We start from the raw sequence: 72089 nt of genomic DNA, 5'->3' as shown, positions 1-72089 counted from the left end.
GGGTAAGCTGCTTTTCTCCTAACGTCACAGACTTTAGATTGACTTCTTCCTTTGAAAAGCCCACATCTGGCTGCACCAAACATCTGGGCATTCAGATTTACAGTTTGATTCATTCATCCCAGGGTCAGGCAGATAGATGTATGGACCCTGTTATAAAGTGAAGTCTGTCAAATGTTCAATCTTGAAATGTTTACACCTCTCGTGATTAACACCTCACAGTTGTCAGTATAGAGAGAGAAAAAACCCTGGTTATTCGAGTTACATTTTCTGCAAGGTTTTCTACAGATGCTTTGGCCATTTACATTTATAATCTGCGCAATAAGTTATTTTTGGAAAAAGGAACAAAGGTTTAATTTATTTTTCCCCTGTGCCCTCAATGGGACCAGCAATGATTGTCATCCCTTGCATGTATATAAAACAAATGCCTTCTCTCCTTCCACCACCTGCCCTGTAGACATAATCACTGGTTAATCTATTTTGCCTAGGATTCCAGCTGTAATGGGTCACCACCAGCTGTAAATCCTGAATAATATAAATAAATGGTAAAGTAATCCTTGGTGTGCTTTGTACGACTGTTGGGTAATTGCTACAATTAAATATTCACATTAAAATATTCAAATAACCACCCAGAAGTACTTTGCCATTACTTATGATCAAACCCTGTCAAAATATAGAACGGGGTCAGGAAATCCACCTGAATGTATAAGAGGCAGCTGGATAATGATCAGGGAAATGTGTTTGCTACATCCTCCCACCTGACTAAATGCCATTTGAAAACATGGTAAGAGTCATGTCCCATTAGGATGGCAGGCCAACCATACCCAAGAGTGATACACACCACTAAAGAGGAAAATCTCACCAGTACAGAGGAAATCAACTAATACTGGAATTGGGAAATTTAAAGTAATATCTGTAATTCCATCAACTTGTATTTCCCTCCTCCCCCATTTATCCTTCTCTATGGAAAGTTTATTATCAGTGTTCAAATTAACCATTGGTATGGGGAAAGTGTTGTGTTCAATGGTTTGATTGATCAGTATTTGATTATGTTGGACTGTTCACTGATTATGTTTATCATGCTTGATTGCTTAAGCCTGAAGGTGGAGATAGAAAGTTTAAATAACTGATGACATAGAGAAGATTAAAGAAAGAGATCTGGATTCTGGCTAAGACATAACTGGAATTTAGCATTTTCAAATCAGGGCTGCTGCCAGCCGGAACAGGTGTAAAATCTGGTCCAATTACATTGCATTATGAACCCAACATTAGCTTGCTGGTTTTCTGTAATGCGGTAGGTGGGCAGGAGCCAAAATCAACAGCCTACTTGCCATTTTAGAAAACATTATTAATGGGTAATTGATCTTGTTAACAAGCCAATTGACCTGAACAAAACACTGCCTAAGCCATAATGCGGTTGATGGGGAATCTGTTTTTTCATCACCTGAGGTAAAAAGGCACGAAGGAAATGGTACAATATTTGGTGGAGGACCCTGAACAAATTTGGGGTACACCCCCAAGATGATACCCCTGTTTTTGACTCTCTGACCTTAAAAAGCCACCCCACACCCTTCTTATCCCACCTCCCTTACTTGAGTCCAGAAAGCATTGCTGTCTTCAACATAGAACATACAGTGCAGAAGGAGGCCATTCGGCCCATCGAGTCTGCACCGACCCACGTACGCCCTCACATCCACCCTATCCCCGTAACCCAATAATCCCTCCTAACCTTTTTGGTCACTAAGGGCAATTTATCATGGCCAATTCACCTAACCTGCACGTCTTTGGACAGTGGGAGGAAACCGGAGCTCCCGGGGGAAACCCACGCAGGTATGGGAAGAACGTGCTGACATCCCCACAGACAGTGACCCAGCGGGGAATTGAACCTGGGACCCTGGTGCTGTGAAGCCACAGTGCTATCCACTTGTGCTACCGTTCTGCCCCAGTGTGGGACTGAGTTCAGATTGGCTAGTGGGAAGGCACTCCTCCCACTAAAGGGTGAACTCACAGCTTCTCTAGGCCATCCGCAGCATGATATCATTGCGGGGTGGCCTTTTAAAAAATTGGCCAGTTTATGAGCTATTTTACTAATGGTGAATACGAGTAATATGACCCCCAGTAAAATCTATACGTAGAAATCCTGTAGTTGTTCAGCTATTTTAAGGTAATGTAAATAGATCTGTTGTAGGGTCAATAACTAATTTCATCTCGGCTTTGCTCCAAAGCGAAATCATATATATAAGGTACGCAGTTATATATAAGGTAATTGGTAAGTGCGCAACAAAGGTGGTAAACAAGGATGATTGAGAAAGGTTTAACTTTACCAGATCCAGAACCATTTCAAACTTCACTGGTGGGTCTTCCCGTATCACAGGAGTGATGGATTGGCAAGTAGGCAATCCATGTGCATTGTCATGGATAAGAAGGCCAGCGAATATTTGAAATGTTCACAGAATAATGGGCAACATTCTCCTTTGGGAAACTATGTATTGCTGCCAGGACTGAATTGTGTGTGGTTTGTGTTCCCTTTGGGGGCACTATTTCTGGAGCAATTCAGGGCGTGCTAGTGGGCCAGCACTCTGCCCTCGTGAGTCTAGAGCAATTCTCATTCCTGCAGGTGTCCGATTCACGGGGCACAGAATAGGCACTGGAGGGTTTGACAAACTGGAGCTGCTCATAGGCACTCCACTCCCCACATACTCTCATTCCAGCCAAGAACATGGCTCTACAAAGAGCAACACTGCACTTCACTGACCCTGGGTGGAATTCTCTGATAATGGGGCTATGTTCCCATACCCGCGAGAAAACGGGCGTGAATCACTCAGGACTCTCTTGGAGAAAGTCCAAAGTGATTCTCCATCCTGAAGGGGGCTTGCAGGGCCCCGGGGTACTCCACGCAGCTCCGGCTGCCGACACGGGGCCTTGCACTTCCGGCCACGGGTCCGTGCAGGTGCGTGGCAGCTGCCCCGTGCAACATGGCGGACCTGTAAATAAAGGGCCCCCCCCCCCCACAGATCGCACACGCCCGCCGATCGGTGACTCCCGATCATGAGCCTGGCCATCCTGTAGGCTCCCCCCCCCCCCCCGGTGATGGATCCCCCCGCCCCCCCACCAGGGCGGCCCCAGACTGGGTCCGCAGCCGCCACTCCAAGCTCCCGCTGGGTGGAACCATGAGTTGTCGACGGAGAATCGGCGTTGGGGCCTCTTACAATGGAACCCAACCGGCGCCGCATCGACCATGCGCACGCACGCGTTTGGCGGCGATTCTCCGGTCTGCAGAGAATCGCAGGGAGGTGTCAGTCTCAATCACGGACCTGAAGCCCCATTCTCCACCCCCGCACCGAGCGCAATTTTGGCTCGGAGGCTCGGAGAATCCCCCCCCCCCCACTCTTCTCCAGGATGGGGAGGAGGCTACCTCCCACGGTCATCAACCGCGCCTGGGCGAAGGTGGCCAAGGCGCTCAGCACGCTGAACTTCACCAGGCGGGATGTCTTGCAGTGCCATGGGGCAGCTCTGGCGAGCCACCGCCTCAGTTTCCCTGGCATCACTCCTTTCCCTTACATCCCACCCCTGCACCAAACCCCTACACTTCCTACACATCCTCTTTGGCCGGGTCCCTGGGGAACACATGCCACGAGCTATAGACCCCCCACCCTATTCAACTCGCCTCCATGCATTTCACCATGTCCTTTATGTTTCCCCCAGAAAAAGACGGCCTATAACAGCCGGGTGAGGGAAAAGACCGGAGCAGATTTCCCAGGCCTCAGGACTCTCACCCCCACTGAGCAGAGGGTCGAGGATTTATCCGGGGAGGTGCAGGAGAAAGCTATCTCCAAATTGGAAGTCAGCATGCAGCAACCAACTTAACCCCTAATGCAAAATGATGTCCCCATAGCAAGTGAGTCACCCCTCTCCCCCAGATCACTCCTTCCCAAGACCTCACGATGTGTCACCAGGTGTCACAGGTGACAAGATGACACCCTGTGCACCAACAGGGTTACAAACTGACCAAGCCGGCCCGTCTTGAGTAACCCCCCCCCCCCCCCCCCACCCCAGCCTCTACCCCAGCACACACCGGAGAACCGGTCCGGGGATGACATTGACATCACGGCACTGCATTTACCTGCACCCTCCACCGTCGTAGAGCCTATCACCTCAGTGGGGCATTTTAGTGAGGAGGGGGTGTCAGCAACTTTCCAGCACCTGCAAGTGCTGTTGGAGGAGTCGAACCACCTTCAGGTGCAGGAGATTGTGCCAAAAATGCATGGCACCTTGGCTGAATGGGTGGCCTCTGAGGTGGAAGCCTTGGATCAAAATGTTACAGCTATGGTCAAGATGTCCAAGGCTTGGGCACACTGTGCATTCAATGGCTGGGGCACAGGACAGGGGAGCCCAGTCACAGACAGCCATATACCGGGCCCACATAGACATTGTTGCAATGCTCCAGAACTTGGCCCAGTGTTATGGGCCAGGGTTTAGAGAACCCCAAAGTGTATCATGGAGTTCACCTGACCCACAACTTTTAATAGATTGTGGTATGGGGAGCGCACGGCTTACTCTACAGGTGTGGTACAGCAGAAAATGGACTAGTGGTTTTTAAAACAAAACAATGTTTATTCTATGAACTCAAGTTAATCTTTTTAAAACAAACAGTGAATAACTTAGCAACCAGTAAATCAAATACACCCCCCAAAGAATACAACACTAAATAACCTGTATGCTGTCCTTTTAACATCCAAAAAGACTTAACAAACCTCTAAACAGGAGCACATTAGGGTTATCATTCAAATGATCCTTAGATAGTCTTTTGATGGCAGAGATCAACAGCAGTGCAGCTCACAGACACACCCAAACTGTTCTCAAACTGAAACTAAAAAAAAGCAGAAGTAGAGCTCAGCTCCACCCACACTCTGACATCACTCCAGTAACATGAGCAGCTCCATAAACACCCATTTCTTAAAGGGTACTCTCACGTGACACCAGTCACAAAAGGGTCATGGCTGAGGGTGTCGAGAGCATTGGCCGGATGCTAGGTGATCTGAGCCAGTCACAGAGGGAAATGATTCACCCACTAAGGGATGTGGCCCAGTTTCTGTGCTCCATGGTTGAGAGCGGGCCTCCAGGGCTAGCAGCACCAAGTGATGCTGGAGCCTCTGGAGCTCACTGCAGCCTCACCTCAGTCTGAAGGAGTAGACCGAGGGGCCATCAAACACCCCGAGGGAGGAGGACGTGATGGGGCCCGTGTTGGTGCTTCCTGCAGGGGAGGTGCTGGAATACGGAAACGCTTCTGAACACCCCCCTCCCCCCCCAACCACCACCTGTCACTGATGCATCTGATGGGCAGTGGCAGGAACAGGGTGTCACCTGTGACACACAAAAGTCGGCTGGGCCCTCCAGAGGATGACCGCCAAAGCCATAATAAGCCAGAGGGTGAGATGAATGACCATCACACTTGAAGGGATCACCCAGGTGGGCAGTGGAAGGTGACCCTGAAGGCAGGAGCCAAGCTTTGTCAAACGATGAGGAGCAACATAGCTCATCTCACAGCGAGTAATCATCATCCTCCGTCCTGTAGACAAGATCGACTGATACTGCCTTCCCACGGCCAACACCCTGCAATGATGCTGGTAGCACCTTCGGAGGGGAGTGGGGTGATGGGATGGAATGAAGGGAGGAGGGACAGGGGAGGATGTGTGTGGATATGGGGAAGGAGGCACAACTTGGAAGGAGATGGGGATAGCCTGGGGATATTATGGAAAGGTGGGACAGGGTGACAGAGCTGCCAGTGGCCAGGCCTCTTAGTTGGCAAATCTGATAAGGTTGCCCCATGTGTGGTAGTCCTGAGCACACATTGGGCGGCCTGCCATGCCAGCCGGGCTCCATGCCTGGTTCTTCCTGACCGTCCTCCTCATCAGGATGGTAGCACTGTGGGCACAGTTGCTTCACAGCTCCAGGGTCCCAGGTCTGATTCCCGGCTTGGGTCACTGTCTGTGCGGAGTCTGCACGTTCTCCCCGTATCTGCGTGGGTTTCCTCCGGGTGCTCCGGTTTCCTCCCACGGTCCAAAGATGTGCAGGTTAGGTGGATTGGCCATAATAAATTTCCCTTAGTGTCCAGAAAGGTTAGGTGGGGTTACTGGGTTACGGGGGATCGGGTGGAGGCGTGGGCTTGAGTGGGGTGCTCTTTCCAAGGGCCAGTGCAGACTCAATGGGTTGGATGGCCTCCTTCTGCACTGTAGATTCTATGATTCTATGATTCTCTGATCAGATGAGGCCTCGCGTTCTTCCTCCTTCTCCAGCATGTCCCCCCTCTGCTGCACCATGTTGTGCAGGACGCAGCCGGCCAGCATGATATTAGAAAACCTCCTGGAGCTTTATTGAAGCATCCCAGTGGAGGGTCCAGGCATCGGGAGCACATCTTGAGGACGCTGTGAATCGCTCAAAGACGCTCAATGATTCCTGCTGCATGGGCATTGTTGTAGCAGTTCCACGTGTCAGTCTGATGCCTCTGCGCAGGTGTCATTAGCCAAGATCTCAGCGGGTAAATCTTGTCACGCAATCGAATTGCCGGGAAGCAGCGAGTGCACAGGATATACTCGTCATGCCTTTATATCAGCGCAGATGTGCCTGATGTGCAGCTGGTGGTCACACACCAACTGCACATTCAGGGAGTGGAAGTCCTTCTGATTGATGAAGGGCACCCAATGATCAGCCAGTGCTCATAGTGGGGGCATTGTGCCATCAATCACCCCCTGGATCTGGGGTATGCCAGCAAAGGAGAAAGATCCTGTTGCCGGGAAGTCTGGTGTGCCTGGTCCAGTCTGAAGTTTATATAGTCTGCTGCCCAGCTGCATTAGGCATCTAAAACTGAGTGGATGTACCTCTGTACGGATATCTGAGAGATCCCAGACAGGCCCCCGCTTGGCCTCTGGAAGCCCCAGAAACATAAAAGGTCAGGGCGACCTGATGCATCCGGGAGCAGGTATCCTGCAGCAACCCCCATGGTGCCAAATGCGCCATCACCTGCACAGGTGTTGTACGGTCTCCTTGGTTCGCCAAAGTCTTTGACGGCACAGGCATTCCGGCATCTCCTCTGAGGACAGGCGCTGAAGGTCTACACGTACACTGATGCAACGCCTCCTTCGCACCTCCTCGGCCTGTTGAAAGACCAGCACTCGATCCTCAGTGTCTGTCCTCTGCTCTTCTGGGGCAGGCTCCTCTTATGCAGGACCCTCTCTGAGCAGGCCCTGTGCCTCCAGCCTCCGTTTATCCACATCTTCAGCTGCAGCCACATAAATAGCGAGCATTCCTGGCTGTACTCTGAAATTCATTCTCTGCACGGGGCGAAGAGAAGACATGTTAGCAAGATGAGTATTCCCTTGCCCATCCAAAACCAACAGGTTACATGGTGACCCTGAAGTTGCATTCCAGTTCCACCCTCCACATGTCCTGCCCAAACTTACCCCCACCTCTCAGCTGTACCCCTGATATGTTGCCTTCCACACTGCACCCCTATCCCCAGCAGTGAGTGGCACCGGGAGCCTCTATCCTTACTACCCATCCCTGTCAACAGGGGTACCGATAGCTGACATATCCCATGTCAGTGATAGGCTCTGCAGCCCCTGTCCTGTTTCCTCCAGTGGGGTCTACTTTGAGGTTCCTCCCTGGGCGGGCCATGTGTTATCGTGCCAGCAGGGTGGCACCTGGTTCTGCGGTGGAGAGGGTCACTGTGCGCCACCAATTGCCTCCATACTTCGAGGCTTGTGTGTGAGAAATTCCTCCAGATTGGGGTGAGGCCGGGAAGTGTGCGTCTGCTGGGAGCGTAGCTGCAGTGTGATGTGGGTCCTGGGTGTGACACACAGGTTGTGACAACCTGTCCAGAGGCCGGATGGATGGGAGCAGAGAGGCAGTGGTACAGATAGCGCTTGGAGACATCTTGTGGTCCTGCGGTGTGAGCTAGCTGATAGTGCCACTAGTGAGGCCTCTGCCCTCAGCTCTGTTATTCCCCTGCTTCCCCTGCAGTGGGGCTGTGTTTCTGATGAGTGAACTGAGGAGTGGCAGCACCTGGTGTGTCACTGATTGAGCTTGGCCACGCCCATCCCGGTGATGGGTCAGCTGGGGTCTGAGAGTTTCCAGAGGGTTGGCCTGGGTGGGCTCCCAATTGACCAGCGGCTCTGTGAACATTTCCAGGACACAGTGAGCAGTCAGCAGAGTGAGCATCCTGGGGCCTGGAACATGTACCAAATAGGTGCGTTCAAAATAAATACTGCAGCACTGGCAGTCTGAGCCAGGCACCCCGATCCTGAGGGGGACACCCCGAATCCACGGAGCATGGTGCCCAGTCCCTATTTGTAAATACCTGTAGTGAACTGTGCCTGGGTGACTTCTGCCTGAGAGGGGCAGTACATTGCCTAGGCCTGGAGTATAATGGGTCAAATGTGCTAATTAAATGTATGCAAATACCGGTTTTCCATACCCCGCTGGCGCAGGGCTTAGACCTCGTTATCGCTGTCAGTGAAAGATCGGAGCATGGCACCCGAATTGGCGCGGGCACAGACCTCGATTTTAGCCGGGCGCTGATCCTCCACCTGAGTGCAGTTTGCGCTCGATGTGTTGCGATGCGGAGAATTTTGCCCACTGTCTATTTTGATACAGCAATAAACGCTCTTAAAAATTATTTTGACCGTATAATATATATTCCATCAGGAGATACCAGGGAAACGGTGATCCTATTAACATGACACTGTTGTGGCAGGGGAGGCAGTGGTATTTTCACTGGATTAATGATTCAGAGGCCCAGAGTAATGCTCTGGGGACCTGGGTTCAAATCCCACTAGGGCAGTTGGTGGAATTTGAATTCAATAAAAATCTGTCTAATGATGAGGATGAAACCATTGTCCTGAAAACCCACCTGGTTCACTAATGTCGGTTAGGAAAGGAAATATGTCATACTTACCTGGTCTGGCCTACATGTGACTCCAGACCCACAACAATGTGGTTGACTCTTAAATGCCCTCAGGGATGGCCCGACCAGCGATGCCCGCATCCCATGAACAAATTTTTTTAAATGGCCTTTAAAATGGAAATTTGGTACACTAACCAATGAACTAATTCATGGCCAATTAATGAAAAGGAATTCAATTCCATCAATTCGGGGACCTTGACTTTGGCAGTGCAAATCAAATCTGTCTTGATGCATTCAAAGAGTTTGCACAGAGATTCATCCTCAAGCACAACTTGCCAAGCCAGCTCAAGTGCACGGGTCCCAGACAAAGAGATCTCAACAAACTCATCAAGATGCGTCCATCCTGGTCAGACACCTTTAAAACTGTGGCAAAATTGTGCAAATTTTCATGAAATCATATCAACAAAGGAAAAAGTGTAACTTGTGCTTTAAGTGGAACTAGTTGGCAAAAATGTGCAGATTATCGAAGAAGAAAACTTTACCAGTTCAACATGTGGAAGAGTCCGTTCGTGAGAGTGAAGTATCTATATACCATCACAAAAAAGAACCAGTTCATTTTAAGGAGCGCTCAGTTGAAATTATAAGCACTTCAGTGTCATTTCTTATCAATGTTGGTGCAATAGTATCCATTTTGGTGACAAACTAAACCATCAGTATTTTTCACAATTCTCTCTCACTCTTGGGAAAACCTACGATTACTCTATCCTTCTGGTTTTGGGAATGGTCACAGTTCCAGTCTGCTACAAAGATGTCACCCTAGATAGGTTCACTTTCTATGTAGCTAAAGGCAGAACCTTCAAGAATCTTGGCTGTAAGTAGAAATCCTGTAATTGCTGTGATATTTTAAAGTACTGTTGTAGATTTTGAACCAGTGCCATCTCTGCATTGCTCTGAGATAAATCAGGTATCTCCGGTACACAGCAAACCGGTGAACACATAACTGAGAAGGTGAGAGAGTTGTCTGCATGATGCTGCCCAAATATAATTCATATTATGCAGAATGCCCAGTGTGTAATGCATTGCCTGCACAGAGCAGAGAATAGAGAATCTGGTGGGGATGATTAAGATCTATAATCCCACGAGATTCTACTTGCCATGCTCTGTCTCAGTGATGTTTAGTGACCAGGCAGTAAAAACCAGAATCAGCCCATAGGAGTTTGAAATTATGTTTGAAAATTGCAAACAAACAACTGTCACACTTCAAGGAATGGAATGTGTCATCCCTACCTGGTCTGGCCTGTACATTACGTCAGCATCAGGTTACATGGTTGAGTCTTGATACCTCCCAGGGCTGGCCGAATTAGCTATTTAGTTGCAAAATCATGTTATTTTGGGGAAGTTACGGGCACCCTGATCTTAAGACAATCCTACAGAAGCTCCACCTATCGCCAGCCAAGATCACTGCCCGCCCCCATCGACATCATCAGGCAGCTCCCGAGTGAGTGACACCCCTCTATGGGGCCACCAAAGGCCCCCCACTTCAGGTCCCCCTCAGGCCACCACCTCACGCTCCCCCACTTCAGGCCCCCTCCCAGTCCCCCCTTTAGCTCCTGTTTCTTGGAAGTGCCAGACTGGCAGTGTCCCCGGCACCCTGGCAGTGCTAACTGCCAGGGTGTCAGGGCCAGTGCCAGGGCACTTTACAACCATGTCCCTGACCACCTGGGGGCTTCAATGGCACTGGCCTTATGCCTGATGTCCATTTTTGGAGACCGGTCATGATTCCCGCTGGCTTTATGTTGCGCTAGCGGGTTGGAGAATTGAAGGGGCCCGGTGAATTTGATTTAAAGTCAAATATGAATATGTTAATGATGATCTAAATGTGCTATTCTGGTCCAAGCCCTCACTGGGCATGAACCCAATGACATCGCCGCAGGGGGCAGGGAGAATCTCAAAATGGGTCCTCCCCAGCACAAATCGCATTATGGCCCTCTCACGAGAGCCTCCGGTCTTAACGTGATTTATGCCTTTGCGAACGGGGCCAGAGAATCGCCCCCAATGGCAGAGAAAGTATAAACTTGTTGAAATTCATCACATTGAAAGACGTTTGAAAAGAAGTTCAGCACCTCAAATACGCAGTGGAATTCTTAATCCACAGTGCTTTCCTATAGATTCCCCTCAAAATTAGTGTCATCTTCATTTCTTCATTCAGTCAAAAATGCTTTGGAGGAATGTTCTGGAACTGATGTTAAAACTGATGTAAACAGTGTGATTTGAGAAATTACCATTCTATTTAAGCATTTGTATGGTGTCAGTTCTTAAATACAATGTTTGAAATGCATTTTATAAGCTGTAATATTGATATTCAACTACTTGCGTGTTTAATACCTCATCTTCATGTAGTGAGTAATTTTCCCTTAGTTTAAGATTTTTTTCGCTCATCATCATCGAGCCAATTACTCAACCTCAAAACTGCCACAAAATTATATACTAGGTCCGTATTAGCACACAAGAAACTTCTTTACAAAAACTCTTTGTTTGGGAAAATAATAATTTTACAGCAGGTCTATTGACTCCATGAAATGATATAGAAACAGAAATGAGTATTTCTTAGCTGTAATGTATTTTCTGGAAATGTTAGTACAAATGACTAAAGATTATAACTTGAATAGGATTATTTCTGGATGTAAAAATAATCTGCATGGATGGGACTGAGATCTAAATTGATTCAACTAATTTGAATCAGTTCGTACAAAATAAAATTAAATGTTTAATAAATTAAATCAATGTAGTTGTTTTACTTTTCGTATTGGAATAATTAGATTAAAAAGTTGGATTGCAAGGAAGTTATTTACTGTGTTTCCAAGGCCTTTAAAAGCATGCTCCTATATCAATGTATCTTTCAAAGTGTAAACATATAATGCTGAATTACCTCGCCGTGGCTGAACAGTACAGTCAGTACGGAGTTAGAATGTTTCAGCAATGGCTATATGCTTTTGTGAATGCTTTGATACGCTGCAGGCACTACATATGTTGCCCGTACACGCATATGTTTACCGAATTGGAAGGCTTGTTTCCGTCAGCTGACTTATTACTAACCCAAAGTAGATCTTTGTGAGTTATTTTCCTGAGCAGTATGATAAATTGGGTTCAAAATAAAGTTGATCCGACCCATATATAACAGTATAGCATATGCATTTCAACTTGAAGCCGTATTGAATCTTTCAGCCAATAAAAAAATAAAGTAACAAGCAGAGTATAACCAAAATTCAGCTGACCTAAGCTAAAACAAAATTGTTATATCTTCACGAGTATCTGTTATAACTTACTTGTCTTGTTATTTGTCACAATGTGATAGCGCCGAATATTCCTAACACAACCTGTATTACAATCTGCTATCCATTCTACCACCAAAGAATTACCCAGAATATGTAAAAAGTCAGGCACTTTTTAATAAATGTTCAGTAAATTTAGAAATGTGTATGTTTATTAAAAAGTAACTTTTAGTGCATTGAAACCACAAGGCACCAATAAACTAATGTACCACTATTGCATTGACATTAGCCGTGACCTATTTCAACAATCCGAAGTTTCATCACAGTTGCTTAATGATTAGTACCACCGTGGTTGAAGTAAATCTCAAACCTGAAAGAATGTTACTACACAGAGATCTTTTAATATTAATATTGTCACTTACAAAAATACTCCGAGGATTAATTGATTATTCCATGTGGTAACAGACATTATATCAAATGCTTGACTTAAGATGGGTGCTCATAATTCAAATCACATTATTTACAGTAATTTAAAAATCGCCCAGAATATCTCCAGAACTTGGTTGACATTAAGAAAGCTTTAAGCCAACAAATAGTGAGTGGTTTAGAAGATGTACGTCTAATTCAAGTGAGAGGCAGCCTTATAAATTACCTGAGCTTTGTTGTTGAAAATCCTTTGAACTGCTCAATTGTGTGGAAGATAAAAATACCTCTGTTTCTATTATGCATTGTATAATCAGAACAAGGACACAGTTGACTTAATGACGCATCATTTTAATTATGCATCTATCTTGAAACAAGGTGCAGTCTTTTTGAATAAGAATCTATTAGTTGCATGAATCCGATGAACCCTTTTCCATTCTCAATGCTTGAAATTGAAAGTAATTTTTTTGCAATTATATTATCTCTGAATAAAACCAGTTGAAGTTGATTGCCGTTGGTTGGTTTTCAAGGACCCGTGATTTGCAGCAGACATTTGTTCGCTGTTGATTCCAAGGTAATTAGCATTAGTGTATTATAATTGAATACAGCTGATGTGATCAGGCTCATCATAATTTATTCAAAGGAACAGTTGAACCGATCTAAATGATCCCTCCTTGGAGTTCTGTAGAAGGACCATTCAGATCCGAAGCATTAAATCCGTTTCCCTCCACAGATGCTGCCAGGCTTGTTGCGTGAATCCAGCATTTTCTCTTTAAAATCCTAATGGAAAGTGTGTGTACCAAGTGATGGTGTTAATAGTGAAGCGCCCACAGTGATGGTGTTAATCGTGAAGCTGTTTAGGCTTACCAACACTTACCGTGCTACCCATTAGATGTACTGCAGTACCCTGAAGACAGCAGAGCAACAGGAATGTTGTTATGAAAAGCATTGGCTAAACCAAAGTACGTTTCTCATTTATGATGTGTTACCTTAGTTGTTTAGCTCATCAAATGACATACTTTCAGGGATTTATGAATTTCAAGCCACACGCTAACAAATCCAGAATTAGTCATTTCATTCTTCCCAATGCGGGACCACAAGAAGGAAAACCAAGGCCGGTTGCAGCAGACCAAGGAAAATGTGACGTGACAGACCCAGTAGAAGACTTGGCCCATAACACTGCAATTATAAGAATAGAAAATAATTCTGCAAATCTTCCTCACCGATCTGTATGGCTCATTTAAATATACGTTTGTCAGATTCACTCGGCACCTGGGACTCACCGGCTACCCCTGGGAGACATCGCCAGGGCAATGTTTGCATGAGAACAAAAGTACCAGGAGTCGGCCATCTGGCCCCTCGAGCCTGCTGCGCCATTCAATGAGATCATGGCTGATCTTTTGTGGACTCAGCTCCACTTTCCCGCCCGAACACCATAATCCTTTATTCTTAAAAAAACCATCTATCTTTATCCTGAAAACATTTAATGAAGCAGCCTCAACTGCTTCACTGGGCAGGGAATTCCATAGATTCACAACCCTTTGGGTGAAGAAGTTCTAAATCTATTTTCCCTTATTTTGAGGTTGTGCCCCCTAGTTCTGCTTTCACCTGCCAGTGGAAACAACCTCCCTGCATCTATCCTATCTATTCCCTTCATAATTTTATATGTTTCTGTAAGATCCTCCTGCATCCTTCTAAATTCCAATGAGTACAGTCCCAGTCTACTCAACCTCTCCTCATAATCCAACCCCCTCAACTCTGGGATTAACCTAGTGAATCCCCTCTGCACACTCTCCAGCGTTATTACATCCTTTCCCAGGTAAGAAGACCAAAACTGAACACAATACTCCAGGTATGGCCTCACTTTCACCTTATACAATTGCATCATAACCACCCTAGTCTTAAACTCCATCCCTCTAGCAATGAAGGACAAAACTCCATTTGCCTTCTTAATCAGCTGTTGCACCTTTTTGCATCTCATGCACAGAAGACCCAGGTCCCTCAGAACAGCAGCATGTTTTAATATTTTATCATTTAAATAATAATTCCTTTTGCTGTTGTTCCTACTAAATGGATAACCTCACATTTGTCAACATTGTATTCCATCTGCCAGACCCTAGCCCAGTCACTTAAACTATCCAAATCCCAAGGGCAGCACGGTGGTGCAGTGGGTTAGCCCTGCTGCCTCACGGCGCCGAGGTCCCAGGTTCGATCCTGGCTCTGGGTCACTGTCCGTGTGGAGTTTGCACATTCTCCCTGTGTTTGCGTGGGTTTCGCCCCCACAAACCAAAGATGTGCAGGATAGGTGGATTGGCCATGCTAAATTGCCCCTTAATTGGAAAAAATGAATTGGGTACTCAAAATTTTTTTTTTTTACCTATCCAAATCCCTCTGCAGACGTCCAGTATCCTCTGCACTCATCTTAGTGTTGTCTGTAAACCTGGACACATTGCACTTGGTCCCCAACTCCAAATCATCTATATAAATTGTGAACAATTGTGGGCCCAACACTGATCCCTAAGGGACACCATTAGCTACTGATTGCCAACCAGAGAAACACCCATTAGTCCCACTCTTTGCTTTCTATTAATTAACCAATCCTCTATCCATGCTACTACTTTACACTTAACACCATGCATCATTATCTTATGCAGTAAGCTTTTGTGTGGCACCTTGTCAAAAGCTTTCTGGAAATCCAGATATAGCACATCCATTGGCTCCCCATTGTCTACCGCACTGGTAATGTCCTCAAAAAATTCCACTAAATTAGTTAGGCACGACCTGCCCTTTATGAACCCATGCTGATCCCAATGGGACAATTTTCATCCAGATGCTTCTCCATTTCTTCCGTGATGATAGATTCCAACATCTTCCCTACTACCGAAGTTAAGCTAATTGGCCTATAATTACCCGCTTTCTGCCTACCTCCTTTTGTAGCAGTGGTGTCACGTTTGCTAATTTCCAATCTGCCGGGACCACCCAGAGTCTAGTGAAGTTTTGTAAATTATCACGAGTGCATTTTCAATTTCCCTAGCCATCTCTTTTAGCACTCTGGGATGCATTCCATCAGGACCAGGAGACCTGTCTACCTTTATCCCCATTAGCTTGCCCATCACTACCTCCTTGGTGATAACAATCGTCTCAAGGTCCTCACCTATCATAGCCTCATTTCCATCAGTCGCTGGCATGTTATTTTTGTCTTCCACTGTCCGACCGACCCAAAAAATCTGTTCAGTTCCTCAGCCATTTCCTCATCACCTATTATTAAATCTCCCTTCTCATCCTCTAAAGGACCAATATTTACCTTAGCCACTGCTCCACACAAACGTAGACCAATTGTAATGGCACTTGGGGAGGGGGTCTCTCAGGCCATTGGAGACCTTCGGCTGGTGGAGGACAGAGTGGCACCCTGGCTCTCCCTCTGTCACCCAGATGCCTTGGCACTGCCAGGGTATCTGGGTGACACTGCCAGGCTGGTAAGGGCGCTGCAGGGGTGCTGGGCTATCGGTGCCTGTGTGTCAGGTTGGCATGGCCAGGAATAGTGCCTGGGAGGCTTTACAAAGTAGGGGGTAAGGGGTTTCCCAGGATCTTCTCTAAGGTTGCGGGGGTGAGGGGGCTCCTGAAGGGGAGCTATCGGGGCAGCCTTCCAAAAAGGCACCCCAATCTGCAAGGAGCCTTTCGTGCTGGTGACCTGAAGCTCGTCAGCTGGAAATCCCTCTAAGTGCAGCCTCAGCGGAGAGAATCTCCCCGAGGCCAAAAAACGGCAAAGTGCCATTGAATAGTGAGATGTTTGTCGGAGCTGCAGGCACCAAGAATCACCCTACTGAATCCTGCCCAGAGTTTTAAGGATCATCTTGAAGATACAAGTGGGGATATCTTCTCACAGAGAAGACAGTTGAAGCAATTAATATACTCAGGTGTTTTAAGGAATATGTTCTTATAATACTGGAATTTGCAAATATTAATGTAAAAAAATGGAATAACGATTCAAAAGCAAAATCATAGACTCACTACAGTGCAGAAGGAGGTCATTTGGTCCATCAGGTCAAATGGCCTCATCCCATCCTCATAACCCAGTAGCCCCACCCAACAATTTGGACACTAAGGACAATTTAGCATGGCCAATCCACCTAACCTGCATATCTTTGAGCTGTGGGAGGAAACTGGAGCACCCAGAGGAAGCCCACACAAACACGGGGAGAACATGCAAACTCCACACAGTCACCCAAGGTCGGACTCGAACCCGGGTCTCTGGTGCTGTGAGGCAGTGGTGCTAACCACTGTGTCACCGTGCCACCCAAAATATGCATATAAGAATTATACAGTTGTCTGGATAAAATATTTTGCTTAATATCCTTATTTAAATCAGTGATCTACAGAGTATAGTTCAACTAACTACTCCGCCATATTGGTCATCAGCGAGTTGTTGCGTTTCATTAGACTTAAGAATCACTTCACAACACAGCCATGCAAACATGACGGGCTGATTTAGCTCAGTGGGCTAAACAGCTGGTTTGTAATGCAGAACACAAGGCCTGCAGCGCGGGTTCAATTCCTGTACCAGCTTACCCGAACAGGCGCCGGAATGTGGCGACTAGGGGCTTTTCACAGTAACTTCATACTTGTGACAATAAAAGATTATTCTTATTATTATGCGGGTTCAGCTAATGGGGACAGAGGCGGTCATCCCCAATAAGCCCTGCACAATAATTTTAGCCCTGAATACAGTATACACATTCTGGACATAGTCTGACTCTCACCCCAGTAGCTGGTTTCAGGTTGGTATTAATTATATGCACCAGAGCCTTTTCAGCCAGGGTCTCTTGGCAATCTTCAATCATTCACGATGACCAATGATTCACTTTTCTATCCTTTCTCCCCACCACTTCCCTTCCGCAGTCTCTCCCGCACAGAGTCAATTATTGAATGCTCTTTTAAATTACTCTTTTATTTATCTTTCTGCTGTTATATCAAACGTTTAACAAACTCCAAAATTTGGGTCAAATTAGTCATGTCTGGGAGAAAGGTAATGCATGATTGATAACCAAATTAAATAGAAATGCACTAAATGCTATAAAATACTCACAACATTTAGCATTGGTGGTACATTTCTCTGAAAATAAGTTTGTTCGGTGGAGATTTTTAAATAACCATTTTGAGGACATTTCTACGAACCGCAGCAGTTGCTTTTCTGTCTTTCATGAGATGTGGGTGGTATTGGCAATGCCATCAGTTGTTGCCCTTGAACTGACTCGCTTGCTAGCTCATTGCAAAGGGCAGCCACATTGCTCTGGGCCTGGAACCAGACTGGGCAACGATGGCAGGTCTCCTTCCTTAATACACATTAATGAACTAGATGCGTGTTCATGACAATCAATGATTCTTTCATGGTCACCGTTACTTTCTTTAAATTTCAATTTAGAGTACCCATTTCATTTTTTTCCAATTAAGGGGCAATGTAGCGTGACCAATCCACCTCCCCTGCACCTTTTTTGGGTTGTGGGGGCGAATCCCATGCAAACACGGAGAGAATGTGCAAACTCCACACAGACAGTGACCCAGAGCTGGGATCAAATCCGGGGCCTCGGTGCCGTGAGACCACCGTGCTGCCCCTATGGTCATCATTACTGAGGCTAGCTTTTGATTCCAAACACTTTTTTGTAATCCCTGTGGTGGGATTTGAACCCGTATCTTCTGAGTGATAATTTGGGTTTATGGATTACTAGTCCACTGATATTACCACTGTACCAACATCTCCCACCAATTGTCGATGCAATTGTTTGAACACACAATTTACAGATTGCAGAAATGCCATTTCCCCAGCTTAGGCCCTTACTCATGGTTTAAGTACAAACTAGTAAAAGCAATTTCTCATTCAACACGAGCTTGATGTATTTGCAAATTTTCTCCAATTTTTTGGCATGGTAATTCGTGATGAGAGCAAGCTGTTTCATTTTTTAAAATTATTTTTTCAGCTGTAGGACATCTTAACGATCTATCGTGACCCTTACACCCTTTTATCCTGCAATTTGGACTCTTAATCATCATTTGTGACTCATGCCGCCACGTAAACAAAATCATTGCCTGTTCTCTAACCTTTTGCGAATAAAATATCGAAACGCTGGGGCCGTTTATAGCGCCTCTGGCAATGCTGGGCATTAAGCAATAGCTGAGCCAGAATTCCAGATTGAACTGAAGAGAAGGGAATTATAGAGGTCCTTCCATTGAGGCAGGGTAATTTTGAAGTGCTTGCATGGGAGGGAGAATATGGGGGATTGAGGAAACTGATTTGCATTGTCTGCCTGCACTTCCTGGCTGCATTCAGACCGACAAGGATCGAGGCTTTGAGCAGGCAGACCTGAGTGGCCGTTTGAGCTGTTTTTCATGACCTCCGATATTTTGCACAATCAATTAATTACACATGAAATAAAAGCATGGCAGGGCTGAGCATAAAGTGATGTATTATTTATCTTTAATGGTATCTATGGAAAGAGATGGCAAACTTTGCTCTGGAAAATATCTGTCTTGCAGATGCACTTAAAACACTGTACCAATTTCTATAAAAGCAAAATACTGCAGGAAATTGGAAATAAAAACAGAAAATGCTGGATAAACATAGCATGACTGGCAGTATCTGTGGAGGGTGAAGGGTCAAAGAGGTTGGGGAGCTGGAGATGATGTGGATGGGACATGAGGAGTGTGTGTCAAGGGTGTGAGTTGAAGGGCCTTTTTGTTTCTATTCTAATTGGAACAAAGCCCGACAGCAACAAGGTGGACCTTTTAAACAGCTCACTGCGGCCCCTAGCAGCTTCTGTAGCTGCCACCAAACTTTGATTGGCCCAACTCCAGCATGCCCCCACCCTCCCAGGATATCGGTCCCATCCTTGTGGGCACTTGCTCTCGAGATGGGCGGGCAAGCCAGAATTTTCCCAACTCCACCACCTCCCATGAGGATGGAAATCCAAGCCATGGAATCAACACAAGTTGATGCAGTGAAAATACAGTACAGCTATGTTCTCGTTGAATGGAAGAACAGGTTCAAAGAAGCTGAATGTTCTCCCCTTGTTCCTGCATTTCTTACTGGGAAGTGCTGTGGGATATATTTCCATGTAAAAGGCAAATTCAAGTGTGCATCTATTTAAGTGGTGTTGCTGTATGAGTTAACATAATTTACTGCTTCTATTTCTTCCACAGTGTGGAGGATCATTGTACAAAGTTAGAGCCATACCACTGATGATGGACCATTCACGAGTTGCATCTCAGTATGTGGGAAAGTGTAAGTGCATCTTTATACTATGGATGGGATTTTCCGGCTCTCCCTGCCAGCTGGATCTTCTGGTCCTGCCGAAGGCGCCCCCCCCCCCCCCCCGCCCCCAACGCCGTGACGGGTTCTCTGGCAGCGGGATGGGCACGCCACACTAAACCTCGTAGACATCGCCAGGAGCAAAAGATCTCGCTGGTGGCCACTGTTAAGCCACCTTTGCCGCCAGAAAGCACACCTCGGGGAGTGCCGGAAAATCCCGTGGTGATTTGCTAGATTTATTTTAAATATTGGAACGTACATAATTGTGAGATAATTCATTGTATTCTAAAAAGAGAAAAAGAAATCCGATGGACTACTGTATCTGTTTGATCATTATTTGAAAAAGCAACACGTTCGGTATCAATTGTCTACATATTTCCATGGACATTTATCCCTTAATTACTGGAACTTTAAGAATTTTACATTTGTAACTCTGCGGCAAAACCTGTTTTATAACAATGCATGACAGCATTACAACATTGCATGGCTTCATTTCACAATGTTAGACTTCAAGCCAGAAATTCTCTTCCATTTTTGGTTGGAAATTAAACTGGCCGCAGTGCTTGCATTGAATACTTGCTGGTAAAGTTTTTTTTAAAAAGATACTCTCACCGTCGAACAAAATTAATAACTCCTAATGGCTGTTTGATGGAGAGAGGCTATTAGCACAATCCTTTTTCAATACAAACATCTGGAAGTCCCTTTCCTGTTAGGTGGATGACCTCAGGCAGAATTTGATTAACAAATGTGAATTGCACATTATAGTAGGGCGGGGGGCGGGGTGGGGAGGGGGGGGGGGGGGAGGAGAGGGGGGTGGACACAGAAGGCTACATGCGGTGATCTTCACAATCAGGACACAGGAGGGTAAAACTATCAAAATAAAAGTTACCTTCTTGCTTGCAGGGTGGGCGATGCCACAATCCCAACTGAACCTGCTTCGGTAGGTCTGAAGAAAATATTCTCTGCATGCTTTTACTTAGCTCTATCTTGCAGAGTCAGACATCGATGCTCTTCCTGCTCCAGGACCTTGCGTTCTGAAGTGTCACAAGCCGGACTATCACAGGAGTAGACTTTTGACCAAATAACATCGACACATTTGGTTCAATCTTCCCTCTGCTGCAGTAAGAATATTGCACAGCTGCAACATGTTCCCTTAGTCCCACTGTCAGTGAATTTTGGCAGCTTCTGATAAAACCGCTTTACAGTTACTTTCTATTTTTTAATGAGACAAATTATTCCAATGTTATTTTTACAGTTTTGCTGGTAAATTATACCAATTTGCTCTTTACCTAACTGCTGCACTTTTCACAGCCAAAGCCTAATGCTGTTGTCTAATGTAATTACAAATTCATCAAGGTCTTTCTTTGAATAACTCTCGGCTGTGTTCACGCATCAACCATGTTGCAAGCTCAGTTCAGTAACAGCAACCCTTCTTGCACTGGAAGCTCTTTCATAATTCGATCACAGCGTTGTTAATATTTTGCAGATATTTATAAGGTTTAAAATTTAACACAATGAGCCATCGCATCTTTTCGAAAATGAAAAGAAGCAGCAGACGAATTTGTGACAATTAAACGATAGACAAGTATTTGAACCGTCGTAAGCTTCAAATAGTTTGAGCTCATTCCGTTAAATTTTCACCGTGATCTAATAACACAATTCTAATATTTGATCCCCCTCTGTCACCATCCCAAACACGATATCAGCTATGCAAATGTATGAGTTATGCAGACAGATATGTGGCCGACTCATTTTCAAGCCTCAGTAAATACTGTAATCCTAATACAGCGGATACTTTTGTGATCAAGTTCTTTGTTAAAAAGGAAAATAATGACCACAGGACGCTGTTCCAAAACAGCAAGTTTCTTTCTATCAAAAGCCTGAGAATGATCTCAGAAACAGCGTAAAAGCTCTACTACTGCACAATGATTTTATATGAGGAGAGGATCTACCTTGGTCAGTGTGCTATGTTAATTTATGTGAAGAGTTCAAACATTCCCGCTGATTCATGGGAGTCTCTAGCTTGTGACTGAACAAGATAGAGAAGGTTTATTCAGGAAGGCACCAAATACATTGAGAGACTTCATCAGAGGTGAACATGAGGTGTCAGAGAGAGCGCACAAGCCACCAAAAACCTCACCGACCCGACCCTCCAGTTAACACCTCCTCCACATGTAGCAGAGTCTGCAGATCGCACATTCGACTTATCAGCCACCTCAGAACCCATCGAATTGGAGTCCCAAGGGACAGCCTGAGAACTAAAGATGTCGGGGGATTTTCCCTTATTGCCCTCATCCCTAATTGCCCTTGAGGGGGCAGTTAAGGGTCAACTACATTGCTGTGGGTCTGGAGCCACATGTAGGCCAGACCAGGTAAGGACGGCAGATTTCCTTCCCTAAACGGCATTAGTGAACCAGATGGGTTTTTATGACAACAGACAGTAGTTTCATGGTTGTTATTAGACTTTTAAATCCAGATTTTTATTGAATTCAAATTTCACCATCTGCAGTGGCTGGATTTGAACCTGGGACCTCAGAGTGTTACTCTGGATCTCTGGTTTACTAGTCCAGTGACAATACCACTGCACCATCACCTCCCCACGGTGTGTTTCTCGGCAGCGGGGGGGGGGGGGGGGGGGGGGGGGCAGCCTGCCATTGGCCATTGGCCGGCAACAGGAATTTCTGGTTCCGCCTCTGTCAATGGAATTTGTTTTTGATATATTGATATTGAGATAGGAAGTTAACACAAGTGCATTAACCAATAAGGTAGAAAATATCATCCAAAGAGAAGTAAACTCCTCGGTTAATGAAAGTGGTGAATGGTATCTGGTGATAATGGTTTTTATTGGGCAGGACCAGCATGAAGCTGAACCATGTCTACACTGGAGGAAATTTCTGAATGGGGCGGTACGGTGGCACAGTGGTTAGCACTGCTGCCTCACAGCTCCAGGGTCCTGGATTCAGTTCTAGCCTCGGGTGACTGTGTGGAGTTTGCACTTTCTCCCCGTGTCTGTGTGGGTTTCCTCTGGGTGCTCCAGTTCCTCCCACAGTCCAAAGATGTGCAGATTAGGTAGATTGGCCATGCTAAATTGCATCTTAGTGTCCAAAAGGTTAGATGGGGTTACTGGGTTATGGGGATAGGGTGGGGGCGTGGGCTTAAGTAGGATACTCTTTCCAAGGGCCGATGCAGAATTGATGGGCTGAATGGCCTCCTTGTGCACTGTAAGTTCGATGATTCTATGATTAGTGTTGTGTTCAATGGTTTTATGGAACATTGATTTGATTTTGATTTGATTTGATTTATTGTCACATGTACCGAAGTACAGTGAAAAGTATTTTTCTGCAGCCGAGGAAGGTACACAGTCCGTACATAGTAGACACAAGAATAATCAACAGAGAACATTGACAAATGGTACATCGACAAAAACAGTGATTGGTTGCCGAGCAGAACAAGGGGCCAAACAAAGCAAACAAACAAATACATGAGCAAGAGCAGCATAGGGCGTCATGAATAGTGTTCTTACAGTGAACAGATCAGTCCGAAGGGGAGTCGTTGAGGAGTCTTGTAGCTGTGGGGAAGGCTATGTCTGGATGTGCGAGTCTTCAGACTTCTGTACCTTCTGCCTGATGGAAGGGCCTGGAAGAAGGCAATGCCTGGGTGGGAGGGGTCTCTGATAATGCTGTCTGCCTTCCTGAGGCAGCGAGAGGTGTATACAGAATCAATGCGGGGGTGGCAAGTTTGTGTGATGCTTTGGGCTGAGTTCACCACAGTCTGCAGTTTATTGCGAACTTGGACCGAGCAGTTGCCATACCAGGCTGTGATGCAGCCGGATAGGATGCTCTCTATTGCACATCTGTAGAAGTTTGTGAGAGTCGTGCAGATATGCCAAATTTCTTTAGCTTCCGTAGGAAGTAGAGACGTTCTTGGGCTTTCTTGACTGTTGCATCAACGTGAGTGGACCAGGACAGATTGTTGATGATGGTGACCCCCAGGAACCTAAAGCTATCGACCAGCTCCACTTCGGAGCCATTGATGCAGGCGGGAGTGTGTGTCGTGCTGCGCTTCCTGAAGTCGATGATCAGTTCCTTGGTCTTTCCAACATTTAGAGAGAGGTTGTTATCGGTACTCCATGCAACTAAGTGATTTATCTCCCTCATGTAGTATGATTCGTCGTTGTTTGAGATGCGGCCCACCGCAATCGTATCATCAGCTGCATTTCTAAATTCTCTGCAATTCTAAATTTCTGGAAGATGATTTCTGTACTTTCAATGCAGAACTAGATAATATTAATTCTCTGCAATTTAAATGACACTATATGGGATATTTTTGTAATAGTGTTGCTAAAATGATAGCATAACCAAGAAAAGATGGAGTTGACTTGCAGAAACCCCGAGCTTGCAAGAAAACTATTGAAAACTCAGGTCAGTCATACATCCAGCAGAGATCCTTGTCCATCAGAAAAATATAACCATTTTGTTGCGTTTTCCGTAAAAATAAGATTAAAAGTAAGAGATGGGAGACTGTAGAGATTGCCAATAGATTCTCCTGAAGGTGAGGCTCCCCCACAATGTGCATTCATAAAATCACCCCAATATGTACAGAAACAGACTGAAATGGGGGACAATGCCAATTAGTTGGGTATGAGTAGCTAAGCAGTTTCTTGCAACAGTTAAAGGATTTACTCCAAATAATTGTTTCCAAAGTTGGCACCTGAGTTTGTCACTACTCATTGAGTAGGATACACCAGCAAGGATCAGACTTAAATATTTCAACAAAGAATACACTATATTAAGTTTCAAAAAATGTGACCTTCAAACTTGTTTTAATTTCCTTTTATTTACTAACCTCCTTCATTCTGATTTTGTTAAACGTTGGTGAATATATTTTGGAAGTTTGTCTCTTTTTGGTTTGAACTACAGATTGCTGGTGGCTTATACAGAGACAAACAACCTTTTAAATTCTTAGTCCCAGGTTTCTATTCAATGGCCTTGCATTTTATAGATACCGACAGTGCCGCTTCCTAAGCATCATCATTCAGACTTGCAGTGTTAATGGGCGGGATTTCCCAGTCACGCCCGCCCAGAGACCCAAAACTCCCGCCAAGGTCAATGGACATTTAAATGTTTTGTCCCGCCAGTGACGATTCCCGCGAATGGGCGGGACTTGTTATGCCTTTAGCATAGATGACATCACACATCAAACAGAGATCAGGAAAATCACAAATTAGAATAGATCTACTTCACAGTCTCTCTAATTTGTACTGTACATAATAAATGCACAGGAGTGGTGACAAGATAGCTTTGTTTTCCTTTTCGATAGTGGTTGCAGTTCTGCTTCAGATAGCAATGAAAAAGACCCTTTGACTCAACAGGTCTATGATGTTGTTTGTGCACGAGCTAACTACCATTAACTTTTATCAACTCTATTTTTATTAACTCTGTCAGCTCCACTCTAATCCATTCTATCTCATACAGCTTTCCCTTAAATACACCCATGCCATTTGCCTCAATTACAAATGGTAGTGAGTTCCACATTCTAACCACATTCTCGATAAATCAATTTCTCATTAATTCCCTTTAGGTTTTATTAGTAGCTGTTTTATATTTATCACCTCTTGGTTTGGATTTTCCCCCAAGTAGAAACATCGGGCGTAATTCTCCGCCTCGCGACGCCGCAAATGTGAACCGCGATCGGGTGGAGGATTGGTGCCCCGCCAAAATCAAGGTCCTCGCCCGGCGCCGATACGGGCGCCATGACCCAGCCCCTCGCTGGTGGTGAAAATGAGGTTTGCGCCCCGCACTGGCGGCGGCGATGCCAAACCGATGTTTAAATGTGATTAACGGATTGGACACAGTTTGCTCTGCACTTCCGCAATGCTCTGCTCCTCTCAGGCAAACGTCTCACGGGCATGAATGTACTACAATATTTACAAACATGGACTGAGTGCCATGGCTGCAGAGGGGGAGCGGGAAGCAACAAAAACTGTTGAAAACTGTTGGACTTGCTGGGGGATGGCTGCCCGGACTGGGGGCAGTAGCGAGTAGTGATTTGGTGCCAAGTCCGTGGGCTTGGGGTGCCACCTCGGGATCGGGACCGCCTGGTGCAGACCGACATTGCTGCAGTCTGTATTTCAAACGCCCCCTTCGGTGCTACTTACAGGCTCCTGGCTGCTCACACTGCTGGGTGCTACCTGTTCCTTTTAATGCTCAGAAGGCCTCTGGTCATCTGAGACCCCACCAGACCACCCCTCTGGACACCCTCATATCCCAGCTGTATCATCAAGGGCCAAGCTCAATCAGGAGCTCACCAGAAGTTGGCACTCTTCCGAAGCACGACCCTATTGCAGAGGAAGCAGTGGGTCAGCAGTGCTCACCCCAATCAGAGGACAACCTCCGGATCCCTCCATGGTTCATTGACCCTCTCAGGGCAAAGGATTCACCAATGACCCCCACCCCTTTGGATCACCAGCTGTCTCCTCCTGGTGAGACTGGCAACGCTAACTGCCTTTGCCATCACCTTCCCGGCAGTGTTCAGGAAGACAGCTTTGAGTTTGCAACCCAGCGGAGGAAGAGTGGTCCCCTCCGCTCCTGACTGATATGGAGCTGTTGGTCCATCTCGGGCTCCTGGCCTCGTTGGGCAGGTCTTCTCTGAGCCATCTTGGTGGTAGCAGTGAAGGTGTGGTAAGTGGAGCGCTTAAAAACAACTCCAGCTGCCTGACTCATTGGCGCTAACTCTGGCTCCAGCGGTTAGAATGGCCGCTGGGGCGGGAATTGCTCTGAATCTGCGACAGCAGTGCACTCTCTCATCAGCATGTCCCGAATTGGTCTAGAAATAGTGGCCTCAATGGGAATGTGAACAGCCCACAATTCAGTCCCAGCCTCAACATTTAGGGCGAGATTCTCCATTTGGAGAAAGGAGGCCCCCAGCCAGAGAGGCTGGCACGCCGATCGGTGGGCCCCGATCGTGGACCAGACCATATCAGAGCTCCTCCCCTGGGGCTGGACCCTCCCCTCCACCCCCTCAGGCCGCCCCCGGCCCCTTCCACGCTGAAGTGCCGCCGGCGGAGAGCAGGGGTGAACGACGCCGACGGGACTCCGGTCTTTTACGACGACCACTCGGCCCATCCCGGGTGGCGAATCGCCTGGGGGGCCGCGTAGAGCATCCCCTGACTGGCGCTGCATCAACCACAATGGCGCAAATGGCGCCAATTCTCCGCTCTGCGGAGAACCGCGTTCTGGCATCATGGCGTGATTGGCGTCATGGCGCGATTCGCGCCGGTCGCAGGGTTTCTCCGGCCCGGCCCCGGGCTGAGAGAATCCCGCCCTCTGTCCGAGATATTGGCCTGGTATATAGTCCAACAATAACGTAGTGCCCAATGCTTACTGCTGCTGTTAACGGGCAGACCTTACAGTTGCCAGCCTGATCGATTAATTTACTTGCCAGTGTATTTAAAACAGAAGAAATGTTACTCGATTTGCTTTTCAAAAACAATTCACATCAGTGAAGCTTGGGAGTTAAGTTTTCTTTCAGTTTATTTCTCTACTGGGAGGTATTGGAGGCTTTAACCGTTTCTGCAAACAACTGCAGGATTTCAAACCACTTGATGTATACAACCTCTCAGAATATGATTTTCAGAGGAAAAAAAATCTTGCGCTCAGTATATATTTCCTTCAGTGTTTGTCAGTAGCAGTTCGCACAGCTGTCAAGTCATTATGGAGGGGAAATCGTGTTCCTTCTCCCTCGAAGCACAAAAAACAGGGAATAAGTGCATAATTAAAGGGGCTGTGCATATAGAGAGAGCCCCAAGCTCCCACAATGAACCTTGAACAAACTAACGGCAAAATTAGCTCTGCCGTGAGTTGTGTACAATTCAAACTTAGTTGTGCCAGCTAAACGTTTCATGGGGCTTCACATCCTGAGATTTGGCGCTCATTTCAAAGGGATTGAATCATTAAAATTTCATCAAGGGTCATGAACAAACTTATACCACAGAAGACAATGGGCGGGATTCTCCGGCCCCGTCCGCCCGGCAACCGGAGAATCCCGTCCGAGGTTGATGGATTTCTCCATTGTCCGCGACTCGTCCGTGGCGTTCTTGCGCCTGGAGGGGAGGAAGAATCCAGCCCAACATTTGGCCACAAGTTGCAGTAAAAGGTTAGTCATTTTGTTTTAATTGGGAAATGTTACTGAGCGAGGCCATCAAAGACTTTGTTCCTCATTCGAACCTACAATGGTTCAAAATTGCCCACAATTGCCAGCTTCTAAGAGTACATCTGGTTTGCAATCTGTAATTGCTGATCCTTCATTGGGAAATCAACATGATTCACACTTGGAGACATTTAATTGCATTTGTTTTTAGATTTCTTTAATATCTTAACATATTACTTATATTCAAAACAAAACATGCAACTACTGACAGCTTTGTATCAAATAGAATGTTTTGCTAATTTGAGTATTCATGCATTACTAAGGGGCACCTGAATTCTTGGTGATGCCGTCATTCAAATGGCAGAGATCCCAGCCAGGATTCTTTGCCACTTGGCACCAGAAGAGGGGTTCTCAATGCAGTGTGGATTCTTACGTCGGGCAAAAATCAGGATTGACATTGCAATGCTCTGGTCCCCCACTGGCGACGGCATTGAGGTTCGCACTCTGTGTCAGCAGGAGGATGCAGATGGGCTTTTGAAACCATTTCTATCCTATTAACAGGCTGGACACCAGGGGCGGGATTCTCCCCTACCCGGCGGGGGGTCCCGGCGTGATGGAGTGGCGTGAACCACTCCGGCGTCAGGCCGCCCCAAAGGTGCCAAGTGGTTTTAGGGGCCTAGCCCTCACCTTGAGGGGCTAGCCCCGCGCTGGAGTGGTTGGCGCGCTGCCGAGCTCAGCGGGAAAGGCCTTTGGCACCACGCCAACCGGGGCCGAAAGGACTTCGGCGGGCGGCAGAAGTCCGCGCATGAGCGGGACGTCAGCGGCTGCTGACGTCATTCCCGCGCATGCGCAGGGGGGGGGTGTCTCTTCCACGTCGGCCATGGTGAAGACTGTGGGGGCACCCCGCAGGGCCAGATCGCCCCGCGCCCCCCCCCCCCCCCCGCAGGACCCCGGAGCCTGCCCGCGCCGCCTAGTCCCGCTGGGAAGAGGTGGTTTGATCCTTGCCAGCGGGACAGGCATTCCAGCAGCGGGACTTCGGCCCATCACGGGCCGGAGAATCGCCGGGGGGGGGGGGGGCGGGGAGGGGGGGGGGGGGGGGGCTCGCCCACTGGCGCGGCGAGATTCCCGCCCCTATCGATTATCCGGTGCCGGAGAATTCGGCAAACAGCGGGGGCGGGATTCATGCCAGCCCCAGGCGATTCTCCGACCCGGCAGGGGGGTCGGAGAATCCCGCCCCTGATTCTCCCTGCCTCCGTGATGGTCAGGCCCTCTGGGCAGGGATTCACTCGGGCGTCGATTGGTGCAAATATTTGCCAGCATGGCCCTGACACGCTGGCCCTTGTGGTGGGTCAATGGGGTAAATATTTAACGTAGGTGCCGCCAAAGCCCACCTCCCTCTGACACGCAAACCTTGCTGACCCATCCCCAACCCCCCATCAGACTCCCCCACCAGAGACACCATCAGCGATCCCCATCGGAGATCTCTTTCAGCGACCCCCATCAGACTCCCCCATCAGAGATCCCCATCGGAGATCCCTTTCAGCGACCCTCATCAGACTCTCCATCGTACACCCCATTAGTGACTTCCATCAGAGATCCCTCCTCATATCAGAGACCACCCCCATCAGTACTTACCCCAGAGTACATGAGATGCATTCAAGCATGAAGGAAAATGAAAATAAACAATTGGCTGGCTGGAAGCTATTGCCCTCTCAATTAATAATAATAATTATCTTTACTGGTGTCACAAGTAGGCTGACATTAACACTGCAATGGAATTACTCTGAAAATCCTCTAGTCGCCACATTCCATCAGCAAATGTGTGGCGTATGAAGACACTCCACCTGAAACGGATTTGTTTGCTGTTTGATATCTTTCATAGATGGAAGGAATCTGGGACGAAGTTGTGCACAACTTCTCTGCTGTGTTCACCGACATAACAGTAACCACACCATGTCATTCATTGGTTGAAAAGTGAGACATTCTGAGGACATGAAAGGTGCTAGATCTTCTTCCAAGGTGTTATGAAGGACGATGATGATATCTGTGAGGGTATCCCAACTTGGATCATTGGTTCATGGGGGTGTATAGTATTTATCATTTTGGTGTGAGGCGTCAAGTGAAACCCCAGTGAGAATAAACAGCCCAGTCATTGCGTTATAATTATGAAAGACTACTTATTGAAGCACACACAGTTTATGTATTATTTATCCCTTATTCCAAAATGTATCTCCAAAACTTGAATTCTGTAAGACTTCCCCTGTTCCCCAAACAACATCCAAAGTAAATAAATCTACAAGTTAAAACCAGCTTATAATTACAATACAGGGGTGATCATCAAGTCTGGGAAATGTCCTTTCCTAGTCCAGCCAAGCTACTTAAATTGCCTTTCCAAAGGTTTTCTGCACTACCTTGGCTCTGATTCTTCCAGACTGTTAAATGTAAAACTTGGCCTCAGGCTGCCAGCTAGAAAACTGGCTTTCTGCTTTCTGAGTCTGCGAGGTCTGATCTGGCCTCTCTGGCTTCTGAGGGTTCGGTCAATTATGCCTTTGTCCTTCTTTGATTCTGCCTTCTGTGTATTTTGCTTTCTTCCTCTAGACATTAACATCTGTATACCTCATTGAACTTTCCAGTCATCTATAAGTTGTTTCTGCTCATAAGCTTTTCGCATCTGATTCTTATCTAAACTGCCTTCTAATCTTGTTTTTGGAGAGATGCAGCTCATCTGATCTTTTGAATAATGGCTACTGCTGTCTCTAGGCAGATTTCTATCTGTTGCTGCACATCTCACATTCCACTAATTTTACTGCTGTTGCCAGGCAAATTCATGGCAATGCGATGCTGAACTTAATACATATTTTATAATTTTTCTCTTCACTTAATATTTTCTGATGCAACATTTAACAGAAAGCTTGGCTGTAGTAATTTGAAACATGGGACGGGATTTTCCATCCTGGGATGCCCGGGCTGCATTACCCGATGGGACAGAGAATCAGGCATGGGGCAAAATCAGGATCGACGCTGGGCTCCGACCCCCCGCTGATGGCGTGTATGAGTTCCACGCTGTACGTCAATGGGAGCATGTAAATAAATGCAAATGTCATAATGACCCATTTGCATTGATTTAGTGGACCATCATAGATATCATAGAATTTACAGTGCAGAAGGAGGCCATTCGGCCCATCGAACCTGCACTGGCCCTTGGAAAATGCACCCTACCCAAGCCCACGCCCCTACCCTATCCCAGTAATCCAGTAACTCCACCTAACCTTTTTGGACACTAAGGGCAATATATCATGGCCAATCCACCTAACCTGTGCGTCTTTGGACTGTGGGAGGAAACCGGAGCACCCGGAGGAAATCCACGCACACACGGGGAGAACGTGCAGGCTCCATACAGACAGGGACCAAGCCGGGAATTGAAGCTGGGACCCTGGAGCTGTGAAGCAACTGTGCTTAACCACTGTGCTACAGTGCAGTTGGCCTATGCTCCACCCTCCGGTGGTTCTCCATTCCCAGTGGACGGGAATCATATGGGCGCAGTTCACTTGTGGTCTCTACAATCATTGCCCTGGCATGGTGGGCCTTGTGATGGACCAAGGGGTCAACGGTTCCCCCTTGGCCCGCCGTGAGGACCACCGCACCAGAGCCACGATGGCAGAGACCATCAGAGCCCATCTGAGGCCCAACCCCCCCCCTCCCCCCCGCACCGCACATCGGCCCTGTCCATTCTTCCCCCCCCCCCCCCCCGAACCGCACAGCAGCCCCCAACATCCGGTGCCCCTGGAATACGGAGACCCCCCCACAGGGACCAATGTAATAGGGGAACCCTCCACAGGGTCCTCTGTATTAGGGGGGACCCTTACAGGGACCCCCTGCCTCAAGGAACTCCCTCCACAGGGAACTGCGGGATTGCCTGAGGAGCGAACAATGACTGACAGCGAGGTTGACCTGTGCCAGAGAAGTGAGGATCCACTGCAGCTTCACCCAGATGAACTGTCTCACGTGAGTTGTTGATGTCCCACACAGTTATCCTTCCCTTTCACTGATCCCATGTCCAATGTCTCACAGGATCACCATCTGATGAAGCCGGGCCATCTGGAGTCCCTGTCCCCCCCCCCCCCCCCCCCCCCCCCCACCCCGCTACCCAAGAGACCACCTTGTAGAAGAACTCTGAGAAGAATACTGACAATGCATCACAGCTATCACCCACACCTTCCACCAGCGCAGAGACACACACATCAGTTGGCGACATTAGCAGACAGGCCTCTGGGCCACTATCTGGTGAGCACCACACAACTGCAATCAGGTGGAGTCAGGAACATCGAAGGGAGTCAACAGTCGGTGCTATGCTGGATCCCAGGACTCAGTTGGGTCACAGCCAGGTGCCGAGCCACTGGACAAGATTTCCCCTGAGCTGCTAAAGATGATAAGCCAGAGCGTTAAATTCAGCACGGTCTGTCAGCAACATTCCTGCAACTGCAAGGCCAATTGGAGGAGTCCGAAATGCTTCAGGCACAAGAGGTGGTTCCATCACCCAGGCTAACACTGCTAGGGTTGCGACTACAGTGAAAAACCTGGAGTACAATGTCCGAATCATGAGTGACCAAGGCGTGGGCCAGTGTGTGACAACTATGGCTGAGGGCCTTGACATCATGTTCCATTCGCTGAGGGGCATGTCCCAGACACAGGTTTGGGCAGTACGGTAGCACAAGTGGCTAGCACTGTGGCTTCACAGTGCCAGGGTCCCAGGTTCGATTCCCCGCTGGGTCACTGTCTGTGCAGAGTCTGCACGTTCTCCCCGTGTCTCCGTGGGTTTCCTCCAGGTGCTCTGGTTTCCTCCCACAGTCCAAAAACGTGCAGGTTAGGTGGATTGGCCATGATAAATTGCCATTAGTGTCCAAAAGGTTAGGAGAGGTTATTGGGTTACGGGGATAGGGTGGAAGTGAGAGCTTAAGTGGGTCGGTGCAGACTCGATGGGCCGAATGGCCTCCTTCTGCACTGTATGTTTTATGTTCTATTGCATTGCTGAGGCAGTCCAGAGCTTGGCTCAGTCACAGAGGGCCTTCGCTGAGGGCTTCGGCACCATGGTGCAGACAATGGGGGACCTCCAGGACTCACAGTGTCAGATGACTCAGAGGCTTCTGGAGCTCACTTCACTGCCCCTTCATCTCATGGCATCACCCAGGGCTCTACTGGCACCCGCAGGAAAGAGGAAGCACTGGTGCCCATCGAGGGGTCTACCACCAACGAGACTCAGGCAGTCTCCAGTCCTTCTGAATCCTCCGTCCTGACAGCGGTGAATCTCAAGAGCAGTGGGTGGAACGGTGACACCTGTGACACTGGCACACTGGCCAGGACCCTCCAGCTCCAGGCCCTCCATTGGACGACCGCCAAGGGTATCAAAAGCCACAGGCCGTGGAAAGAAGCAGGCTGCCTCCATCTCTGATGTGTATCGTGGGGACACACCTCGACGTGGCACCAGACCACGGAGGATCAAGAACTCTTCGGGCACTGAGTGGGTACTGGTGATGTCAGTATTCGTAGCTAGGGGGAATGGGTAATTGTCACATTAAAATGTTAACCAGTAAAACATGTCACACATGAAACATGTAACGCCTTTTTAATCTTCACAACAGGGAGGATCTCTCTCCCCAACTGGAGTTGCTCCCTTCTACTGACCCTCCAAGAAACGGCACTGGGGAGAGTATAGTAAACCCACAGTGATGGGCATCTTGGACTGCACGCCCCATCACTCACTGGACACAGAGGCTCCCCACCATGCCACCCACCCCCTCCCTCCTGACCATAGTGGTCCAAAATATATAGCCCCTGATTCAGACTCCGTCATGAGGATGGGTGTGAGCGCTCTGTCAGCAGAATAACAGGAGTCAGACTTAATCAGAACCTGAGGAGCACCACAGCTTTCCTCACAGCGATTGGTCATCACCCTTGTGGCTTTGGAGAAGGAAAGAGACCGACAATCAGTTAGGTCTCCCATCCCAGGACCCTCAAATCCCCTAACCCTCCTCCACCCTTACCATGACTGTCCCACCTTCTCTCAGAGTGCCAACCAGCCAGACAGATGTGCTGGCAAACTTTGCTCTGCATACTCACCCCAGGCCACATCAGGAACCCCGAGACCCTAGACCTATGCCAGCAACATTAGGAAGGTCATGCTCAGCTGTCATCTGCTCATCTAGACACTTACCCTTTGGCCATGAGAGAGTCCTCAGTGGTGACGCCCTGCAATTATTGGCAGCTGCCTCTATGGTGCTGACTCTCCTCGAGTTCAGGCACACTGTTCAGGCATCAAAGGTTGCAGGACATCCAATCCACAAAGCTTCCTCATAGACAGGCCACCTGATGTTTGGAGGAGGCACTTGAGAGTTCCGGGACCGTGAAGTTCCATCACAACGAACAAGGCTGATCCCTCCTTTGATATAGCCTTCAACTATCAAGCTAGAGGCTGTTTCCAGTCAAAGAGGTGTGAAATGGAGTATTAACACCCAAATACAAAGGTAGAAAAGAAGGCAGAATGTAACATTGAAGCCACCGAGACCCTTGGATCCTCAACTGGGGTGAAATGGACTTTCATGAGACAGGCTACAGCATGGATCTGCCCCGTGAGACTTTGGTAGGACAGACAGGCTGCAACACGCCACAATATTTAAAGATGACTTGAATGCCTCACATAATAAATTGGAAAGGGTGCAAAGGAGATTTACCAGGATGCTGCCTGGATTGGAGGGTAGGTCTTATGAGGAAAGGTTGAGGGAGCTAGGGCTTTTCTCATTGGAACGAAGGAGGATGAGAGATGGCTTAATTGTGGTGTATAAGATGATGAGAGGGATACATAGAGTGGACGTTCAGCGACTTTTTCCTCGGGTGGACGTAGCTGTTACAATAACTATAAGGTTCATGGTGGGAGATATAGGAGGGATGTCAGAGGTAGGTTCTTTACTCAGAGAGTGGTTGGGGCATGGAACGCACTCCCAGCTATGGTAGTGGAGTCGGACACTTTAGGAACTTTCAAGCAGTTAATGGATAGGCACATGGAGTGCACTAGAATGATTGGGAGTAGGTTAATTTAATCTTAGTTTCAGACTAGTTGGGCACAGCATCGTGGGCCGAAGGTCCTGTACTGTGCTGTACAGTTCTATGTTCTATATGCAAACCATCACTTCCAACCCCCCACCCCTCAAGCCCCCTGAACAACCGCAGTCCCCTTGAAGGGCCCCCACTGCATCCTCCCCCACAGCACTGGGGCACCAGGTACGGTGCCCTTGAGCTGCATGTAGGTAAATGGAGAGGGCTGCTCACCTCCTCGCTCCCCTTGGTGTTCATGGAGCCAGGATCCTGCTTTTGTAAAGGAGTAATAAATGACACCTGTCATGATATTCAGATAAACATATCATGGTGCAAACACACATACACACTGATGAACAGATCAATGGACCAATCAACACACATGCAACATTACAGCCAATCACCAGTGAGAGCATGCGCACTATAAAACGGGGAACACCACAGTTCCCATTCATTCCAGCAGGAGACAGCTCAGGGCACAGAGCTCACAGTGTGCCACTCAGACATACACCATGGGCTGAGTGCCTCGCTAAGGTAGTGTTAGGGCTAGGTCCACAGGTTAATGGGTAAAGTATGAACCACAGTCATACGTTTACAGATGTTGTTATCAAGAGTAATAAAACAGAGTTGTACCATCTACAACCGTGATGGTTCGTTTGTGTAGCGGAACACCCAACACGACAACACCCATGTTACTTCTCACTGGGGGGGGGGGGGGGCGGGGGGTGACCCCTGGCCGTGCGATCGGCTTTAATCTCGCTGATGCGATTAAGATGAATGCAAATGAGGTTTGATTAGGTTCTCGCCCTTTTTGGGAGAGATCCTGATCGCGCCATCGGGAGGAGGCCGGGAGAATGGCAAACTGTTCGACGCCAGGCGTGAATCACATTTTGGGGCTCTCCCACTATTCACCATCCAAAGCAAGATAGGCGCCGAGCACATCGCAGCCAGAAAATCGTGCCCTACATATGAATTACTGCAATGATTACTGTTATTTGAACACCAAACTGGATTACACTGTACTTAAACATTTTTGAGACCAGGCTATCACCATTATGCACTTGTGTTCTGCCCAGTTCCTTCAGAATAGATCTTAAGAAAGAAGCAACTGTAGATGTATCTCTTTCTTCTCCACAGCATTATTGCTGGCTCAGGGAGTGACACCGAGTTAGATGCAAAGAACGAATCATTCATTATTTGTTTCCCAGCTCCTCCAAGCTGCAAATTGTTAAGGAACAGTTAATCTAAAAAGTAGCGGTGCAAATACGGCCGACCTTTGTATGACCAGTACTAGGTTGCAGCTGTTCATAAGAGGTCTATGCACTTGTCTGTCCTGGATGGAAATGAAGTGAGAGAGTCTATCCTCATGATAATCGATTGCTCAGGTAGTGAGCTATTGTGAGACCCTCACAAGGACAGACTTTATGGGGAGATATGGGATTTTCAAAAAGGACGCACACTCAGAAAAATGATCAAAGAGGGACATCATGGATTCTATCCTCACACGCTTGATGAAAAACTTAGGTGTAATCAGTATTAATATTAAATAGAATGGACTTGGATGTAATTCAGATTGGAAACTGCTTTCAGATTAAAAGTGGGGGCTCAAAAAGTTTTCCTGGCCCTTGCAGTCCTGTTTCGAGTTTTCTCTCCTTCACAGGAAATGGCAGTAAGCCAGAACTTAATGCTGGAAGCTTCTTTAAACAAGATAAGTATCATTTCCACTCCAATATTTCTATCACTGTGCTTAGAGCGACAGTTGAATGTTTAGAATAGAAATTAAATTTAACACCGTGAGCCCCACCTGAGACAGCATTTTTCCCCAGTTGGTGGGCCTTGAGTTTCCATTTTAAACCTTCAAAGGCAGGTCACCAAAGTTATGATACTCGTACGGCTTCAGAAGGAAATGGATTATTGTTTTAGTCATGATACATAGATGCATAAAGGTATTGAGAGTACCGCTGGGACACATTTACTGTGCTAAACTGTATTGTATTTATTTGGCAGCTGCATATGGGAAGCCACCTTTAGCAAGGTTAATGTCCATCAGTGCGCTCAATTTGTGCGATGTGCAAAAATTAATACGACCAAATGACTTATTTTAGGAGAGTTACCCTGTTCCATTGTTGAAGTTCCTGATGAAACTAACCGAAAAGACAGACATTATCATTTATATTATCGCGCTGAGAATAGAAGATTACATGACTAAATGTTAATGTTGCATCCTTGTGCAGTTTTATCTAAAACAGACCCAATACCAACAAATGTAATTTTTTTAAAAGGGGCTCCATTCGAACATACAAAGAATGGAACCAGAACAAATTATTTTGCCCGAACAAGGTTATATCTTCTTAATAGTAATAATCTTTTTTTTATTGTCACAATTAGACTTACAGCATCAGTGCAATAAAGTTACTGTGAAAATGCCCTCGTTGTCAACACTCCGGCGCCTGTTGGGTACGCTGAGGGAGAAGTCAGAATGTCCAATTCACCTAACAAGCCTGTCTTTCGGGACTTGTGGGAGGAAACCAGAGCACCCGGAGGAAACCCATGCAGACACGGGGAGAACGTCCCTTCGAGCAGTTTCAGTCCAATATTTTTACTGTCTGTGCTTAAGTTATTTAATTGTGCAACCAAGTTTTTAACAGCTGACAGTAATTAGTGTGACATCATCTGCAATGGCCAAGTTAATTCATTTTTCTCCATTAATATTTAATCTTCTTCTCTCTAATGATATCTACTTGAATATGTCCTCCAGTACTGTGGTGAATATTTTTGGTGAGCTTGTATATACTTTGCTCCTCTTTCAATATTTGTCAGCCTATACGTGTTCCACCTTTGCCAATGTCATTCGGGCCTTTGCATCTGTGTAGGTTTTCTCTATAATCTTCACAGATTCCTCATTTATTCCTGCTATCCATAAAGTTCACTGTTCCACTGAATCAAATGCTTTTTTCATAGTCAATGAATCTAATGCCCAGGTTGTTTGTCTATTGGTTTCTTTAGCATATTTTGAGTAATTCTGTTAGAATTCATACAAATTAGATAATTGTCAGCCTCCACGAGGCCCAAGGAGAAGCCATTATCGGTCTCTCCATGGGGCTCATGGCGTACAAATTCCCAGTAGTGGCGGAGCCTCACTCAGCTAGGGCTCATAAAACCGTGCATAAAAGTCGGCCCGAGCAGGGATCGGCACGTTGGTCGTCCCATATGGGACTGTGATTGCAGATAGTTACTGCCATGGGCAGATTTTATGGAAAAGTAAAATAAATCTTTATTCTTCCTACAGCTGGCTTCCATGATCATTAAAATAATAAATTTAAAAATTACTGAATACAAGTATCTGAGCCAAAGAGAAGGTGGAGAATTGTAGGCATGAAGAAGTATTGAGTTGGGTTCGAGCTGGGTGGGGTTGCTTTGGAAGATACAGATATTCTGGGTGATAAGAAAATATCACTGTCATTAAGGAGGAGAATGTATAATCAGAGTATGTCACCCGCCTTGATGTATGGGCGGAATCATGGACAACCACAAAAAAGATAGAATAAAAAGTATGCACATAGAACATACAGTGCAGAAGGAGGCCATTTGGCCCATCGAGTCTGCACTGACCCATTTAAGCCCTCACCTCCACCCTATCCCTGTAACCCAATAACCGCTCCTAACCTTTTTTGGACACTTAAGGGCAATTTAGCATGGCCAATCCACCTAACCTGCACGTCTTTGGACTGTGGGAGGAAACCGGAGCACCCGGAGGAAACCCACACAGACATGGGGAGAACGTGCAGACTCTGCACAGACAGTGACCCAGTGGGGAATTGAACCTGGGGCCCTGGCGCTGTGAAGCCACAGGGCTATCCACTTGTGCTACCGTGCTGCCCCGAGAGAGCAAAGGAAAGGCAAATATTACACAAAACCATTTGGGGTGCAATTAGATACAATGAAATATACCAAAAAACTGGAGTTATGGGCATTATTCAGAAGGTAAAAGAAGTCTACGGAGATGGACTAGAGATGGCGAAGAAAAGTCTTTTAAGTTTCTTCCTCCCTCCTTCCCGGTCTCCCTGCACTCACAATTAAACAAAATCGTCAGGGATATCGCCCTGTCATGACACACTGATGTTTTGTGCTTGACAGATGGCAATTCTTTGATTCTATAGAATTGCAATTAATAGAAACCAATATCATTTTAGTTGCTTATATATTTGGGCAATATCACATCTACCACCCATTATACATCTCTCAACATTATCAGTTCAGTTATAAAAGGTGGATGAAGTTAGGTTCTAAGGAATGGCTGATCTGATGTCACCTTGTTTACCCTATCACCAAAAATTAAAATGATCTCAAAAATGTAATTGTCGGATTTCCGATACTTAAGCTTAACCATTGGTCAGCTTAATGCTTGCCAAATGAGAGGATAATTGCTAAGGTGGACTTTCCGTTCAGTTTAATTGGAGATTTTGGTGAATTCACCTCAAAACAGCATAAGGTTGAGGAACTTTCAGTGAAAATTGCATTCAGTGCAAATTGAGTTTTGTGCTGGTTAAAAAAACATTACACTAAAGCAGACCCTGCCCACAAATCTGGCCATGCCCCAGAATTTGACAAATAGGTTTAAGTAGAGATCCCCTATTGCCATTGCCTGGCACTTGTGTGCTGTAAATTTTATTTGCCACTTAACAGCTCAAGCCTGAATGTTTCCAGATCTTGCTGCATATGGACACTGGCTGCATCAGTATCTGAGGAGTTGAGAATGAAACTGAACATGATAATCGTCAGAGAACTACCCCACTTCTCACCTTATGATGGAGGGAAGGTCATTAGTGAAGCAGCTGAAGATGGTTGGGGCTAAGACACTACCCTGAGGAACTTGTGTGGTTTTGTCTGAGAACTGAAAAGATTGGCATCCAATAACCTCAAGCGACTTCTTTTGTGCTAGGTATAGCTTCAGCCAGTGGACAGATTCCCCCGTCTCCCATCAATTTCGATTTTGATAGGGCTCCATGAGGCCACACTCGGTCAAATGCTGACTTGACATCAAAGGCAGTCACTTTCACATCACACATTGATGGGCAAGTGACACTTAGAACCAAAGAATTCTTACAGTGCAGAAGGAGACCATTTGGCCCATCGGGTCTGCACCGACCTTCACAATAATAATAATCTTTAAGAGCATCCATTTCCCCACTGGATCCCCGTAAACCCATAACCCCACCTAATTCACAGATCTGTGTACACTAAGGGGCAACTTAGCATGGCCAATCCACCTAACCTGCACATCTTTGGACTGTGAGAGGAAACCACAGCACCCGGAGGATGCACAAGCAGACACGGGAAGAAAGTTCAAACTGCACACAGGCAGTCACCCGAGGCTGGAATTGAACCCGGGTCCCAGGTGCTGTGAGGCAGCAGTGCTAATCACTGTGCCACCATGCCGCTCTTTATTGCACTGTTGCAACTTTGCTGGTGATTGAGAGTAAACTGATGGTTTGGTAATTGACGAGTTTGGATCTGTGCTGATTTTTTGGACAGCAATACCTGGGCAATTTTCCACATTTTCACGGACATGTCAGCATTGTGGCTGTACTGGCACAGCTTAGCCAGGGATGCTGCTCGTTCTGGTGCGCACGACTGCAGCCCTGATGTTGGGGTTCACAGCCTTTGCAGAATCCAGTGCCCTTAGCTATTTCTTGATAGCACGTGGAGTGAATCGAATTGGCTGACAACTAGCATCAGTGATGATGGTGACCTCGAGAGGACACAAAAACGTCAAGCTTGTCTTTTGCACTGGCATGGCATCGCTGAGGATAAGAATGTTTGTGCCTGCTTGTTGTTTACTTGTCCACCTCCATTTGCACCCTTGTGGAAATTCTACCCACTATATTTAAGAATCTCCAAATCAAGCTACCGGGAACCTACACCTTCTTGAAGAATTTTAGTTCGCCAAATGTGGACTTCACATTTATTTTTCTATAGGAATGTATGCCACCTATCAGAGAGCTTAGGTACAGGTTGATAGGCTTAGGAAGTCTTATAATTGCACAGGAGTAGTGCTTGAGTTCAATCAGCTAAAGTGTCACAATTTTCCACTGTTAAGATTCCCATTGTTCTGCAGTTGCAATGATATTACTAATTGGAACTTTGGGTTATCTGAGTTGAGGAGGGAAAATCCCAGGGTCATTGACTGGTCAAAAACTCTGGGGTTCCATTAGCAAACCCTGTTTGACTGATTAAACATCAGCAATGATTTGCGGTATGTTGTAACTACCAGGTCAAGTATTGTTTTGCCATTTTTGTCACAAAGACGTGACTTAGATCTGAACAGCAACCATCAAATATACCACCTTGGAGCATTCTTAATCTCAATCCTACCTCCGCTAACATTCTCTTTTGCCACCACTCATCACCAGCACCACCTGCTCCACCCCCCCCCCCCCCCCACCCCCACGCCCACTCCCTAATACCTCCCATTTCACAATGAAAACATTTTGAGTTCTTATGGGGCAGAATGAGAAGAAGACACACAGAGCAGGGCAAGTTGCAAGAAGAGGGAGTAAAGGTGGGCAGCACGGTAGCATAGTGGTCAGCAATGTTGCTTCACAGCGCCAGGGTCCCAGGTTCAATTCCCGCTTGGGTCACTGTCAGTGCGGAGTCTGCACGTTCTCCCCGTGTCTCCGTGGGTTTCCTCCGGGTGCTCCGGTTTCCTCCCACAACTCCCGAATGAAGTGCTGTTAGGTAATTTGGACATTCTGAACTCTCCCTCTGTGCACCCAAACAAGTGCCGGAATGTGGCGACCAGGGGTGTTTCACAGTAACTTCATTGCCGTGTAAATGGAAGCCTATTTGTGACAATAATGATTATTATTAGTATTCTAAAAGGAGGGGCAAAGTCTTGGTTAGTGTACACAAATTGTGAGGTATGGATTCAAGACTTGCAGCAGTGCTAAATATGTGAGGATAAGGTGAATATATGAATATTACATGTAATCCCTGGTTGATAGGTTGTCAATAATTGACCTATGGGGTGTGGTGAATTGAGTAGGTGCTGAGGCTAATGTTTCAGTTGGTGGGGTACACCATTTTAAGATACATTCACTGATCCTTGATTACTCCTGTGAGGTAAATAAACTCATTACACCACTGCCCCCAGATTCTTGGGGGTATATTCCTGGCACTGGCCTCCACTGTTGTGCGTCCCAATCATGTGTCTGGAGGACCTTCTACCTCCTCTCAGGATATCGGAGGTTTTTCCACTTCCTGTGCAATGTCGGAAAAGCTCGGCACCCAGTTTCTCCCATGGTCAGCCATTCACACATCAGATTCACTTGTAGAAAGACTCCCAGCAAAGGTTTTAAGGTACATTGAATCTCCTATTTAAGGAGGGCAGTCGAACATTAAGTAGTGCAGGGGAGACAGTACAGAGAGGGGCACTACCAATTAGAATGTTGGGTTGTGCATATTAATAATGATGTTTGGCCTCCTGCTGATGTGTGCAGCCACTCAACAGTACAGCGACCACTGACTCCACAATGAAATCATTATAATGAGGAGGCGGCATGAAGTTGGCATCCGAACTGTATTCTGCCCAATGGACAAGTGTTCATCATACATCATGATCACCCTGCCTGTACTCAGAGCCCAACCAATTTAAACTCCTTTATGTCTGTGACATGATTCTGAGAGAGGGGCCAGGAGCCTCCAATTCAAATGCCAGCGTCCTATGGTAATAACAAGTGCTGGGCAGAATTTTACATACCCTCTGCAAGGGTTTGTAGGCGGGGGTGGCTATAGGTTTCTTCAGATGGCCGTCCCACTGGGCTCTCGTCCACCCTGACCACTGCACAATTTTACGGTGAGTCAGGTTGAGGCACAATCAATTGAATAAAGACTAGAGTTGGATACAACTGAAGCTTTATTGCTCTAAGATGTGTGGCCTCCCACAGCAGCTGGCGAAATGGCTGCTGAATGGAGAACACGCATATTTATACTCCGCCTACTGGGGTGAGCCAGCAGGCAGGGACTACCGGTGAACCTGTAGTGCAGGTCCTACCTTACATCACCTAATACAGGTGCAACAGTGGTTTACCACATTCACCCCCTGTTAAAATTGAGTCCGGCGGGGGGGGGGGAGAACAATATACAGCAATGAATTTATATTTACAGTATTTGATCAGAAAAAAAATGTCTTTTGAAGTCCGGTGCCAGTTAGAGATTTAATCGGTCTGATGCCTTGATGCTCCGCTGGGAGCGACGTAGCGGTGGCGGCGATGTCGATGCTAGCCTGATGTTCAGTGACTCCGGGAGCGTGCCGAAATCCTCGGGCGTGGGCTGGGGAAGGACGCATGGTCCTGGTGGGGTTAATGCTGGGAGCGCCGGGGGGAGGGGAGGGTGACACCGGGCCGGAGAGGTGTGTGTTTGTGGAACCTGCTGGTGCCAGGTCCCTGAGGGAGACAGTATCTTGGCGGCCGTCGGGGTACGCCATGTAGGCATAGTGGGGGTTGGCATGGAGCAATTGCACCCTTTCCACCAACGGGTCCGCCTTGTGGAGGCGGACGTGCCTACGGAGCAGGACTGGTCCTGGAGCTGGCAGCCAAGTCGTGAGCGACACCTCAGATGTGGACTTCCTGGGGAAGGCAAAAAGGCGTTCATGGGGTGTGTTGTTAGTAGTGGTGCACAGCAGTGACCGAATGGAGTGGAGTGCATCAGGGAGGATTGTGGATCCAGCTGCAGGCGATCTGGTTTGATTCGGAGGTCCATCTTTTAGAAAATCTTAGAGCAATAAATTGAGGCACGATCAATTGAACAAAGACTAGAGTTGGATACAGCTGAGGTTTTATTGCTCTAAGATGTGTGGCCTCCCACAGCAGCTGGCGAAATGGCTGCTGAATGGAGGACACGCATATTTATTCTCCGCCTACTGGGCGGAGCCAGCAGGCAGGGACTACCGGCGAACCAGTAGTACAGGTCCTACCTTACATCACCTCATACAGGTGCAACAGTGGTTTACCACACAGGTGAGATCTAAGCCAACCCTACCACCCCTGGCATTTCCCAAATTGAGGCTCTTAAGTGGACAATGGGAAAATGCCCGAAAGCGACTGCACCCAGGCCTCAGGCTGGGGCGGCGTGTGTGTGTGTGTGTCTGCGCACAGGGGTGGGGGGTGGGGAGGTGGGTGTTCAGGGGTGGAGAGGTGGGTGGTATTTCCATCAACAGCCTCCTTATAACATCCTTAACAAAGGGTTTGGCCATTGCAGCTGCTTCTTCCCTGTTGGTCTCTCCATCAATAACCCTATCCCCCACCCCACTCTGCTCACCACAGTGTCCGGCCCTCACCTCCCCTCCACATTCTGAGACCCCCAAAAGGTACGTGGCCCTGAACTCCCAGGACTTTGACTCTGAGGGCTGCTGGCAGCCCCAGTCCACTGCATCTTTGGGCACTGCAGTTATGGTCAATCAGGTTGAGCAGTGGCTCTCTGAGGTGGGGTTTCCTCCTGAGGGAGGGGTGGAAATCCTGCCTCCAGCCAAGTAATGTGACTGCGGGGCGTCCAATGTTAGCAGGGATATGTTTGCCTCCAGCTCCTTGGATGGCTAGAAGGGATCTTCAGCCAGCCGAAAAATCCTAGCCCTGGAGAAAAACTCAGCAGGTTTGGCAGCATCTGTGGAGAGAGAAATAGAGGTAATGTATCAAGTCCAATATGACATTGTCCAGACTAAGAGTCACATTGGACTCAAAGTATTAACTCTTTCACTTCAGTGATGCTGTCAGACCAGCTGGGTTATTCCAACACTTCCTGTTTTTATTTCAGATGTCCATCATCAGCAGTATTTTGTTTTCATCCCAGCAGCCTGTGGGTTTTGTTTGATTGACAGATCCACTTGCATATCAGAGATATGCAATTAAAATTTTATTGCCCCAATCAAACTTCAAAAATATATCCTATCTGGGGATAGAGAGACCAAGTGGAAGGTCAGCAGTTAACTGGCATTTAAGGTTAATTCAAAGACTTTGAGCCGGGCCTAGTTTGCATTGTGCCAACATAGCTATTATTTTCTATCCTCCAAGGAGCAATTGTCAAGTCTGGAACAACTGTAGATTTAAAAAATCATTGCTACTGCCCAGCTAACTATTTACTGTTTAATAAATTTGGCTGTTTACAGTCTAAGTCATGTTTTGAGATTGTTGCTTCTAACGCTGGCTGAAGTCAAGGAAGATCATGTGATGCTAGCTGTAAAATAATATGCCCTAGACGGTAAGCAGGAAACCTTCAGTTTATGGGAGGGGGTTTGTTGCCCACAGGAGTGGTCAGAGATACTCAACCTGGGGAAAGGTCACTTGGCAAACAAGAAGCTTTTTTATTCATCATCGACTCCAGAGCCTCACGTGAGTGACTTTGAAAAAGGGATGTGGCCGACATATGGGTTATAATCATTGGAAAATCACATAATGCAAAGTTAACTCAAATTGTTTGAAACCCCCTCAGTCTGCAGAAACCTTGGGCGCAGTTTAACGGGGAAAAAACAGTCCAATTTTGGGGGCATTTAACGGGATGTTTCTCAGCGCCTGCAGTTCCGATAGCGACCCTGCCATCAAAGTGATCTTTTTTGGGGGCCCTGGCAAAGAATGTCTACCGAGGCCGCACTTACTTTCATTTCCATTTTTAAATGCTGCCCCAATCTCTAGACTCCCCCACCGCGGCCTCCAAAGCCCCCAATACCCAACTTACCTGTTCGCGGGACCTCAAGCCCCCTTTCACCCTACCTCATAAGGGCAGCGCACCCTTGGGCCCGATCCCTGGCACGGCAACTTTGCACCCGGACACCTTAGCTCTGCCATCCTGGCACCCTGGCAGTGCCACTCCCAGGCCAGCAGTGCCAGGCTGGCACAGCCACAGTGCCCAGGTGGCATTTCCAGGCACCAGCGTCCATGGGAGAATCCAGCAGTGGTATATTTAAATTAGCCTAACTACTCACTCAATTAAATATGTAAATCTGGATCACACCCAGAACTTGCGAGGTATTCCAACCGTCGCAAAGTTCGCGAGAGGCCTCTCATGACATTTAACAGCCTCATTGCGCCACCAAGTCAGGCGCGTCAAGGCCGTTCAATCGCTCCCCTTGTTATTAATTTGCACCCTAAAACCCCCTTCACCCCCTCCACTGCAGCTTGGCAGAGGGTTGAAGGGGGTGATGGTGAGGCAGTTGCTTGTTCACTTTTAATTTGTTTGTTTGTTAATGCAGAACCATTTTTGGTTGCATTCGCTGACATAGATTTTTCAATTGAACGTTTGAATACTTTGATCAAACCAGCTATTGGCTGGAATCCTCCGACGGTTCACGTCAGTGGGATTCACTGTTCCTGCTGGCAGTGGTGGCGGGGTGAACTCAGATCGGAGAATCCCGGCTATTATTTTTCATTTTAAAAAAACAAACATTTTATTCAGGCATTTGTAATTTTTTAACAACAATCTCAAAACGCAAACATAGCGCAGTAAATAGCACCCCCCTAACCAACAACCATACCCAGCCAACATGGTTTACACACACAGTTCCCCAGTCCCCCTCCTCCACTCACTGATCCCGTCCCAACTATCTCCCTCTATCCCCCTCCCTCCATATCACCTCTCTCTCTCTCTCTCCCCCGCCCCCCCCTCGTATCTGGTAACAGTTTAATTTTCCCCAAAGAAGTCGACAGACGGCTGCCACCTCCGGACGAACCTGTGTGGACGAACTTGATCTTCTCAAGCCTGAGAAACTCGGCCATGTCGGTAACCCATACCACCGATTTAGGGGGCTCAGAGTCCCTCCAGGCCAATAAGATCCATCTCCAGGCTGCCAGGGAGGCAAAGGCCAAAACGTCAGCCGCTTTCGCCCCCTGGACTCCCGGGTCGGCCGACACTCCAAAAATCGCCATCTCTGGACTTGGTGCCACCCTTGTCTTTAGTCCCGTGGACATGACGTCGGCAAATCCTTGCCAAAAGCCCCAAAGTTTGGACATGCCCAAAACATGTGGACATGATTTACGGGCTCACCGCCCACACCAGTCCTCCACCCCTTCAAAGAACCTGCTCATATGGGCCACAGTCATATGTGCCCGGTGGACCACCTTAAATTGTATCAGGCTGAGCCTGGCCCACGACAAGCGCACATTGACTCTACTCAGGGCATCCTCCCACAGACCCGCCTCCAGTTCCTCGCCCAACTCATCCTCCCATTTACGTTTTACCTCCCCTATCTGGGTTCCCTCTCACTTCATGAGCTCTTTATACATTTCCGAGACCTCCCCCTCCCCCGCTCCCGATTTCGACACTACCTTGTCCTGTATCCCCTGAGGCAGTAGAAGCGGAAAGGCCGAAACCTGCCTCTGTGCAAAGTCCCTCACCTGCAGATACCGGAACTTGGCAGCTCAAACTCCTCCTCCAAGTCCTGCCAGCACAGAAAGCTGCCGTCAATGAACAGGTCCCCTATCCGCTCAATCCCAGCTCGCTGCCACCTCCGAAACCCCCCATCTAACCTCCCCAGCACAAACCGGTGGTTACTACAAATTGGAGTCCATACTGATGCTCCCTCCCACTCCCATGTGCTTCCTCCACTGTCCCCACACCCTCAAAGCCGGCACCACCACCGGGCTTGTGGAGTACCGATCCGGCGAGAGCGGCGGAGGTGCCGTTACCAGTGCCCCTAAATTTGTGCCCTTACATGATGCCGCCTCCACCCGCTCCCACACTGACCCCTCCCCCACAACCCACTTCCTGATCATTGCTATATTCGCCGTCCAATAGTAGTTCCTGAAATTCGGTAGGGCGAGCCCCCCCACCCCCCACAACCCCTTGGCCCCGCTCCAGCAGCACCTTCTTTACCCCGGGGTTTTACCTGCCCACACAACACCAGAGATCATCCACTGACCCTCTTAAAAAAGGCTTTCGGAAATAAGATAGGGAGACACTGGAATACGAACAGAAATCTCGGGGGAACTGTCATCTTTACGGTCTGTACCCTCCCTGCCAGTGACAATGGGAGCATATCCCACCTTCGAATGTCCTCCTTCATCTGCTCCACTAACCAAGCCAAATTCAGCTTGTGTAGCTGCCCCCTCCTCCGCGCCACCTGGATTCCCAAATACCGAAAGCACCCACCCACTGTCATGATATGCAGACACACACATAATGATATACAGACAAGCAGCTAACGGATACAGAGAACAGGACATGACCAATAAGCAGGCAGGACACTCAGGGGTGGGATCTGACTATAAAAGACACGAGGCCCTCACACTCCGCCTCTTTCCACGGATGAACATCTAGAGAGTCAGTCAAGAGTGTTGTTACAATCTCACACCTCCACCACGTGGCTAAGAGCTAGTCTGGACCAGTCAGACAGAGTAACCACACTTACGATAGCAGAGAGTCGAACTCACAGACAACTGTGCTAACTGTGCTATTAGTTCAATAAACCTGATTGAACTAACTTCAAGGTCTGGAGTATCTTTCTGATCTAAGCTGCATGCAGTTGCAGCCAGTGTTAGACCAGTGTACCTAACACGACACCCGCTACCTTGAATGGCACCCCCAATGTCTCCTCACCTGCCCCCTCGCCTGGATCGAAAAGACCTCACTCTTACCCATATTCAATTTGTACCCTGAAAATCGGCCAGATTCCCCTAGGATCCTCATAATCCCTCAACCCCCCCCCCCCCTCCCCCTCCGCCACGGGTCAGAAATATACAGGAGTAGGTCACCCGCGTATAGCGAGAAACTGCTCCACCACCAGCCCAACCCCCTCCCCCCACACTATCCCCTGCCAGTCCTTTGACGCTCTCAGCGCAATCGCCAGTGGCTCGGTGGCCAAGGCAAACAGCAGAGGGAAGAGCGGGCATCCCCGCCCCATCCCCCGGTGAAATAATCTGAGCCGGCTATTATTTTCCTTTCAGCCAACTTTCTTTTGAATTAGAAAGTGTGCATGGTGATCTAAATAGTAAATGTCATTTAGGCCGAACAGAAACAAATAAATTAACAGTTGATAATTAGAGGTTTTACATTTAAAAGTAAGGTGAAGCAAGGGACCTATTGCGAGCGAGGATGGAGAATTTGGTGTTCCTGCCACAACCCCATTCACTTGCAGTGGGCTAATCCCAGCCATGAAAAGGACGGAAGAGTTCGACCAGTTAATACTTGAATTAAAATCTGAGTAAAACCAGTGCACGTTTCGCTGCACAGGAACATTTTAAATCTTTTGTTCAGCTTCCCACATTGGGATTTTATATTGGGAATTCAGTTTCCTGCCTACTACCATCCTCTGCCTGATTTCCCATCCATTAGGAAATGAATGGGCAGCAGATTTTGAGGGATGTGCCCAGATTTTCACTATATGCTCCATACACATGAACGTACGAATTAGGAGCAGGAATAGGCCACTTGGCGCCTCGAGCATGCTCCGCCATTCAATAAGATCATGGCTGATCTGATTGTAACCTCAACCCCACATTCCTGCCGACCCCCCGATAACCTTTCACCCCCTTGTTAATGAACAACCTACCTAGCAGTAGCACAGTGGTTAACACTGTTGCTTCATAGCGCTCGGGGCCCAGGTTCGATTCCCGCTTGGGTCACTGTCTGTGCGGAGTCTGCACGCTCTCCCCATGTCTGCGTGGGTTTTCTCTGGGTGCTGGAATGTAGCGACTAGGGGCTTTTAACAGTAACGTCATTGCAGTGTTAATGTAAGCCTACATGTGACAATAATAAAGATTTATTATTAGCTCTGCCACAAAAATATTCGAGGGACTCTGCTTCCACTGTCTTTTGGGGAAGAGAATTCCAGAGACTCACGATCCTCTAAGAGGGTTGTTACTTGACCTTCACACCCTCCTGTGTGGTAGGGGTGCTAAAGATACTGACTTGCCCCATAAGGGCTGACATTTCACGCTCGACAAATTGCTGGTGCTAACACAGTTACAACGTAGTGAGTGCTCTGAGGACACATTTCCACTATTTCCTCCGGTCCCCCTCAGTTATTTAGTGCTAGCACATTGCCAATGTGACTTGTGTCCTGTTTTGAATGCACAATGCCAATGGGAATGGAGTTTTCTGGGCATGGTGCCAGTTTTTTGTAGTGGCACCTGCCGTTGGCAACAAAGTTTGAAACTGCATGAGTTCTGTTGTGAGTTGCGCTGAGTTGAAACAGCAGTTTGCCCAAGTCCAAGGGCAAGAACAGCCTGTGTCAGATGAAACGTCTTTTTGCCAATGATGCAGCGGCAAAGCTGAAAGCAAACAGGATACAAATTGATATTCTGAAGAAATAAGCAATAGAGCAACACAAAGAAACTCCTAGAATGATGATTCATCTCATGCAAACATTACAACAAAGCAGTTCCCAATGGTCGTGCACTTTAGGTACTTATTTTGCTCCAGTTGTAAAGTTCGCGCATCGCTAATCTTATGACGCAACTCCTTGGTATTCTCGTGATGTGGAGATGTCGGCGTTGGACTTGGGTGGGCACAGTGAGAAGTCCTACAACACCAGGTTACAGTCCAACAGGTTTGTTTGGAATCACTAGCTTTTGGAGAGCAGCTCCTTCATCAGGCGAGTGAAGAGGTAGGTTCCACAACCACATATATAGACAAAGTCAATGATGCAAGATGATACTTTGAATGCAAGTCTGTGCAGGTAATTAAGTCTTTACAGGTCCAGATGGTGCGACTGGAGAGAGGGATAATCACAGGTTAAAGAGGTGTGAATTGTCTCAAGCCAGCACAGTTGGTAGGATTTTGCTGGTCCAGGCCAGATTGTGGGGGGTGAATGTAGTGAGACATGAATTCAAGGTCCCGGCTGAGGCTGTACTCATACGTGCGGAACTTGGCTATCTGTTTCTGCTCGGCAATTCTGCGTTGTCGCGCGTCCTGAAGGCCACCTTATAGAACACTTACCCGAAGATCAGATGCTGAATGCCCTTGACTACTGAAGTGTCCCCCGACTGGAAGGGAAGGGAACATTCTCAGGCAGCAAGGACATATCCCTACTTGCCTCCCTGCTCCTCCCCCTCCCCCCCCCGAAAGTACTAATGAGCATCACAATTCTCCTTCACCATGCTCCAAGCCGATCAGAAAACCTGGGGCTGGTGAAATACCTGCTGCTCAAGTTGCTCCCTCGATGTCCCTGTCCAGACGGCCTCAATGCAATGGTTTTGAAACAAAAGCTCCACATTAAACAGAAGGAGAGGAACTAAAAGAGCATTTAACACATCAGCCACTTTGCAGGCAATTCTGTTAGCCCTGAGCTAGAGATGCTGAATGATGTGTTGCACTTACAATGCATTTGACTCCCCAATTACAAGGTCAGGATCCAAGGGAAAAGGGTGACATTTTATAAGCAAAACGGGGCACTGTTGCAATTCTAATTTTGCCACACATTCAAAAGTTAACGATAAGCAGACCTTCTTCCATGCATGGATTTTGACAAGGATTGTCATTTTGTGATACTTCTTCATCTCGAAAACTGACACAGCACTCGAGATTTTGTAAAGCAGCGTGAGCATTCAGCAAATAAAAGGAGAAATGGTTAATGCCAGAAAACAGAAATGCCGTGTTATACATAAGGTCAGTCAATAACTGACAGAAAAAAAACCTATTAAATACTAGTTTAAGCTCTTATATATCTAATCTTTCATATTAAAAGTACAATGCAATAGATATCTACATTGTTTTGCCTGGTCTTATTATTAAACAATTCTACAACAATTATTTTTTGAGTAGATAATACTGATGAAACGTTCTGAAAATTCTATCAATTTTCTAGAGAGAATGTCTAGTCAATGGTTCGTATTGGTATGATAAAGTACAGTAATTATATTGGTGAAGATGTGGGTGGCCATGAGGAGTGAGATGTGTTTATCATATTTTCTGTATGAGGTCAATATTGACTTATAAGCACAATCTGCAGACTATATGTGCCTTACTACTGTAAGGAACACTTAACCTTGAAAGCACTAGGGTTCCCCTGTAATGTTTCTAGCCAATAGATAATTGCAAGCAGTCACCAAGAGCAGTGCAGCTGCTTTCACAATATGCAAAAGTATCAGTCATCAAAGAATGTTATGTACAGATTCAGGTTGGAGAAAGCATATATATATTTAGCTATCAATATGAAAATAGTAATGAAAGCAAAAAAAAAACCAAGTTGACATTATAAAGCGCCTTTAAAATTTTAAATTTCCCGAAGTCTTTTAACAAGTAGGAGAAAGTAACTAAGATAAGGACAAGGGCATCAGGACCTCCCACCCGGGTTATTCTCTCTTTCACCCGGGTTATTATCTCTTCCAACCTCTTCCATCGGGCAGGAGATACAAAATGTCTGAGAACATGCACTAACAGATTCAAAAACAACTTCTTCTCCTCTGTTACCAGACTCCTGAATGACCCCCTTATTGACTGAACCGATCTCTCTATGCATCTTGTCTACTGAGTAGTACTACACTCCGTATGCTTCACCCGATGTCTATGTTCATGTATCTACATTGTGTATTTATCATAGGTCCTGTTTTTCATGTGTGAAACAATCTACATGGACTGTACGCAGAACAATACTTTTCGCTGTACCTCGGTACAAGTGATAATAACCCTAAATCTAAACAAGGAGATGGAATTTCGGACGGCTGACTGAATGTTCAGTTGAAAAGATGGGTTTTGTGACGTTTTTAAAAACTCCAGAAACTGTCGTGAAGCTGAGGAGGGTTCAAGAGAGGGGAGGTTTTGATAGTGGAAGTTACGAAGAGCAATTCAGATGAGAAATGTTGTGAGGGCGGATATAACCATTCTTGTGGAACAGTATTTAAAGCTCAGCTCGGGGAACACAGGCTGGCAAGGCTGTGTACGTTATGGTTTATCCTGGCAAGTGGTTGGGGATGGACGTGGCTTCAGTCTTCCTTTTTAATAATCTTTATTGTCACAAGTAGGCTTACATTAACACTGCAATGAAGTTACTGTGAAAAGCCCCTAGTCGCCACATTCCGGCGCCTGTTCGGGTGCACAGAGGGAGAATTCAGAATGTCCAAATCACCGAATAGCACGTCTTTCGGGACTTTTTGGGGGAAACCGGAGCACCCGGAGGAAACCCCCACGCAGACACGGGGAGAACGTGCAGACTTCACACAGACAGTGACCCAAGCCGGAAACCAAACCTGGGACCCTGGAGCTGTGAAGCACCAGTGCTAACCACTGTGCTAACGACTGCCCATATCTTCCTGATGCTTACAGGGGAAAAGTTCTGCTCATTCTAACTTGATGCGGGAACAGGTAGACTGACAACAAAGAAGTGGTTGTGGGATCAGGAGGACTGCTAGTAATACAGAGCGGTGTGCTATTAGCTTGCAAAATGGGAGCTGACCCTGGCACGATGATTAAGCAGCATGCAGAGGAGGGACTATCTAGTTGAAGCACTCATGATGAAGACGGTTGAGCAGAGAAATGATCACTGGAGTTGTGTCTTTGACAGTAAGGGTGATCCCACAGAGTTAGAGATGGGAGAATGGTATGATGAAGGAGATTAGTATGGTCAAACATTCCAGTACGCTCCTGCTAAAGTTGTGCCCAGAGTGCATCTAAAAAGCTGTGGATTCTCAGCCACTTGCTGCGGATTAGTGCTCTTGGGTATTATTTAACCTCTAAATTGCTTTATTAATTTTAATCAGTGCACATCGCTCTATTAGTGTGACATTTTCTGAGTTTGTTCACCAGAGTTAGTGAGCATCTTACATGATCGATGTGATAATTATGAATAATTATTAATATTGGACATGCTGCTCTATTCAACACATATATAAGGAACAAGCTTTAATTCATCGACTTGTTTACCTGTGGAAAACCCTTGCTGCCATGAGCAGAAAACAAAAGCTGATACCACCAGACAGATGTCATTAGCATGAGGCTTTAATATGAATAGGGGAGGGGGTCAGTTGCAGGGAAAATTAGAAAACCAACATTAAAGGAGTTAGAAGTGCAGGTTAGCAATGTGATGGATGGTTACCAGAAAATAAAGGCGAGGGACAGAACGGGTGAATGTCTTTTTGCATCAAGGAATTATAAAAGGGTAGGGTAATTTATGATAGAACAGATTTAAAAGCTGTGTATCTAAATGCATGAAACATTCGGAACAAAATTAATAAGTTAAAGGTACAAATAGAGACGAAAGGGTATGATTTGATGGTGACTGAGACATGGTTACAAGGAGACCAGGTCTGGGAATTGAACATCCAAGGGTACTCAGTATTTCGGAAAGATAGGGTGCAAGGAAAAGGAGATGGCGTAGCTTTGCTGGTGAAGAAATGGATTGGTGTTGTAATGAGAAATGATATAAGCACTGGAGAACAAGATGTGGACTCAGTCAGGGTAGAAATAAGAAATAGCAAAAGGAAGATGTCCCTGGTAGGTGTCCCCAAACAGTAGTTCTGCAGTGGGGCACAGTATAAAACAAGAATTACTGGGGGCTTGTAATAAAAGTACGGCAATAATCATGGGTCAATTTAATATGCAGACAGACTGGATTAATCAAATTGGCAAGGGTAGCCTCGAGGGAGAGTTCATTGAATGTATTAGAGATTGTTTCTTGGAGCAATATATTGTGGAACCAACCAGGGAGGTGGCTACTCAGGATTTGGTATTGAGTAATGAGGAAGGATTAATTAATGACCTCATAGTTAAGGATCCTCCGGGGAATAGTACCACAGTATGATAGAATTTAAAATACAGTTTGGGGCGAGAAAGTGGAGTCCCACACTAGCGTTCTGGAATTAAACAAAGTTAATTACAGAGGCACGAGGACAGATTTGACCCGAGTAGAGTGGGCAGGAAGGCTTAAAGATAGGGCAGCTGATGAGCAGTGGCAGTTGTTTAAGGAGATACTCAAATCCTCACAACTAAAATATATTCCCGAGAGAAAGAAAGATGGTAAGAGGGGTAAAAAAAACATCCATGACTAAGCAAGGAGGTTAAGGGCAATATAAAGACAAAAACTAAGATATACCATGTTGCAAAGGCCAGTGGCAGGCTAGAAGATTGGAGTGTAAATGGACTTCTGGAAGGCGTTTGATGAGGTGCCTCACAGAGGGTTAATACACAAGGTTAGATCACATATTGTTAAGGGTAATTTATTCGCTTGGATAGGAGACTGGCTGATAGACAGAAGACAGAGTTGGGAGAAATGGGTATTTTTCTGGATGGCAAGTTATATCTAGCGGAGTGCCACAGGGTTCAGTTCTAGAGCCCCAACTACTTACAATCAATATTAACGACTTAGGTACAGGGATAGAAGGTTCTCTGGCCAGATTTGCAGAAGACACTAAAATAAGTTGGACAGTAAATTGCAATGAGGAAATAAGAATCTTACAAATGGATAGAAATAGGTTAGGTCAGTGCGCCAAAATGTGGCAGATGAAGTTTAATGTGGATAAGTGTGAGGTCATCCATTTTGGTCGGAAAAATGGAAAGGCAACCTATTATCTAAATGGGGAGAGCCTTCGGGGTGCTCCGGTGCAGAGGGATCTGAGTGTCCTTGCGCATGCAAGTAGAACAGGTCATAAAGAAACCAAATGGAATGTTGACATTTATAGTCAAAGAAATAGAGTATAAAGGTAAAGAAGTGTTACTGCAACTGTCCAAGGCATTGGATGAGATCCTGGCGTATTGTACACAGTTCGGGTCCCCTTATTTGAGGAAAGATGTAGTGTCATTGGTGACAGTTCAGAGGAGGATCACTAGATTGATTCCAGAGATATGGGCTTTGTCTTCCGAGCGAGATTGAACAGTTTAGGCCTATGCTGTCTAGAGTTTAGGAGAATGAGGGGAGATCAAATTGAGGTATATAAGATGATAAAAGGCATGGACAAAGTAATCATTCAGCGGATAATTCCTACTGTGGGGCATTCGAGAACGAGAGGTCATAGTCCCAGGATAAAGGATAGAAAATTTCAAATGGAGATGAGGAGAAACTACTTCTCCCAAAGGGTCGTGAAACTATGGAATTCGGTACCCCAGAGTGCAGTGGATGCTGGGACCGTGAGTAAATTTAAGGAGGAGTTGGACAGATTCTTAATTAGCAATGGGTTGAAGGGTTATGGAGAACAGGCAGGATGGTGGAGTTGAGGCCACGATGAGATCAGCCATGATCGTACTGAATGGTGGAGCAGGCTCGAGAGGCTAAATTGCCTATCCCTCCTCCTAGTTCTTATGTTCTGTAAAAGAACTACCGTGTCTAATTCCACCTTCCAGCTCTCTGTCTGTAGCACTGTATGTGAAAGCACCTCAAGTACAAATCTGGTGTTCTTGATTAATAAGGGGATTTTTTGATTAATAAAGGAATCAGGGGTTATAAGGAGAAGGCAGGAGAATGGGGATGAGGAACATATCAGCCATGATCAAATGGTGGAGCAGACTTGATGGGCCGAATGGCCTAATTCTGTTCCTATATCTTATGGTCTTATGGTCCTGAAGGCAAAAATGACTAAATTAGTGAGGTCCTGTTAATTGTCGGTTAACAAGCAAAAAATAAATAAATCCTTTTCTAAATTAAGTTGCCACATTTGTCTTAATTTCCCCTGTGCCTAGCACCCCCTTGTATTTTCAAGATTTGGCCTCATAATGTTTTCATCCAAGTTCGTTATATTATCAGAAATTTTGGAATTTTAATCATTTACTTTAATCCTTCCGAACAAAAGTTGAATTTGTGACTTCTTTCACTTTATGTGTTCTATCATAGATTATCATAGAATTTACAGTGCAGAAGGAGGCCATTCGGCCCATCGAGTCTGCACCGGCTCTTGGAAAGAGCACCCTACCCAAGGTCCGCACCTCCACCCTATCCCCATAACCCAGCAACCCCACCCAACACTAAGGGCAATTTTGGACACTAAGGGCAATTTATCATGGCCAATCCACCTAACCTGCACATCTTTGGACTGTGGGAGGAAACCGGAGCACCCGGAGGAAACCCACGCACACACGGGGAGGATGTGCAGACTCCGCACAGACAGTGACCCAAGCCGGAATCGAGCCTGGGACCCTGGAGCTGTGAAGCAATTGTGCTAACCACCATGCTACCGTGCTGCCCCCTATGCTAATCTATGATGGGTATTAGGTAAAGTCGCCATAGTGCCAGATGACCAGAGGCTGCTTTCCCGTCAGGACGTGCTCCAGAAAAGAGATCCCTGTCCAGTTAGAGAGCAGTCCAGACAGAGGCAGTGAAAAAAATTGCTGTTGTAACACTGACCTGGGAAATACACCTGCTGGCTCAGATACAGGAAGCAAATATTACTGTTTGTCAAGTCCTGGAAAGAGAAAAACAGTCAGCTGGACTTAAACACTGCAGATCCTTGAACTGCAAGTCATTTCCCTTACTAAGCTATGATTGACAGCTTCCACACACACACACACACACACACACTTAGCTGTCAACTTTACTCCATTAATCTCCCTTCACAGTTGAGAAAGTCTGAAGTGCTCTAACCGTAATATCTATAAACACCATCTTTGATTAACAGGTCCTGGCCCACTTCAAACAGAGTTAAGTGCTTTCCAATCACCCACCTTCATGCTTGAGTGATTTTGAAGCGGTCAGCTGTAAATTGACAGCACTTAACTCTGCATCTGAGCCAGCAGGTGTATTGCCCAAGTGTGTGTTACAACAGTAATATTTTGCACTGCCTCTGTCATAGAATATTCAATGGTGTAAAGTTACCCTTGTCGAGTAGCAGCACCAAATTTGTACAATTGCAGCAGGTTTTGTTTAGAGACAGTGGAATAAAGGTAAGTGATGCGATCACCTAAAATGAATTGTTGCCAGGTTACTAAATGGGAAAGCAATATGACAGTCAGAATGTAACAAAAAGAAAACTGGGATTCCAAAATGACCTCAAGTCCTCTCATAACTCTTCTGCAAATTGAATGGATTCCATTTAAAGCTAATCTCCACTTTAACTTTTAGCCAAAGATGTTCTGTGTCCTGAAAGGGAAAGGATTAAATGCTGAGGATGTGTTATTTAAGGAATCTTGGATGCCATGTAGATAATGATGCAATTGATATATGTTGTCCAATATATACTCCCATTAGCCCCACTGTTAATCAAAATCACTATGCAAGATATGTAGAGTTAGTGACATCTGCAGAAAAGCAAATGGCAAATGTGTTCTGTCAGGACAAGTATTCAGCCCTAAAATATTCCAATATACCCATTTGACAAATTTCTCTAAATGCAATATGATCAGGTTTACAGGTTACTCATATGTTTCCTTTTGTCTGTTTCTGATTTACTGCCTAACGTCTGTTACAAAAACAATTTGATTAAAAATGGGCGAACCCTTTATAAGGAATAAAACTGTTAACAGTTGATTTATTTTATGTTAAAAATAATAAAACCCTTTAATAACTGTCATGCCTTTAATAATGTAAGAATGCACCAATACTAGAATGGTGATGTTTAGATAATTCTTGATATGCTAAAGGATTTAAGGCAGAGTTTTTCGAATCTGGTAAATTTTCCATAAAGAACAAGTTTCCTCACTAAGTCTGCGCTTGGATGAACTCAGCTGCAGTGTTGACGCTACAACTGGCCTCAGTATCACCGGGCCAAGAGGTAGAATAATCTCGATGGTGGTTCCCTATCTCCGTCCTTATCCCGTGATCACTGATGGAGTGAGTATACATCATATCGGTGTGACCTCCTTGCTGAAACTATATGATATTCTGGTCAGTTGGCACTTTAATCAGCAAGTTGACTTCAAGCTGTTTGTCTGTCAACTTTTTTGTGCCACACAGCTTCAGATTTTAAATTTGTATCGTTTCATATATCAGAAAAGGGAGTCATTTTTTCTTTCATCACCTCAGCAACACTTCATCTGATTTTCATCAGTGGGTTCTGCTCTGCCGGCTTATAGCTGGTGTCAGCGAAACTTATCTTGGGTGGGATTCTCCTGTCCCCCAGTCATGTGTTTCTCGACGCTGCACCGTTCGATGGATCCTGCCGTGTGTCAATGGGATTTCCCATTGAAACTGGCCCACACCGCCGGGAAACCCACGGGCTTGGGTGTGCTGCCAGTGGGAAAAGAGAATCGGCCAGAGAATTCCGCCCCACATTTCCCTCTGATGCCTTCTGGAATTGTTAAACCTCTGCCTCCAGATAAACTCTCTTCCCCATATTCATATTTCCCCTCCTCCTGTGACTTCTCTGCTTCCATGATTATTATATTTGACGAGGCCACCTACACCTTACCTTCTACCCCTCAATACACGCAACTGCCTATTGCAGACCAAATCCACTTTCTGCTGTGGTTGACTCAAAAAAATGATCACTGACACTGCTGCACTTACATCTGCCAAACGTTTGACCCTACATTCAACACAATACCACTGCAACTCCAAGCTTCCTCAAGCTTTCCTTCATCTCCACCTTTTAATCTCCTTGCTCCGAGCAAAGCCTTACACTGTCTCCCATCCGAGACCAATACTTTCATTCCCTCAAGTTCAAGTAATACAGTTTGGAGTATGCTTGACTCATTTTATCCATTACCAACCGTCTCCTTAAACTCCTTTTCCCTTACCTCTAATTAGAAGTGGTCAACAAGATACAAACCTACCATTCAGCTTCCTCTTTTCTCTACCCATTAAGGTAAACCTCCCCATAGCCTAAAGTGACCAATGTCTCGCTCTAATCTTTATCTCATCTCTCTCAAGCTCATCTTGTTGTTGAGATTCAAACACTGCTATCTCAACCCTTTTCCCGCTAAGTTGCTTATCACACACAGCTCCCTATCTTAGCTGGCTTTTGAAATTGTTCATACCTCTCAGGCACTATCAACATCATTTTTAAAGCAGTCCTGCTGCCTGCTGCCGTAAAAATGACTTGAAACACCTTTCCCTTGCAACATACCACTCCATCGCCAACCTCCCTTTCCTCTCAAGCAACAGCTTGACATATTCATAATCAGCAAATCTTAGAGCCAATATCCCAGATTCCTCAATTACCATTCCTGGGTGTGTCCTGTCCCACCAGCCGGACACGCACGCCAGTGGTCATGGCACAATGCTGCACAGTTGTGAGAGGCTGTATTAGGAATCCTTTACATTGCCTCCATACCCCATGGAGTCACATGACATCAGGTCAAACATGGACGAGAAAACTACTGCTGATTGCCAGCTACCACTCTCCGTCAGCTGATGAATCAGTGCTCCTGCAAGCTTTCCACCAGCTAAAAGGAGTACTGAGAGTAGCAAGGGCATGAAATGTACCGTGGATTGGGGCACTTCAATATTCACCACTGCTCCATTACTAAATAGGTTTGCCGAATCCTAAAGGACATATCTGCCAGAATCGGCTATGTCAGCTGCTGATTATGAACCAACAAGGGGAAAAATGTACTTTACTTCGGCCTCAGAAATTTATCTGTCGCACATAATAATAATAATCTTTATTGTCACAAATAGGCTTACGTGAACAGTGCAATGAAGTTACTGCGAAAATCCCCTAGTTCGGGTGCACTGCATCTGTCCTTGAAAGTATTGGTAGGAGATTCAGACCTAGCACACAGATTGTTGGAGGACAATCATTTTACCTCAGCACCTCAGTGCAGGGGTTCCTCAGGATTATGTCCTGGGCCCAACCATCTTCAGCAGCTCCATCACTGACCGTGCCCCCATCGTGCGGTCAGAAGTGGGGTTGCTTGCTGATGATTGCCCAAAGTTCAGTGCCATTCGCAGATCCTCAGATACGGAAACAGTTCATGCCCACAGGCAGCATGGCCTCAGCAGCACTCAGGTTTGGGCTGATATGTGCCAAGCAATATTCGCATCACACAAGTACCAGGCACTCACCTTCTCCAAGAAAAGAGAATCTAATCATCTCCGCTTGATGTTGCCGGTCTGGAACATGGGGGAAACTCAACATTGGGGGGGGGGCCCTTGAGAAGTAAAACTCGTTAAATATCTTAGAATGAGCAAAGTAGCAGCTCCCTCAGATTGGAGGGAAAGTCCCCTCCATTGAATTTTTGGAGATGCCTTTCCTGCCCGCTGCAGGGAGGTGGGCAGGTGTCCTGCATTCCTGAGTCTCCTGGGCAACTTCCTGGTGGTAGGAGTGCATCAGAGAGCCACTCCAACATGGTTCCTCCCTACTTTCCCAGGAACCCCGATTTCAAGCCCGCTCAACAGAGCCAGGAAAATTATTTTTGTATAATAATCATTTTTGTCACAAGTAGGCTTACATTAACACTGCAATGAAGTTACTGTGAAAATCCCCAAGCCTCCACACTCCGGCGCCTGTCCGGGTACACACAGGGAGAATTCAGAATGTCCAATTCACCTAACAGCACGTCTTTCGGGACCTGTGGGAGGAAACCGGGGCACCCGGAGGAAACCCACCCAGACACGGGGAGAACGTGCCGACCCTGCACAGACCTGAGACCCTGGTGCTGTAAAGCAACAGTGTTAACCATTATGCTACTGTGCCGCCCTCTGTTATCTCTAAATATCTCTAACATCTGGTGCATTATCCTTTCTTAATCTCTGTGACCTATTGTACCCCAAGCTGAACCTCTGACCCTGTATTCTCTCCATAACAAAGCTGATCTAGTTCAATCTCTGTACTATTACCCATGTCTGTCCCTAACTTGACCCATCGCGCACTGAAAGCTTGAATCATGCATTTGGCATCACCAATGAAGAAAATTGAAGGCACATCTGTCTGCAAAGTGAAAGAGAAAAAAATCTGTTCAGCTCGCAAAATGGTGAATCGTAAACTGAAAAGTAGAACTTAGTCCAATCAGTGAAGAGACATCTGAGAACGCCATTAGATTCTCGCACAAACATCTGATGAAATGAGAAGTAAGTGAAGTAAGCGAAACAAGTATTTTGTTTAAATTGTCTGTAATTACTTTTCATTGTAAGGTTTGTAGTGTCAGAGGCAAATCGCTCTGGAATGAATTGGATAAGTGATAATATGCAGTAAACTCAAAAATGCCGTTGGCAACTCTCTATACAGCTTTTACACTGACAGACATGTGGTCCCAATGCAACCTTCAGCAGTGCCAATGTCTTATTTCTGAATCTTTAGTCATTTTCCATAGCCCCACTGTCACATGCATGAAATTGAGGTTTTTCTGCTTAGCAGTCAATTAATTAAGGGACCATGCCACATGCCGGAGGGGAACTCTTGATGAAAAGGCTACTCGTCTGAATGATAAATAGGCTATCAAGGTTTATATTTCTTTGAAACAGCCTGGATACAGTTGATTTCAGTAATGTAAGAACTGGTGTTTACAGAAATGTGGGGGGGTATTGATTCACTTTAACGTAAACTCTTTCCACAGTTTACAACTGTTCATGTTAAATTTAAATGTCTCAAATATTCCACACGTAAAAATTCCCGTCTCAACCGCTTTGACACGTCGTGTCTTTGTTGTATTTGCAAATTTCTTGACATGCCATCCGACAAATATAACCTTTGATTACAGCACAATAGGTTCTGATTCATAACCTCTTTGCACTATCCTTCTAAAATTGATCATAAAATTGAGCAGTAGTAACGTTGGGTTTTTGTAATGTTAACAAATATGATCGCAGAGAGAAACTATAATAAGTTGAAAGCTGTTTATTGCTTATACTCCGGAGGTCATAGATATTTGATGATTAATCAGGGTCCAATACTTGCCATTATATTTATTTTCATGCCAGAATAAACTTTCCAAGTTTATACCAATACTGCTAACACTATTACTGGTTTATTTTAACATGGTTTGTCTTCAACTCGTAATATCAAACTGATTAAAAAAATGAACGTATTCCTCTACTCACTATACAGATCAGCACCTTATGGATATATTTGAAAATCTTAAGGATGCTCTCTCGATTTCATTTGCTTCAATGGCATACAAATGTGGAATTGAAATGGAAATTCTGCCTCTCTTAACGACTCTCCACATTGATGCTTTCAAGTTCATGGGATATGAGCAGTGTTGGCAAGGTTGCCTTGATTACACATTTCTAATTGCCCTGAGATAGGCCCCCTTGAACCATGTGCCAATAATGGTGTTAATGGGACATTCCATGATTCTGATCCAGTAACTATAAAGGATGTGTATCCGGGATGGTGTTTGACTTGGAGGTACCATTGTTTTCGACCTTCTTAAGGATGAAGGTCACAAGGCTGGAAGTGCTGTTTATATTCTTGCAATGCTAATCAATCTGGCATGAAATTTGAACTTGGAGATTACAAATAACTAAAATTTAAGGACCTGTGAAATTATTTGTGACGGGATTTAAGGTACAATTACAAAATACTGACTCTGTGATAATTGAACACTTAATACATAATTGAATGACAAAAATATTTTCAGTAGATCACGGATGGTGCACCAGTTTAATTTGTTCAAGATCCTCAATTGCAGTTATTTGTAGAAATATATTTATTAATCATATTTGATGACTTTTAGAATTCAATTTAAGAAAAATGACTGTGCCCAAAAATCTGCATCGAGTGAACTTCTGCTATTATTCCACTGGTTGTTTGGAGGGATGGCTGCCATTTTGGATATGGCCCAGTGAAAGTCCTTGGTTTGTGGTCCACTCCAGATATGGGGGCGAGAATCCCACCATGACGCTCCGAAGCCGGGCCGCCGATTCTCCGGCAACTGGATAATTGGCGGCCATCGCGCCGGACGGGGGCCGTTGAAAGCGGCCCCTGCGGCGATTCTCCCCGCTCGGTGGACCTTGTGTTCGCCGAGTCCCGCTGGCATGGTTTACAAATGTTTCCACCCGGTGGAACCTCGGCGTTCTGACTGCGGGGGCCGTCCTGGTTGGGGGGGGGGGGGGGGGGGGGGGCAGGGAGATCCGACTCCGGGGGGGCCCTCCACAATGGCCAGGCCCGCAATTGGGGGCTATCGATTGGTGGGCGGCCTATGTTCCTCCGTGCCGGGCCCCTGTAGGGCTCCGCCATGTTGCGTGGGAGCCAGCACGGATATGGCAACCACGCGCGTAGGCCGGCGCAGAGACGGCTGGTGCATGCATGCCCGGACCCGCGTATGGCCGTGCAGGGCTGGCTTTCGGGGCAGCGCACAGCACTCCGGCGTCGTTCTAGCCCCCGAAGAAGAGGAGAATTACTGGGCCTGGAGGCCCGTTGAAGCCAGCGTCGCTCGCGCCGGTTTTGACGCCGGCGTCAACACTTGGTTGCGATATCGCAGAATCTCGGCCATGGTCTCCCATGTTAGGGGAGGTACAGCCAAGGAGGAAGAAGTCCCAGGCAATAGCTTTCTTTAAGGAGCCTGAGAAGAGCACAGGCCAGTATGTTAAGTGAAAGCAAGAATTCAAGCTTGTCTCTCAGTGGAAATTAAACCAACCCAGGGTGTCGAGGCTTGGATTATATCCTGGGAACTCAAAAATGTAAAAAATGATGACAGTGGGCTGCATTCTCCACCCCGGCGCCGGCGACGCAGACTGCAATCGGGCGGAGAATTGGGCGTCTGGCAGAAATTGAGGTTTGCGCTTGGCGCCGAACCATCCGCTATGCCCCAGCCCCATACTGGCAGCAGGATCGGGGTTCGCGCCCACACATCAGTGGGAGGATACTACTGGATGCAAATGGGTCCAAATGCATCCAGTTAGTGGGCCCGGCACCAGATTCTCTGGACCCTCACAGTTCTCCAGGCTGGGAATCACATGGATGGGGCTTACTACAGGTATCACCATACATGAACCTGATGTAGAGTTGCCCTCAAAGTCCATCCGAGACCACTCCCCCCCCTCCCCCCCAAAATGCACAACCTGCCCACCACTATCCTACCAGACCCCCCAAAGGGGCCCTCTAACTTAAAGGGACCCCCCACAGGGACTCCTAACCAAAGTCACCCCGCAGAGACCCTCTAACTAAAGGGACCCGCTACAGGTACCCCTTAAATAGGGAGATTGCTCCAGGGACCTCCTAAAAAAAAGAACCCCCCCCACGGAGACACCCTAAATAGGGAGACTCCCACAGCGACCCCCTAATCAAAGGGACCCCAGAGACCCCCTAACTACAGGGACCTCCCACAAGGACCCCCTAACTAAAGGGGTCCCCCCAGAGACCTTTAATGAAAGGCATCCCTCACAGGGCCCCTGAATCAAAGAGACCCTCAGGGACCCCCTAACTAAAGGGACCCCCTAACTAAAGAGACGTCCCCACAGACCACCCTCCCCCAGACAAGAGACCCATGTCTCGAAGCTAGAGAGCAGTCCAGACAGGGTCAGTAAAAAAAATCACATGAGTAACTCTAAGTGCTGTGACCACAATGTTTACAAACTTCAACTACATCAAAGAGAGTTAAGTGCATTCCAATTGCGCCCCTTCACACTGGAATGATGTTGAAGTACTGAGTTGGAAATTGCCAGCACTTAATTCTTTTTTGATGTTGTTGATGGTTTTAAACGTTCTGGTGCAAGGCTGACAGTGCCAAGGTGCACAGCTGCTATGGGTAGTTCTAGGGTGCCACCCTGCCCAGTCCCCGACCACCCGGGGGTCTCCAATGGCCTGGGAGACCCCTCACATGCCATTATGCATGGTCCATGTTTGTATGGACCAGGACTAAACGGTGCCCTGGCGAGATTTCCCAGGCATGGCTGGTGAATCCCAGGCACCGGGTGAATCCAGCAAATGCATATTTAAATGAACCAGGATCCCGGGCAGCGAGAGCGAGATCCCAGTCGCGATTCACAGTGAGATTCTGCTGAAGCTCGCAAGAACGTTTCGAGCGTCAGGAAGCTCACGAGAGGGCTCTCACATAATTCAGCAGCCTCATCCCACGGGACACCAAGTTGGGCGCAACAAGACCACTGAATTGCACCCCAAATCACATAAAGCATAGCTGGCCAAATGTTTGTCCAATCTTAAAGGAGGAGAAGAGCGAGATGGAGAAACAGAGAAGTTTAGGGATGGAATTCTAGGGCTTAGGGTCGAATCAGCTAAAAGTATGGGTGCCAATGGTGCAGCATTGGAAATCAGGGAGGCTAACACTAGAGTGTAAAGATATCTGAGGGTTTTTGGAGGATACAGAGACAGGGAGCGGGGAGGCCATTGAGGGATTTGAAAACAAGAATGAGGCTTTTAAAATCCCCAATGGTGCAGATGACCATCCAAGTTGTCAGAATGAGGGGAACTTACTCAAACTCACAAGATTTTGCCAGGATGTGGATATCCCAGCAGATTAGGCTGGGTGCAGGTGCCATATCCTTTTGTCTGCATTGCTACAATGTGGTCTGTTGCTTCTCTCAAAAAATCTACTTGACACATAATTGAACGGCAAAAACCTCAGAAAGCGAAAATTAATGAGGATTTGTACCAATTTGGACAATGTGCACAATGATTGCGTTCAATGTCAATATGAACTCTTGTGCTCCCCTTTGAACATAAACCATATTGGTTATCTCTGGACATTCCTCAGAAAAACAACTTTTGCCATTTGACTTTCTACACCACATCTGCTGCCTAATTGCATTGGGCAACTGTGGTAAAAGAAATGTCGAAGACATTTGAAAAGTGGCAGATTTCCAAAGCTTTTCATGTTGATGTTTTTAATGTGGACTTAAAAAAAAAAGTACATGCCAAAATGTTAGTTCACATTGGAAGGCTGTTTTGCCAGCACTTGAGAGAAATACATATGTAGTTGGTTTCTGACACAATTCTTCAAGCAACAAGTAGTTTTAAATAAGTAATTTGGTGTTTTCTTTGAATCCCGACTTGTTGCCCGATTAGAGAAGGCACCTGGGGCGGGATTCTCCGGCCCCACGCCGGGTCGGAGAATCGCCGGAGGCGGGCGTGAATCCCGCCCCCGCCGTGTCCCGAAGTCTCCGCCACCAGAGATTCGGCGGGGGCGGGAATCGCACCGCGCCGGTCGGCGGGGGCGGGAATCGCACCGCGCCGGTCGGCGGGCCCACCCCAGCCGATTCTCCGGCCCACGATGGGCCGAAGTTCCACTGCTGGAATGCCTGTCCCGCCAGCGTGGATTAAATCACCTTTTGAACGGCGGAACAAGGCGGCGCGGGCAGGCTCCGGGGTCCTGGGGGGTGGGGGGCGCGAGGCGATTTGGCCCCGGGGGGTGCCCCCACGGTGGCCTGGCCCGCGATCAGGGCCCACCAATCTGCGGGCGGGCCTGTGCCGTGGGGGCACTCTTTTTCTTCCACCTTCGCCACGGTCTTCACTATGGCAGAGGTGGAAGAGACCCCCTCCCCTGCGCATGCACGGGGATGACGTCAGCAGCCGCTGACGCTCCTGCGCATGCGTCGCCCGGCGAAGAACTTTCGGCCCCGGCTGGTGTGGTGCCAAAGGCCTTTCCCGCCAGCCGGCGGAGCGCAAACTACTCCGGCGCGGGCCTAGCCCCTCAAGGTGAGGGCTTGGCCCCTAAAGGTGCGGAGACGTCTGCACCTTTGGAGCGGCCCGATGCCGGAGTGGTTCCCGCCACTCCATTACGCTGTAACCCACCGCCCCGCCCGGTAGGGGAGAATCCCGCCCCTGGTTCTTGTTGTGCTATTCACCCTGGGGTAACACGGACTGCAACAGGATGCAGATGAACGGTAAAGCATACACCAAACGTAGGCGTTGGTTCAATACGATTTATTGAACTTCTGTAACAATGCACACAGCTGGCTGTGGGTTGACACTGTACTACTCTAAGTGTATTAACTCTAACGTACTAGACCAGGCTAGCTCTGATCCACATGTCGAAGGTGCTGACTGATATACACACCCTGACTGTCACTACAGTTGTCACCAGTGGAAAGAGGCGGAGTGCTGTTGCCTCGTGTGTTTTATAGTTGGAAGCCCCCCTCTGGTGTTCTGTCTGGTGATTGGTTGTGTTCTTCCCTGTATGTTGATTGGCTAACCTGGGTGTCTGTCACTGCCTGTTTTTACCTCATAATTTGCATGGGTGCATATTATGACAGTTCTCAGATTGCAATTCTATGTTTAGTTATTTTTACAAGAAAACCCAGTATCAAGCAACACCAGTCCCATTTCGAACTTTCTTTATTGTTTTAGTATTCAATGTATGTAAGACTTGGTGGAATTCTCCTATGCTTCTACAGTGCTCCAAGATATAATTCAACAGATTTTTTCCCCCCTGCTCCAACTTATTCTTTTGTTTAAGTGCACTATCTTGGCAAAGATGTTTTTTGTAATTAGGAACAGGAAGGTGTGCTTTGTGGTGGATCTGAACACATCAGCAATATTTTAATATCAAAGGAAACTTAATGCAAGCAGATCTTGAATTGCATCCATGATCATAAATTAATTTTTTTATTGGAACAACATTACGACCATCTGTCGTTGCATCTTGTGGCTATACCTAATACTTAAAAAACGTTATGACAAATTAACCAAAAAGGAATACTTTTTAAAAAAAGTATGGGTTATGAAGATATCTTAAGATATTGAAATGTGAATACAAAGCCTTGCTACAAGAGTCACCATGAATGAACACTGAAGGAAAGTCCCATCTATTGTACAAGTGGAATGAAGCCTTCAAAATGTCATTAAGCCAAATATTTACCTTAATTAGGTAAAGGGGTAGCATTTGAGTAAGGTGAGTGAGCCTTTCAGAGTGAATACTTGGGGTAGGATGTTCTTCCGTGTATAAGTGCTGTTTTAATTCAATTGAGCTTTCTTTATATCTACAGGAATAAAGTTAATCATGGTAAAACAGAGGTCACAAATAATAATAATGATAATAATAATCTTTATTAATGTCACAAGTAGGCTGACATTAACACTGCAATAAGTTACTGTGAAAATCCCCTGTGAAAGGGGTCAGGCCTCCTGGTGCAATTCTGCCACAATTCTGGCCCATCCCTTAAAAAGCAAATGATGCAAGTCGGCCATGACTTAAAGTAGTGTTTCCCCACCCCAAGGTTTCCCATTTCCCTGATCTCAGTGTGATAGTCTCATATGAATAAGGTGATTGTCCATCGACAGTCAAGTGGCGGTACCTCAGGTAGGTCGCAACACTTGTTGGTGTTTCTGTCGAGGTTTGTATTCAGCACAATATTGGAGTCATAGTATTCACCAGTATAATTTTTTTGCAGTCACGAGTTAAAAGGACTTGGTTTATATGGGGCTGGATTCTCCGATTTTGAGGCTTTGTCCGGAGCATATGTCTAGTATTACGACCACAAAGTCGGCTCCGCCCCCGCACCAATGCCCTGCCTGGTGGGGGGCTAGCAGCCGCGCCATGTAAAGCCCCTGGCAGATACGGACGGAGAATTGCCGGATCTGTGGCCGCGCAGGCGCAAGGCGATGATCTGCAGCAGCCACACCGTACAACATGGCGCCAGCCGCGCGCGGACCCGGCCTGCCAGATAGTGCCCCCTGTAACCCCCTTCGCCACCTCCGGACCACCACCCACTAGTACCCCCAGCGCCCGCCGAAGCCCCCCTGGCCAACAGAGCGGCTCCCCCCCCCCCCGACTGTAGCAGCGCTGGATACAGTCCGCAGCTGCCACGCGAGGTTGACGAAACCTCTGACCACAAGTGATCCGTGCCGTCGGGAAGTCGGCCCATCTGGGGCGCAGCATCGGGGGAGGGCCTTCAGGTGACGTCCTGAGGCCGTCCCAACAGCGTGCGTTATTTTGGAGGGGCGGAGCATCTGAAAACAGGTGCCACCCCCGACTTCTGCGTGAAAAGGGCGTCTCCGGCCAATTGCCAAATGCAATTTTGCCGTCGGCAATCGGAGAATCCCGCCCATGGTGTTTTTCATGACCTCAGGATGTCCCAAAGTGCTCAGCAGTCAATGAAGTGCTGTTGAAGAGTAATCACTGTTTGATGTAGACAATTTGCGCACAGCAAACTCCCACAAGCAACAAGGCAATGATGACCAGAGAATCTGTTATTGTGGTGCTGATTGATTGAGGAATGAATATTGGCCAAGACACCAGGGATAACTACCGTACGCTTTCTGAATCAGTTCCATGGCATTTCACGTTCACCTGAGAGGACAGACCGAGCTTCAGTCTGTTTCAACTGACGGACGATGAGTCAGTGTGGCTCTCCAAGCATGAATGGCTATGTCATATTAAAAGCTAACTAAGAGCCTCCATTCCTTGATCTTTGGCCAGCCCAACACAAAGCTTCATGTAATTCATGTCAAAACTGAAATAAAAATAATACTTGCTGGATTTTCTTAGCAATTTGTCCGAAAATCGGAATTAAAATTGGCTAACTTCAAACAAGTGATTTTACAAGGGCATGTGTTCACTTGGGAAAAAAATAGTTTCTGTTTTGACAATGCTATTCTTCATCCAGCTGGGGAAATCACAAGGACGCCTGTGCCTCCCAGAGTTTTTTTTAAAATCCCGAACCAAATGACTTCCACTTCCTTCACCCTTGTATCCTTTTGAATACTGATGACATTTTTTTCAGGTTTCGAAAGACGCCCTGTTTTATATAACATCTGCAAAACAGATTGTCAAAAAATTAAATCTATTTATTTAATACCGCAATAACAGTAACATTTAGAATCATGTTCACTGTTTCCATGACGATAATAAAATACCTTCGCTTCTGCGGGCCTCGTGCAGATACCCATTCACCTTCACTCTTCCTTGTTTCATTCTACTGGAGGTTTATGCCTTTCTACCATGAAATGTCCAGCCTTCTGCTGCCAGATTGAAAGAAACTCTTTGAAACTGTTAAAGACTAACCAACCCTTCTTTGGGGTGTGGTAATACCAGGTATTGCGCTACCTGAGAGGTGGATGACCATTGGTTAGACCCAGGAGTCTACCATTGGCCGATGTACATAGCTCCGCCCTGAGAGGTGGAGTATAAGAACCGATGCCGTCCCAGCAGCCTTCACTTTCTGTATCGAAGCTGCTGGGGAACAGTTCTAGCAGATTAAAGCCTATTAGTTATGCCTCACCTTGTCTCGAGAGTAATTGATTGCGCATCATGGGGAAAAGGCTAATGTGGAATATTTAGGAAGGATGTTTATGTCTCCTTTTGAGGCCACGTATTTACTCCTTCAGAAGCAACTGTTTTGCTCCAGTGCAAAATCGGCTGGCGGAGATAGTTTCCCAAATTCGCTTCACCTTTTTTTCCTTTTATAATGGGATGTGGGCATCACTGGCAAGGCCATTATTTGTTGCCCAACCCGAATTGTCCTTGAACTGAATGGTTTACTCGGCTATTTCAGAAGGCAGTAAAAAGTCAACTATGTTACTCTGGGACTGGAGCCATGTGTAGTCCAGGGGCTGGATTCTCCGTTAGCCGACGCCGAAATCGGGAAACGCGATTGGGCGGGGAACAGCTTCCGACGCTGAAATCGCGGTAGAAGCCGGTTTGACACCAAATCGGGATACTCCGGCCCCCACAAAATGGCATGAATGCGGCGCTCCAGGGCCTCCGCGATTCAGCGCTGCCGATGGGCTGATTTCCCGATGGCGTGGTTCACTTGTAGTTTTTAAAATCGTGAGCCTGGCGTCTTGACTGCTGAGCGAGAGAGAGGAGGTAGGAAATGGCGTGGAGTGACTGCGGGCACCTGGCCTGGACACCGGCCGTGCTGGCTGCGGTGGGGGGACCCCTGACAGGGCTGGGGATGGGGGGGGAGGGGTGTAGGGGGGGGGGAGAGGTGTAGGGGGGGCAAGCAGCCCCCCCACCACACAGGATTGGGGCGGTGCCCAGGCACGGACCGCCATTACAGCGACCATATTGCTGACCATCCACCTCGGACTCTGGTTCTACACAGTGACACTGGCCATATGGGTGCCTCCCCACTCCCCCCTCGTCCCCAAACACCCCACCCAACAGGCAGCCACCCACCGGGGAACTAACCAGGACCACATCCAAGGCAGCCCCCAGTGAGGGCAGTGCCAGCAACGGCTCCCCTGGCAGCAGAGACGGGTGCCAGGAGCAGGGGCACTAATGGGGCCGGAGTGCAGGAGTGGGGGGTGGGAACATGCTTAGGTGG

The sequence above is a fragment of the Scyliorhinus torazame genome, chromosome 10 (genome assembly GCF_047496885.1).
Source record: "Scyliorhinus torazame isolate Kashiwa2021f chromosome 10, sScyTor2.1, whole genome shotgun sequence".
Lineage (NCBI taxonomy): Eukaryota > Metazoa > Chordata > Chondrichthyes > Carcharhiniformes > Scyliorhinidae > Scyliorhinus > Scyliorhinus torazame.
Note: the sequence above shows the minus strand (reverse complement) of the source record.